Source organism: Chrysemys picta, chromosome 4, assembly GCF_011386835.1.
Source record: "Chrysemys picta bellii isolate R12L10 chromosome 4, ASM1138683v2, whole genome shotgun sequence".
NCBI classification, from domain to species: Eukaryota; Metazoa; Chordata; order Testudines; family Emydidae; genus Chrysemys; species Chrysemys picta.
The window spans coordinates 602,948-673,219 of NC_088794.1; the positions used below are offsets into that span (position 1 = coordinate 602,948).

Below are 70,272 nucleotides of genomic sequence, written 5' to 3' on the forward strand. Positions count from 1 at the left end.
TGTAGGTATAATGTATGTGTATAAGGATTAAGATATTAGTTATTGGTCATAAATCAAATTGTTATCATAATAAATGTGGCATCTTTATCTTGTCCCCTTTAATAAGATCCTGCTAGTTTTTATTGGTATAACACTGTCCCCGGGGCAAGGTCAGGAGGTGACCGGCCGGGTCACCGATCAGATGTTGTTGTGCCCTGACAGACACCAAGATATTGAGCAGCAGCAGGTCCCCGGTGCCCTGTCTGAGATCTCAGTGTGCCCGTCCCTTCGCTCAGACCCCGACCCCCCTCTCCTGCCCCCAGGATCCCCACGGCTCCCCCATTCCCTCCCCCGGCTCCTGTCACACTCTGGGGCGTTCACATGGGCTCAGGGCAGACTCGGCGTCTGAGGCCGGGCACAGCTGGGCAGTGACTGACCCACCTGTACCCAGGCCCCGTCCCTGGGACTTTACTCTGCCGGGGAGCCCCGGGGCCCCGCCCTGCCTGTCCCCAGGGCACCAGTGGGTCTGTACTTACCGGCCACCCCGAGGACAAGGAGGGGGAAGAGGAGACCCCCCAGCCCCATGGTCCCTGCCCTCCGTCCCCCCAGACCCATGGTCCCTGCCCTCCATCCCCACAGAGTCACCATCTCCAGGGCTGGCAGGGCTCCCAGCAACTTCACTTTCACTTTCCTTAGGTCACAGGGAGGGGCTGTAACAACAGGAAAAGGGCGGAGATAAGAGTTTACAGTTACTGATCCCGTGGCACCCAGACACTTACTGAGCCGGATCAGCCTTGGAAGGGCCCAGCCCTGCCCCATTGCCCCCTCCCTGCTGGGCTGGGGGTGAATCTCCTGGGATCGGGGGGCTGGGCCCTCCAGGAATGGTGATGGGGCTGTGATGAAGTTGAGGATTTTTGTAGTGTTTTACATGAATAGTGTGTGCGCGCCTCAGTTTCCCTGTGGGTTGCATGTGTAACAAGGTGGTGGGAGAGGGTTGTTGGTGCAGAGGACCAGGTGTGACCTTGCCAGTAGCCGGGACCCCGGACAACTGACTGGAGATGGGGAACCCTAACAACTGGTGACTTGGAGACTAAGAGGGCCATCCCAACCTGGCCATCAGCCACTTCTGTCCAGTGGGAGGACAATGGGCTGAGGATAGAGGACCCCGGTGACCTGACCAGCCAGTTCCAGCCAGAGGGGAACAAAGGATGGAAGAGAGAGGGCCCCAGCAACCTGTTTATCTGGGACAGAAGACAAAGGATGAGGAGGGGCCAAAGGGGAGATGATCTTGGGGGCTCAGCTGGAAAGAGGGGGTGGCTGTACTGGACAGGGGAAGCAGGCAGAGCCCACCTGGATGCAGAGAGACTGGGATGTGCTGGGCTGAGGGAGGCCAGGCCTGAGGGTCAGAGAGTTTCCTGTGCTGGGTTCAGATGCTCAATAAACCTTCCGGTTTTATGCTGGCTGAGAGTCACTCCAGGCTAGAGAACGGGTGGGGGGGCAATATTCCCTCTGGGAGTGGAGGCCCCGGGGGCCCAGAGCGAGTGGACTCCCAGAGGGGGCCCACGGCGAGAGACAGACGTGCTAAGCCTCAGAGAGGTGCGGCTACAGGAGGCGGAGGAGCTTAACCCCCAAGAGAGAGTGGACCCCTGAGAAGGGCTGTCGCACTGAAGGTGGTTCCCCCCTGTGATGAAGTGGGGGATTTGCATGCAGAGGGAGTGGGACTCAGTTTCCCTGGGGGTTACTGGTTTAACGAGGTGAGGGGAGAGGGAGTTTGTTGTTACAGAGGACCGGAGAGGGGACTTGGGGACCCAGCCGATGGCCTGGAGGATGGAGACCCCAGCGACTGGTGACCTGATGACCCGGAGACCCAGCTCAGAGTCACAGCCGGTTCTGGCCAGTGGGAGAACAATGAGCTATGGAGAGAGGACCCCAGGGACCTGACCAGCCGGTTCCAGCCAGAGGGGGCCAGAGGACAAAGAGAGGAGAGGGGGCCCAGGCAACCCAGTTTCCCTGGAGAGAAGACAATGGACAGAGGCCGGGCTTGGGGCCAGTGATATCAGATACCCAGCTGGGAAATGGGGGACTCTGGGCTGGAGGGGGAGAGCAGGCAGAGCCCCCCTGTGACGAACTGGGACTGTTCTTAATAGGGTCTTTAAATGCTAAGTGGGGAGTGTTGGCTGGGAAGGCAAGGGAGGTTGGCTAGGATGGTCTGCATTGGGGGATGGGAGACTGACCTTGAGGGAAGATACCTGAGTATGTAACATGAGAACCCAGGAAGGGGTTGGAGGCCAGGTGACTCCTTTCCCCGGGAAACTGAACAAAGGCTGTGGGAGGGGTCGCTGAAGGAGAGTTTCAGGAGCTGGCTGGTGATATGGCTGGGAGGCAGACGGGGCTCTGACCTCCCAAGGGGGCTGTGGGGCCCTGGGACCCCAAGATGGACCTAACTGGGGGGAATCCTGTTGTCTGTGCCTGCAAGACCTGTCTTGGACTGTGTTCCTGTCGTCTAAATAAACCTTCTGCTTTACTGGCTGGCTGAGAGTCATGGTGAATCGCAGGAAGCCGGGGGTGCAGGGCCTTGTGTCCCCCCACACTCCATGACAACCGGTGGGATCTACTGCACCCCGTGGACGGCACTTCCTGCAGTAAGTGACTGGGGAACAGTAAAACAAAGGGGGATCGACGGGGACCAGGTGGGCTGAAGAGTCAGAGAGAGACGGTTCAGGGGGCGATTAACCCCTGGGAGTGTGTGACTAGAGAGAAGGACTGTTACAGTAACAGGGTCCCCGGGGGGTTGCAGCGAGCGGTCCCGGCGTGGAGGAGTCTGCAACTCAACCCTGGCAGAGAGGGGGTGACCTGAAGAAGGGCTGGCACACTAGGGGTCCGCCTGGAACGGTGGAAAGCGGAGAGCACAGGCCGGCGAGTGGCCAGCAGGAGGATGGATGCTAAACGCCTTAAGAGCGACCTGGTGGAGCTGTGCGGGCAGAGGGGGCTGCGCATTGGGAGGTCCACCAAAGAACAGCTCATTGCCCAGCTGGAGGAGAGGGATCGCTTGGATGAACCGAGCCCTGTCCCTGAGGGAAGCCGCCCGGCGGATGCAGCGTGGGCCCCGGGGCCTGACCTGGCTGGGAGGGGTCAGACTGCTGCCGAGGACATCCCGAGACCCGGCCGACCTATGCCTCGGGGAGGGGTTGGGGGAAGCCCAGCGAATACCGAGGGCACCCTGACCCCGGCGGCCAGCAGGGGATCGTCCCGGCGGAGCTCCCCGTCCCGGGAGCGGATGCGGCTGGAATGTGACAGGGAGCTGAGACTGAAGGAGCTCGAGTTAAGGCAGCAAGAACTGAAGCAGGAGCAGGAAGAGAAGGAGAAACAACGTCAGCATGAGCTGGAACTGGGCAGGCTGGGGAGCAGTGGGGCCCCGGCTGCGGTGAGTGAGGGGGGACCCAAGACTGCAAAGAGCTTTGATAAGTGCTTCCTGGCCCAGCGTAAGGAGGGGGAGGACATGGATACCTTCCTGACGGCCTTTGAGAATACCTGCGAGCTGCTCCAGGTTGACCCTGCAGACAGGCTCCAGTTTCTCATCCCCTCACTGGACCCCACAGCCAGGGAGGTGTACAGCCGACTGAAAGGGGCGGAGACAGGGGACTACGAACTGTTCAGAAAGGCCCTGCTCCGCGAGTTTGGGCTGACCCCTGAGATGTACCGGCAAAGGTTCTCTGGGGAGAGTACCTTGTTCCCCTGGAGTTGGATGGGTGGAAGGTCAATGGATACTGGGATACGGGCGCAGAGGTGACGCTTGCCCGGCTCAAGGTGGTGGCCCCAGATCGGGTGGTGCCCGATACCTACCTGACCTGACGGGGGTGGGACCTGGAGGACTGTGGTGAGGGTACACCTAAAGTGGGGGGTAAAGGAGGGCCCCAAGGATGTGGGGGTGCACCATCATTTGCCCACTGAGGTGTTGATGGGGGGGACCTGGAGGACTGGCCAAGCAACCTCCAGGGTGCCCTGGTTGTGACCCGCAGTCAGAGCCGGCGAGGGGCACTGCGCCCTGGCCTTGGGGAGGGTGCCTTGCCTGAGGCGCAGGACCCTAATCTGGTGGAGAGGGAACACCCAGGGACACGGCTCATGGAGGCTACGGCTTCAGACCCAGCCGGCGAGAAAGAGCAGGTGGCCATCCCTGTCCCAGCTGCTGAGTTCCAGGCCGAGTTGCAGAGAGATCCCTCCTTGCGGAAGATAAGGGACCTGGCCGACCTCGTTGCGGTACAGACCATGGGGAGAGGTGGTCGGAAAAGGTTCCTGTGGGAGAAGGGGTTCCTGTACCGAGAATGGCTCCCCCAGGGAAAATGGAGTCAGGGAGGATCAGGAGGCAGCTGGTGGTACCCCAGAAGTATCGCCGCCAGCTGCTGTGCCGGGCCCATGACATTCCCCTCTCAGGGCACCAGGGAACCTGGCGTACCCAGCAGAGGCTGCTACGGAGCTTTTACTGGCCTGGGGTCTTTGTTACTGTCTGACAGTACTGCGGATCCTGTGACCCCTGTCAGAGGGGGAGGAAGGCCCGGGACAAGGGGAAAACGGCTTTAGGACCCTTGCCCAACATAGAGGAGCCTTTCCAGAGGGTGGCCAAGGTTCAGAGGGGGGCTCTGAACCAAGAGAGCCCAAATCACAGACCTCCAGACTGGAACGCTGGGAAAAGACCCCAACCCAGTTGGCACCTGTCACAGAGTATTGGGGAACTCAGGGCCCTGCACCCCCGGCCTCCTGCGATTCACCATGACTCTCAGCCAGCCAGTAAAGCAGAAGGTTTATTTGGATGACAGGAATACAGTCCAAGACAGGTCTTGCAGGCACAGACAACAGGGCCCCCCTCAGTTAGGTCCAGCTTGGGGTCCCAGGGCATCCCAGCCCCCCTTGGGAGGTCAGAGCAATCTCTACCTCCCCACCATCTCACCACCCAGCTTCCAAGACTCTGCCTTCAGCGACCCCTCCCACAGGCTTTGTTCAGTTTCCCGGGCCAAGGTGTCACCTGGCCTCCAACCCCTTCCTGGGTTCTCATGTTACACGCTCAGGTATTCGCCTTCGGGCAGACTATCCCAGCCACACTCCCCTGTCAGCATTCACAGACCACAGTAAGAACAGGCCCAGTTCGTCACAGAACCCCAGGGGTATTGGGGTGGGAAAGGGCACAGGCCGCATAAACCTTCCCACATGCGAACTACGAATGTCATCAAGCACCCCCGACCTAATGGGGGGGGTGAAACTGGAGGGGCCTGGTGTAATTCTCACCAAGGAATGGGAGGGATGTTGGAGCATCCACGGGAACGGGGGTAGGTTCGAACTTCCCCGGGTCACTGGCTGAAGTGACCCCGCTCAGTTCGGCCTCGAAGGGGGAGAGATGTGACGAACTGGGTCTGTTCTTAATGTGGTCTTTAAATGCTAAGTGGGGAGGTTGGCTAGGACGGTCTGCACTGGGGGATTGGAGACTTCCCTTGAGGGAAGATACAGGAGCATGTAACATGAGAACCCAGGAAGGGGTTAGAGGCCAGGTGACACCTTTGCCCAGGAAACTGAAGAAAGGCTGTGGGAGGGGTCTCTGAAGGGAGAGTTGGAGGGGCTTGCTGGTGGAGTGGCTGGGAGGCAGACAAGGCTCTGACCTCCCAAGGGGGCTGTGGGGCCCTGGGACCCCAAGATGGACCTAACTGAGGGGGATCCTGTTGTCTGTGCCTGCAAGACCGGTCTTGGACTGTGTTCCTGTCGTCTAAATAAACCTTCTGCTTTAGTGGCTGGCTGAGAGTCATGGTGAATCGCAGGAAGCCGGGAGTGCAGGGCCTTGTGTCCCCCCTCACTCCATGACACGCCCTGGAGGCAGAGAGACTGGGATGTGCTGGGCTGAGGGAGGCCAGGCCTGAGAGTTTCCTGTGCTGTGTTCAACTCTCAATAAACCCTCCGGTTTTACACTGGAGGAGAGTCGCTCCGGTCTAGAGAACAGGACGGGGGGGTTGGGGGGACATCGTCCCCTTCGGGGTGGAGGTCCCAGGGGTCCAGAGCGAGGGGACTCCCTGAGGGGCCCATGGCAGAGACAGACGTGCTAAGGCTCAGTGAGGTGCGGCTCCAGGAGGTGGGAGGGGCCTGACCCCGAGAGACAGGGGACCCCGTGAAGGGCTGTCTCACTGAAGGGGGTTCCCCCCACGGACCGCACGGGGTCAAGAGTGGGCACGACCTGTGAATCCGTGACACAGGCATACGTGTGTTAGTATGTCTGAAGCTCCATGGGGCCTTGTCGACAGGAAACCTGGCCAAGGCTTCGCCACCAAACTGAGCCCGAGGTCTTTATGACGAATTTTGAGGTCTGCGGAACCGACGCTCTGCATTCCCTGCTGGTGCAGCCCCCATGCAGCTCCAGAAACAGCAGCACCAACACCACTCAGCAGCAAGACCAGCACCTCCAGGCTGTGTGAGGAGTTTCATCTCCTGTCTGGTTGGGCCAGGCCCTTTCTGCCGAGAGGCCTTGCTGGTGGTTTCCCCCTTTGTACAGCGCAACCTGGCAATGCTCCGTTTTGATACCCCCTTCCCCTGACACCGGGGTACTTAAGGATACTGTGGTCTCGGTTACCGGCTCAGCTCCAGACCCTGCTCAAACCCCTGGGTTCCTGTTGAAAGATATTGTGGAGGGGGTTTCTTTAAAGAACTGTGACTTGAGTGACTTTGAACATCTCTGCTCCTGGGGTGGTGGTGCCTCCAGTTGCTGTTGGAGGGAGCGAGGGGGTGGGGCGTGGAGCCCTCCCCCTCGTCCATCTGCTCCCCCTCTGCCACCGCTGCCCCCTCCACTGCCCCACGTACCACCTGGACCTGCTCTTCGCCCCTCGACGGGGCTGTTTGCTCCCCCCGCCCTGTTCTACCACCCAGGACTGTGTTTGTCTGCAGCAGTGAGCAGCAGAGACTGAGCTGCACGAGCACCGTGGGTGCACCTATCTCCCCATCTTGGACTTACCCTGCCCCCCAGCTGCGTTTGGCTGGTAGGGTCCCCTCCTTGTAGCCCCCCCTGTGTTAGCCTTCCCCTGCCCTGCCCATTTTGAGCTTCCCTGTTAGTTTGTTTGCCCCACCCTAGCCCTTCAGCATCTGTTACCTGCCCCGCCCCAAACTTTAGCTTGGTTGGTTGCCTGCCCTGCCCTTGTCCTTGTAGTTTCCCCCCGTAGACTTTGCCTGCCCCTTTGGTTTATCCTTTTGTTGCCCCTTGCCCCGCCCCGCCCCCCCCCCTCGGTTTGGTATATTTTGCTGGTGCACCCATGCTCCCCGCGTAAGCGCTTGTGCCCCTTTTCAGTTACACCCTTCACACTGTTCACTGCCCTCCCACTGCTGTTGTAGTCCCCCCCCACCCCAGTGCAGCCGGAGGAGCCGGCATCCCTTTCTGGCACCCGTGCCCACCTTTTCGCTCCGTGTGCCCCACCGTTGGCGCCTTCCTCCCCAGCCTGCAGCCTTGCAGGCAGGAGCGGTTGCTTTTTCCTTGTTCCCCTCCTTCCCTTATCGCAGCCTAACGGGGAGGAGTGGTTAGCCCCTTCCCCTTCTCCCCCATATTCCCCCGCCCTTCCTGCTGGGCCCTCCTCCTCTGCATCTTGCTTAGAGGGGAGGAGCAGTTCTCTGATACCTCCCCCACATATCAGGCCATCATGGCGGAAGACTCTGCTCCTGTCCCTGCCCCTCCCTCTACCCCTGCTTCGACCCCTTCCCCCGCCACTGCCTCTGCCCCTGCCCCTATCCCTGCCTCTGCTGACCCTGTGGATTCCCCGTTACCCCCGCCCGCCCCAGTGGCCAGCCCCTTGGCTGCCCCTGCCCTGGACTCCGCCGCTGCCACGGCTGCCCCCTCCACCAGCAGGAAGGGCCAAGGGAGGAAGAAGGGCAAGGGCCCCGCCCGTGGAGCCAAGCCTCCTGCGGGTGGGGCTGTAATCCCTGCCGCGGCCCCGACACCTGCCGCGGCCCCTCCCTCTCCTGCCGTCCCTTCCACCAGCTCTGGGGGTGCTCCATCTCGGGCCCCCAGAGCGTACACCCAAGTGGCCGACACCCCTCCGTGTGCCGCCGCATCATCCGCCCCGACTGCCGCCTCCGGACCCATCCCTGGCGGCCGCGGCCCCTTCCCCTCGCTGACCAGGAGGCACGGCGTCCGTTGCCACCTGGTGCCTGCCTCGCCCCACATTGAAACGTATGTGCGGGCGTTGGCGAGGGTGGTGGGGCCCATGGCCATCGTGGTGGCCTCCAAAATGTACGGGAAGGCCGTGTTCTTCCTGGCGTCGGAGGCCGCCGTGCAGGAGGCGGTGGAAAGGGGCCTGGCGTTGGGGGGCGTCTTTGTGCCTTTGGAACCCCTGGAGGACCTGGGCGTACGGGTGGTCTTGACGTCCTTCCCGCCCTACCTCCCCAACGCCGCCCTGTTGCCTGCCCTCTCCACCCTGGGGAAGCCCATTTCTATTCTGAGCCCTCTCTCGTTGGGCTGTAAGGACCCCGCCCTCCGTCACATCCTGTCTTTCCGCCGGCAGGTCCAGCTCCAACTGCCGCCGGCGGCGGGTGCCGGAGTGGCGCTCGAGGGGTCCTTCCTGGTGCCCTACCAGGGGGCCCACTACCGGGTCCATTATTCGATGGGGGAGGCCCGGTGCTTCCTCTGCTGGGCGATGGGGCACGTCCGGAGGGGCATCCGGGACCCCCGGGGCCCAGGTGGGTGCCGGCCCTGTCATCGCCGGTGACCCTGGCGGCTCGGCTACCGCTGTTGCCGCCGCCCCTCCTCCTCCTGCCCTGACTCCCGCTCTGGCCGCGGGGACGGCCAAGCGGGCGGGCCCCACCTCCGTCGAGTCTAGTTCGGCGGGGCCTGTGGAGGAGAGGGCGGGGAGGCTTATGCCAGCCGCAGGAGAGGGCCCGCCCCAGGGGGAGGTTTCCCTTCCCCCCGCTGTCCCGCCCCTGCTGCCCCGAGCCCCGAAACACTCATCCTTGCCCTCTGGCCCCGCCCCTGCTGACCGGCCCTCCACCTCCACTTCCACCTCGGGGGGCTGGGTGACCGTCCGGGGGAAGCGCGGCGCCCGCAGGTCGCGGGCTCTCTCCCTCCCCTCTGATGAGGAGGGAGAGCAGGCCCCCCGAAAGATGCTGCGGGGGGCCGACGTCGTTAGTTCTGTTTCCGCGCCCCCGGACGGTGCCCAGCAGGAGGTGCCGGCCATGGATGCCGTGGCAGCAGATGGAGAAACTGCTGCCCCCTTTGTCGAGCCCCCCCCGAGGAGGCTCCGGTAGCGGTTCTCCCGGCCCTTGCTCCGTCTGTGCCCCCTGCCGCCGCCGCCGATGTCGGGGCGGTTGTTGTCTCCGTGACTGGCGGAGAGGTCGCCGGGGCCGAGGGGACCACTTTTACCTCCATTTTTGCTGAGATCGAGGCCCTGGGTCTGACCCCGGTCACCCAGGGGGAGGACGACCCTCCGCCAGCGGGCCTTGATCCGGGCGTTGGCTTAGTCCCGCCCCCCCCTCCTGCTCCTTGTTCCTCGCCCCACTCTGCCGCCCCTGCCCTGGTCCTTGGGGAGCCCTTGGCCCTACCCGACAGCCCAGCCGCGACTACCACCTCGTGCACAGCCGCCGAGCCCCTCGGGGCGACGGCTGCTGCTGAGCGGCCGGTTCCTGCCCCTGATCCCGCCCCTTCCACCGTTCCTGCCCTGAGGCTTCCCCTGTCCCTGCTGCCTCCGCCCCCTCGGATAAAGACCTTGGCCGAGGGGAGCCGCACTCTAGCAGCTTGGCAGCGGGAGATGGGGAGCCCGTTCTCATCCCTGCCCCTGTCCCTGATCCTGTCCCTTCTCCTGCCCCAATCCCAGTTCCCGCCTCAATCCCTGTCCCTTGCCCCTGATCTTGCCCCCAAGGTGTCACCTCTCTCCCTCCCTGCCACTTCCAGTTTAACTGCTGCCCCCGGGGTTGTCGCATTTCCGATACCTGCAGACGACCCTCAGGGGGCGGTTTTCATGTCTCCCCTTCCCACCACTGTAGGGGCTGCGTTGTTCCCTCTGCCGCCCTCTCCTTTGCCGGGGATGGGGACGGGCTGCCCGGCGCAGCAGGGCCGGAACTCGGCCCCTTGTTTGCCCATCACCGTGGGCCGCGAGGACCTTTCAGGGGCCCCACCGGTGTAGATAAATGTCTGATAATTTTCATATGACTTTACATTGTGCCTGTTCATATAACCTTGTGGTGGGTCTACCCACGTGTGACCTCTGTTTTCATGGGACTTTGTATCAAAGCCTCATTTAGAAACTTTGCATTGCCCTTGGTATAATATTATAGCCCCTAAGGATAAAATAAGATAGAAGAAAAATTTCTTTTTGCTAGCAGTAGAACAAGAGCTCTCCCCCCCCCCCCCCACTCTTAATCAATTGCCCTGTTGAATGAATGAGGTGTGGATGAGCAAGGCATGGAAGGCAGCACCTCCAGACAGCCTCAACTGTTGGAGTGGGGCTGGGAGCCAGACCCAAGGACAATAAAACGTGTCAAGTGGGCTCATTAAAGACAAGCAGACATACCCACGGCCTCGGGGGTTAGAAGCAAGCACCTTCTTTTGAAAACACCCTCTTTGCAGCATTGGGACAACACTCAAAAGAAAGCAGCACAAAGGACCAATGGACACAGACACAGAGTTTGAATCTGGTCTAGATTTGCATAAGAGGAAAGCTGCTATAAAAGTGAGGTGTCTTGCAGAGGACCCCGGGTCTCGTCTTGTCAACATGGGAGCATCGATCCGGATCGGCAGAAGCCCGGCTCCACCCCCTCCCCCATCTAACTCACCTGGCCAGTGAAGTTAAGGGGAGCAACTAATTGGTAACAACAAGACGTAGTGTGTGTGTGTGTGAGTGTGTGTGAGTGTAAGTGTAAGATATTATATGCATATAATACAGTGTTAATGAATACATGTATTAGTAATAAATGTGGCGTTCTGCCTTATTCCCCCTGAAAAGATCCTGTGCAGTACTCTAAGGACAACACCGGCGGACGGCGGCGGCTTGGCCCCTGCCTCCCCCCCTGCGCTGAAGGATGAGCTGCGCCTCTTTCTATCGGACACCCGCGGCTCAAAGGGCAAGGTGCAGCTCGCCCTTCAGCGCTGGGGGGACTTCCATCTTGTCCTCCGGGCCGTGAAGGCGCTTTTGGGGGAGGGGAGAGGGACCGGACGGCGGGACATCGTGGCCTATCGGCGGGCCCGCAAGTTCTGTGACTCCCTTTTGATCTTCGGGGTCGAGACCGGGATCTTGCGGGGCCCGCTGGAGGCCGTCGATCCCCCGCCCGTGAGGATCTGCCCCAGCCCTCAACATGACAGTCACCACATTTGCATCATTAAACGCCCGGGGCTGTAGGGTGGGTCTCCGCAGGAGCCAGGTACTCTCCTTCCTTCGGGAGGGGGGGTACTCTGTGATCTTCCTGCAGGAGACCCACACGGCTCCAGCCGTCGAGGCTAGCTGGCGGCTGGAGTGGGGAGACGGGGTTTATTTTAGCCACCTCAGCGCCCATTCGGCTGGGGTGGCCACCCTGTTCTCCCCGGGGCTGCGGCCTGAGGTGCTGGGGGTCGCCGAGGTCGTGCCGGGCCGCCTGCTGCACGTCCTGGTCCGTGTGGAGGGGCTGCTTCTAAACCTAGTCAACGTCTATGCCCCAAACACGGGCCCAGAACGAGTGCCTTTCTATCGGCGGGCGGGGGCCATCCTCGGCACTCTGGATCCTCACAAGTGCCTGGTCCTGGGCGGGGACTTCAACACCACCCTCGAGGACCGGGACTGCTCAGGGCTTGAGACTTCCCAGGCAGCCTCGGGCGTCCTCAGGGAGATTGTGGATCATCACTCCCTGGTGGACGTCTTGCGCGACCACCACCCAGACGACGCTTTGTGGCGTCCTTCCAGGAGTTCTGGCTGGCCTGGCGGGGGCAGCGGCGCGCCTTTCCCTCGGCGCGGCGGTGGTGGGACGTGGGGAAGGTCCGCGCGCGGCTCTTCTGCCGGAACTACGCCCGGGGCCCCAGCCGGCGGCGGGATGCGCTGATAGGGCAGTTGGAGCGGGAGGTCTTGGAGCTGGAGAGGCGTCTGGCCTCCGGCCCCGAGGATCCACCCCTCTGCGCGGCGTACCGGGAGAAGCGGGAGGAGCTCCGGGCCCTGGAAGACCACCGGGCCCGGGGCGCGTTCGTTCGATCCCGCATCCGTCTCCTTCGGGAGATGGATCGCGGCTCCCGCTTCTTCTACGCCCTGGAGAAACGGAGGGGGACCAAACAGCATGTCACCTGCCTCCTGGCGGAGGCCGGCGTCCCCCTCACGGATCCGGAGGAAATGCGTGGCAGGGCCAGGGCCTTCTACGCCGCTCTTTTCTCCCCGGATCTGACCGACGCCGAGGCCCGCAGGGTGCTCTGGACCGGGCTCCCGACGGTCAGCGCGGGCGACCGAGACCGGCTGGAGCTGCCTCTTTCTCTGGCCGAGTTCTCGGCAGCCCTCCGGCTCATGCCCACTAACAAATCTCCGGGCATGGACGGGCTGACCGTGGAGTTCTACCGCGTTTTCTGGGACGTCCTCGGCCCAGACCTCGTCACCGTCTGGGCCGAGTCCTTGCAGAGCGGGGTCTTCCCTCTCTTGTGCAGGCGAGCCGTGCTCGCCCTGTTGCCGAAGAAGGGGGACCTCCGCGATTTACGAAACTGGCGTCCTGTCTCGCTCCTCAGCACGGACTATAAGGTTGTAGCGAAGGCCATCTCGCTGCAGCTGGGGTCCGTGCTGGCGGACGTGATCCACCCCGACCAGACCTACACCGTCCCGGGCCGGAGCATCTTTGACAACCTGTACTTGGTCCGGGACCTGTTGGAGCTGGGACGTAGGGATGGTCTGTCGTTCGCCCTCCTGTCTCTGGACCAGGAGAAGGCATTCGACAGGATGGACCACGGGTACCTCCTGGGCACTCTGCGGGCGTTCGGCTTCGGGCCCCAGTTTGTGGGCTTTCTCCAGGTGCTGTACGCTGAGGCGGAGTGTCTGGTCAAGCTCAACTGGACCCTGACCGAGCCGGTCAGCTTCGGGCGGGGAGTACGGCAAGGGTGCCCCCTCTCGGGCCAGTTGTACGCTCTGGCGATCGAGCCCTTCCTCTGCCTCCTCCGCCGCAGGTTAGCGGGGTTGGTGCTCCGGGAGCCGGAGCTGCGGCTGGTCCTGTTGGCGTACGCCGACGACGTGCTCCTCGTGGTCCAGGACCCAGAGGATCTGGTGCGGGTGGAGGCCTGCCAGGCCGTTTATTCGGCCGCCTCCTCCGCCCGGGTCAATTGGGCCAAGAGCTCTGGCCTGGTGGTCGGGGACGGTTGGCAGGCGAGCTCCCTCCCACCCGCGCTTCAAGCCATTCGGTGGAGCGTGGGTCCGCTGCTCTATCTAGGCGTTTATCTTTCCGCCACGCATCCTTCTCCGTCGGAGAACTGGCTGGATGTGGAGGCCAGGGTGCGTGAGCGGTTGCGGAGGTGGACAGGACTGCTCCGGTGTCTCTCCCTGCGGGGGAGGGCGCTGGTGCTGAACCAGCTCGTCCTGTCCATGCTCTGGCACCGGCTCAACACCCTGAGCCCAGCCCCGGAACTCCTGGCCAGGCTCCAGAGGATGGCCCTGGGGTTCTTCTGGCCTGGACTGCACTGGGTCTCTGCAGGGGTTCTGAGTCTCCCCCTGGAGGAGGGAGGACAGGGCCTGGTCTGCCTTCGTAGCCAGATCCATGTCTTCCGCCTCCAGGCCCTGCAGAGACTCCTTTACGGTGCGGGTAGTCCGGCATGGAGCACGTTAGCGCACGCCTTCCTCCGCCGTCTCCGAGGGCTCCGATTCGACCGGCAGCTCCTTTTTCTTCACCCGAGAGGTCTTCCGCAAGACCTCTCGGAGCTGCCGGTCTTCTACCAGGACCTTCTCCGGACCTGGAAGCTTTTCTCGACGACCAGGTCCACTGTGGCCACCGAGGGCGTGGATCTCCTCGCGGAGCCCCTGCTGCACAATCCCAATCTCCGTGTGCAGGTGGCGGAGTCACCCTCGGTGAGCCGGAGGTTGGTCCTGGCAGAAATCACCAGGGTCGGAGACCTCCTGTACTACACCAGAGGGGACTGGGTGGATCCCCGCGCGCTTGGTCAGCGCATGGGGCTCTCCACCCTCGCGACCCCTCTGCGTGTACTCAGGAGGTGGGCACTGCATTGTCACCTCCTGCTCTCGGCTTCCTGTGGCGGGCCCTGCTCCCCGCCCACCCCTCACCCCGGGCCCTCCGGACCTTTTCCTCGGGCCCCTGTTCCGTGAGCCCCCCCGGCTCCCCCGCTCCCATAATCCGAGCGGGCTGCACGCTGTGCAGCCGGGCCGGTATCGAACCGCGCCCAGAGACCACCTGTACACGCTCGTGCTCCACACGTTGCATCACCTCACCCTCGTGTCCCACCCCGACACCAAGTGGAGGGACTATCTGCTACCTGTGGAGGGTGAGGAGCCCCGGTGGGCCAGCCTTTATTCCACCTTAGTTCCAAGGCCCGCCGGGGACATTGGTTGGCGGCTCCTTCATGGGGCCGTGAGCACGGGCGTGTACTTGGCGCGGTTCACCCCTATTCCCGAGGCCTGCCCATTCTGCGGCATTAGGGAGACCCTGGCGCACACTTACCTCAAGTGTGCCAGGCTGCAGCCCCTTTTCCGGCTTCTCCAGAACCTCTTGTTGAGGTTCTGGCTACACTTTTCCCCGCACTTGTTTATTTATGCACACCCTGTCCGTGGCCCCACTAAGTCGCGGGACCTCCTCGTCAACCTCTTCCTGGCCCTGGCCAAACTTACCATCTATAATACCAGGGAGAAGATGTTGGACGAGGGGGTGCTCTGCGACTGTGGGGCCTACTTCCGTACCTCCTTGGTCTCACGTCTCCGGGCGGAGTTCCACTGGGCAGCGTCCACTGGCTCCCTTGCCACCTTTGAGGAGCAGTGGGCGCTGTCCGGGGTTCTCTGCTCGGTGTCCCCATCCGGTTCCCTGATTTTGAACCTTTGACCGTCACCTCGCTCCCTGTTTTTTTATTAGTTGTCCCACGTAATCATTTGGTACTGTGTCCAGTGGTCCCTCCCGCTAGGCTGAGGGAGGGGCCTTTAGTAGTGGGCGGCTGAGCCCGCCCACTTCCCAGTTCGCCAATACGGCCTCACTACAGGCCCCCATCTGCTCTAGCATGTCTCCCTGCAGCCCATCCTCCTCCCTGGCCCTCCAGGGAGAGCCTGGCCTCTGCTCTGCTGCCGAGCAACCCTTTTTATAGGGCCCTGCCCAGCCCTGATTGGCTGCCCTAACAAGCTGTCTCCTTATTGGCTGTCTCAGTAACCCTCTTCCCATTGGTTGGGGCTCTGCACAGCCTCTCTAAGGGCTCCTTTAACCCCCTATTACCTGTGTGGGGGCAGCTGCCCCACCACAGGGACTAAGGGGGGGAGCCCAGCTCATCTGGCCTGGGGTCCCCCCAGGATTGACTTTGCTGGAAGTCCTACTCCCGGTGCTAACAAGCCCTGTTCTGCACTGGGTTCCCGAGGGCTGATAACCCGCTTGTGTCACACGCTGGCTGGGAGTCCCGGCTGGCTTCATACAGAGCCGTCCCAGCGTGCCAGGCCTGTGGCTTCTGTGACAGGGGAACAGTGACCGACTGTACCTTGGAGTACACGGGTGCAAGTCCAGCCAGAATCAGCCCTTGGGAGAATCAGCAGCTGCTCCAGGGGATCTGGGGTCTCCCCTTTGTCATTCCCCGAGGCCGGTGGTGTGAGTTCAGCAAAGCCGTGGGGTCGCTGTGTGTCTGCCTGAAGGCACTAGCTTGGAGCTGGCCTGGGCCTGCCCTGGGGTGGTGTGAGAGCGGACGCCAAGCCAGTTCAGTGAGCAGTGTGATGTGCTGCGTGTAGCCAACAAAAGCTTCGGAAAATGGGTGTTTTAAGAACCTCCCAGGTGTAGCCTTTTATTTGATTTAAAGTGAATTTAGTAAAGTGGTATTACACCACCGCGAGTTCGGCTCTACAGTAGCTACAGTTTCAGGCTCAACAGAGTGAAAGTCGCCTCTGCTACGTGCTTCACACGGAGAGTCTAGGAACACACAAAGACCAAGGGTGGTGACCCCACAGACATTCACACGTACAAGGTCTCATCTGTTATACAAGTGTTATTAAAGTTACAGTTATACCCATTAGCATATAGAAATCCCATACAGACCTATGCACAAGTTACAAATATAGCCATACTCACGCCCTTAACCGTATCCCTAGGGTCTGACGGCTGCCTTGCCAATTGACCAGCAGTAGAGGGATGGTTCCTCCTGGAGTTTTCCCCTAGGGAACTCATTGTACCCAATTTGGCAGCCCTCCTTATCTTGTGATTCTGATACACCGACCACTCTGGGTATGTTCATGTGTTAGAAACATGCAATATCCGGTACCTCGTAGTCAAAGTTACTCTGACGGTTAATTTTTTGCAGTATCACCCATTGGTGCATCTTTTCCTTAATCTTGTAGCACAGAGTCATTCTTTGGTCACTTACTTATGTCAAGCATTTCTCAAGCCTATGGCCTAGTCTGCTAAGCCAAAATCTTACAGGCCTCAGCCTGTAGGCCTCGCGTTCCAGCCCTCCTTCCTGAGATGTCTAAAGCATACGCATCCCTTCTGACTATGATCAGTCTCCTACAGCTTAACTCTCGTTAGCATACAGTGATGATATGTGACATGCCATGTTAGTTAATCATAACATAACACAATAAATGAATGATCAAAGGAACTAATTGGCTACGCAGGCCTTGTTAGTAATTCTACCCGAAACCCCGATGACGTCAGAGACTCGCTGCTCTTGGATCCCTCTGGCCTCGTGGTGGAAGCTGCACCTGACACGGGCCCCGTCGTCCTGCACCGTGGGGGTGAAGGTCAGAAAAGAGACGAGGACATTTTCTGACTGTAATTGTGTCGCTCTCCAGCTCTGGGGCTGAGGGTGTAACAGCGGCTGGTGCTCAGGCCCCTCCCCGGCCTCGCTGACCCCGTCAGTCCCGATCACCGTCCTGTCCTGTCCGTGTATCCGCTCCCATGTCACAGCCATGTCCTCGGGGAACTCCCCCCACCCCCCCATGGAGCAGCTCAGGGTCACCTCCTGTCCCAGGAGACACCCTTCCAATTCTCGTACATCTGAGATTCGGTAGCACAATTTCCTGCCTGGGGTCAGAGCGACATGTGGGGTCAGTGTGGGGGGGTCTGGGAGATGCGTCCGGCCGGAGCTCGGGGCCGGGAACGGTGGATCCCTGAGAGCAGGAGGGTGAAACCTCCCCTGGGGATGGGCCCTGCTGCAGGGGGCTCAGTCTGTAGAGAGACACCCCAACCCCGCAGCCCCTGGGGTGTCCCTGGCTGTGTCCCTGTCCCCTCAGCCCTCCCCGGACTCTGCTGTCTGGAGAAGTGAAGGTGTCGATGGTCCCTGTTCACTTCGTTACCAGGAATCGCTGCCCCCCACAGGGTCAGTGAGACTCTGGGAGCTGATGTTCCCACCAGGTCTGGGTAGAAAACGCCTCCTTGCTCTGACCCCAAGTTGTGACGGAGCAGGGAGCGGGGCAGATTTGACCTGGGAATGTTGCAGGGGGGTTGCAGTGGGGATGTGGGACTTCCCTTGAAGGAAGCTACCTGAGCTGTAACCTGAGCCAGGAATGGGGGTGGGGAGAATTAACACCTTCTGCCCTGGAGACTGAACAATGGAGAGGAGGAGCTGGGGGGAGGAGGAAGAGAGGAGCTGCAGGAGGAGTTTTGGTTTGGTTTCAGTTTGGGCTGGGTGGTGCAACGCAGGGAACCCCAAGCTGGGGTCTAAGCTCCCTGAACCTCCCAGAGGGACCTAATTGAGGGGGTCTGGTCGTACCTACACGCTCTGCTTGAGACTGTGTTCCTGTCCTTAAATAAACCTTCTGCTTTACTGGCTGGTTGAGAGTCACAGTGAATCTCGGGAAGAGGGGTGCAGGGCCCTGACTCCCCCACACTCCGCGACAAGTTACCAGGAATCGCTGCCCCCCACAGGGTCAGTGAGGCCCTGGGAGCTGATGTTCCCACCAGGTCTGGGTAGAAAACGCCTCCTTGCTCTGACCCCAGGTTTTTAGCCCCTCATTTACCCCTTAACCCTTTCCCTGCTGGTTCCCCCTGCCCCTTCTGTGCTGCCTTCTCCATTCACCTTCCTTTTGTGTGGATGGAATTTTAGGGCACAGCTGATTGGCTCAGCCCCACAGCAGGTGTTTCTACCCAGACCTGGTGGGAGCATCAGCCCCCAGAGCCCGTTCATCCCTCAGGGACCCCGCGGGGAGCAGTGACTCCTGCTCATTCCCCATCTGACCCAGGGAGCCCCCTCACCTGTGTCCCTGGCTCTGATCTCTCTCCAGACTGGTGGGTCTCGCCGGGTCTGCTGAACCAACACTCGGACTCTGAGCTCTGGATTGTTAAATTTCTGGCTGGGGATTCTCCAGACGCTGGTAGCGCTGAACGTGAGATCCGGGTTCTGGCTGATTTCTGGGCTCTCGTCTTTCCATCTCTCTGCCCCGTCCCAGCTCCACTGGATCCGGTGAATCTCCCTGAGGTAAAAGTTCTGGATCTGGACGGCAAACGGCACCTCCTCCGGGGGCTCCCAGTGCGATAACACCTGGATCTGAGACACCTCCGGCCAGGCTGATGAAAGACCGCGGGAGGGTTAGTGTGAAGAGCAGGGAATTTGATGAGGCTCATCCCAGCCTGGGATCTAACGATGTGAACTCCCTTCTCTCCCAGAGGTACATGGCAACAGTGGGCGTTGAACAGCCGGGGGGGATAGGAGGGGCGTGTGTGTATGGGGACACTGTCACTCCTGCTGCTCTGCAGGCCCCTAGGTCAGTGTTCTGCATTGCAAGGCTCGGGAGCCAGTGGCAGCTCCCATCAATCCTAAGTGCGGCTCCCTAAGTTCCCTCTAAGAGGGAGGGCCCCTTCCCCCGGAGCTCCGTGCTCTAGCTGCTGACGGCAGGGAGAGGGCTTGGGGGAGTCGTCTGTCCCCAACCCCGAGGCAGCCTGCCTGCACCCCAAACTGCTCATCCCTGGCCCCACCCCAGAGCCCGCACCCCCAGTCAGAGCCCTCATCTCCCCCACATCCCAGCCCTCTGCCCCAGCCCGGAACCCCTCTTGCACCCCGAACCCTTCATCCCCAGCCCCACTCCAGAGCCCTCATCCCCCCCGCATCCCAGCCCTTTGCCCCAGCCCGGAGCCCCTCCTGCACCCTGAACCCTTCATCCTAGGCCCCACCCCGCAGCCCTCACCCCTGCATCCTACACATTGTCGCTCACACTGAAGGTTTTTTGCCAAAGTGTCCCCCACTTCAAAAATAGTGAAGAGCACTGCCCTAGAGCATAGTTCCCAAACTGTGGGTCAGGACCGCAAATGGGGTCGGACCATCTGCAGGTGGGTTGCGGGTCCAAGGGACCAGATTTGGCCTGTGCGATGACACCATGCGCCCCCGACCATGTCCAACCCTGCTCCACAAACACCGCCCCAGCAGGGCACCACTCTGCTCTACAGACCAGGGGCTCCTCGCAGCCTGACCTCACACATGGTGCAGCGAGGTCGTGCTGTGCGCAGCTCCATGGTGTCTGGGTCCCGGGAGGAAATAGGTCATTGAAATGGGGTCAAGCTGGCCCTAGCGAGCACCGGGCTGGGTGGAGCTGGGGCTCCCTGTCACTTATTTATGGCAATCGCACGAGGGGAGAAGCCCCCAGGGCTGGTTCTGCTCTGACCCCACGGAGACCAGCAGGGAGCAATGGAGTCAGCAAACTGGCTGCTCTCCTCCACCCTCCTGCCCTGCTTTTCCCCTCCCGCTTCCTTTGGGACAGGGTCCCAGAGACACTGTCCTGGGAAAAGGCAGTTGGGCCCTGCCTCACTGGGGAGGGTGGTGGATAAACCCCTCTGTCTCCTCAGCTGCTGCTGGCAGTAGCAGGGGCTTTCACACATAAGTGAGCCCACCAGGCCAGAGTTCTCCCCTTTCCTTTGCTGCCCTTGCTCTTTGCAGGAGCCTGTCCTGGTGCAGGCCAGCCCCTGTGCCGCCTGCTGCTCTGGGCTGCCCCCGCGCCCTGTTGTCTACCTGCCCTGCAGGGGGGTTAACTGAAGTCTCAGGAGGTGCAGGGGGAGGGTTTGGAAGTTTTCCCATTTTGCCTGGCCTGGGAATTGCTGCATTAAATACTTTGTCCTGGGTTCCCCCCACCTCCTTGTCAGCATGCTCCGAACTAAGGGGAACAGCTGGAGTACGTGCAGTGGCTCTGAGCAGGTAGCACACACCTGCCAAAGGGGGAACGATCAAAGGGTTTTTCCTGCTTGTTTTCATGCGGGAAATGCAGACTCTGCCAATGGAGAACTGTTAGACAGTCACCTCTTCCTAGGCCAGGAAACCGGATTCACTGGGACAGTGACGTTTTCTCAGACCGTTGAACCCTTTGCTAACCCCCCCATGCTATGCTGGTGGGAATCCCAGATCTCCAGTCAGAGCATTCCAGCCAAGCGCTGCCCAGCGGGGATCTGGGGCCCCCAGTTATTAACCAGGGCAGTCTCTCCTACAGGGCCACCATTCAATCACACCCCACACACCCCTCCTTGCCAGGCCCAGCAGCAGAGAGACCAAGGATGAAAGGGGGCACAGAGCTCCCCTCCCATTCTGAGAGCACGTCCCTACTTCGGGGTGCAGGACACCCTGGGGCCCTCACTGGCTCTGTCCCAGGCTTCCCCCTGCGGCTAGAGGAGGGGGATCTGTGAGATACTCAGCCCTGGGGACACTCACCCCACGGCCGGATCTCCCCGGACTCTCGCTGCTCTCGGATCCCGCTGGCCTCGTGGTGGAAGCTGCACCTGACCCGTGCCCCGTCGTCCTGCACCGTGGGGGTGAAGCTCAGGGAGGCCGTGAGGCAGGTCCCTGATCTCTCCTGTGTCGCTCTCCAGCGCTGGGGCTGTAACAGCGGCTGGTGCTCAGGCCCCTCCCCGGCCTCACTGACCCCGTCAGTCCCGATCACCGTCCTGTCCTCTCCGTGTATCCACTCCAGGCCCCACAATCGCTGGGGGTGACCCTGGCTACATCACTGTTGCCGGCACAGAGGGCCCGAGGGGGGCAACAGCAGGGTTCATTGCCCAGTGTGCTTCGCGCCAATGAACACACCAGGGTGGAGAAGCAGACAAAGTTTATTCAAGAGCTCTGAATAGGCACTAGGAGACCAGCATGTCTCAAATCAAGGGCGCTGATACAAGCAGTTTTTCCCTTTTTATTCTTCCCTTCCTCCCCCCCTTCCTTCCCTACCTCCCCCTGTAGCAGTTACATTAAACGACCTTGGCTGTGTAGCTTGTTCGCAATGTTCCCATCTGCAAGTAATCTTGTCCTTTAGCTAGAAGCATGTAGGTTCCCCTTATCACTACCGCTTCCCAGCTGCTGGCCTGTGAGGTTAGTAAAGTTTAACATGGAGGGGCTTTGGTTCACTTTGACCTAGAGCGGGGGGCTTCATCAACTCTCGTGGTCTTCCACCCCCCCGAGTTACCTAGGGTGATGCCTAGTGACACCAACAACTCCCTCCTTTGAGAACACTCAAAAGGCACCGGCTTGAGTTTTCTCATAATTTGAGGACAAAATGTGATTTAAGGCCATGGTCGTAGGATTATTGATTCAAGGGAAAAAGGAGGTGTCTTGACTTTTAGAGGTGGAACATACTTTAACCATTAAACATTTCAGGCATGAGAAGAGAGCTAGGGTGAGGAAACAAAGTACGAGACCAGTAAGCAGGAGGCGGACAAGACCACCTCCCAAGCCCCCTAGGCTAGGGAGCCAGCTCCAGAGGGTATTAAATAGAGTGGGTTTTTGTTTCTGGGCCTTTCACCGATTGAAGGCCTGTTCAGAGGACAGGATGTGCTTGTTAATGTCCTTTGCGTTATTTGGGACGTATGTGCAGCATTTATTACCGATAAGGGCACATGCTTTGCCCTGGGAGGCCAGGACATAATTTAGGGCCTGGCGATTTTGCAGAGCCAGCAATCGAAGCTGGTACAGCTTGGAGCTTATGCCTTTTTTTATGGCCAGGGTGTTATTGGCAAACTGGGTAAGGAATACAGAGAGCCTTTTATAGAGCTGGGCCAGTCGTCCCATGCCATAGGACGGGAGGAGAATTATACCAAGTTGATTTCCTTTGCTAATAGGTTCAGGGGTGGCATATAGAGACCGGCACCGTCGGGGATGGCCACTTGGGACCTGGGGGAGAACTTGCAGAGGAGGGGCCAGAAACCCTAGGTAACAGCTACCATACCAGCGGTTGGGCAGTGTTTTATAGGCGCTGTGGACACATATATAATACATTTGGCCATTCCCTAACCTGGAATTGTTGCCGCTTTTACTTAGGCTTGCCGACTATTGTGAAAAGGTTTGGGGCACGTTGCCCACCCGGTGACCTGTGGCGTTATACAGGGGCATGCTGGTGTTAGTACTAGGGGACAGGTAGTATTAGCAGGTACTATTGCCGGCACACCACCAGGGAAGGGTGCCGGTGTTGTTTTGCTTAGATTTTTGGTAACATAACAGGCCCACAGGGGATGAGGCTAATTTAATGGCTTGTGGAATGGTGGTAGCATTACTAAATGGCCTCCAGGTGTCATTTTCTAGCAGGCTAAAGAGGGCTTCTATGGTGCAATTTTGTTTTACCGCTTTGTCCCCAAGCTTAGAAAAGTTCCACGCCAGCCAAAGCTGACAGGTGTCGGACCAATTTTGGGGAATGGCTCTTCAGGGTAGCCCTGCTGAATGGTGAGGGATTTGGGAACATATCCAACAATTGGAGAGATTGAATTCCCGGGCAAAGGCAACCTTCAGGGCCTCATACGTGTTTGTTTCCAAGTTGTTAGAGATTCCTCCCCATCCCGCATGTGCTTGGGGGGAAACGGGAGTTAACGAGAGGAATGTTCCCATGGCACAAAGCAGCATGGTGGCAGACCCTGGACCTGAACCCATGCTGCAATTACAATTTCCCAAATGCCCACAAAAGAATAATTACCAACAGCGGACAGATTAGAAACAAAAGGGACCAGGTCAATAGGTTAGGCTGGCCACCTGAAAACAAACACAACCAATGCTCAGAGTTTTCGCGGAGAGTGCGCTGCGACTGTCCAAAGGGAGCACAAGGCATTTCCAGCAAATCTTATTGTCGCTTAAATAACAGTTTAAGTCCCAGATCGTCGCTGAAAGTTTTTTCAGCAGGCTGGATGGTCCACTGTTCAGGAGCGGGCACTGCTTTCAGACGGGAGTGATGAATCCAGTTCTTGTGTCCTTTGACCTTTGCTGCTGTATGGGAAACCAACACGACAGTGTGGGGTCCCTTCCACCGCTCTTGGAGAGGCTCGTCCTTCCAGGTCTGGACAAGTACGGAATCGCCTGGCTGCAAGGAGTGGACAGGGCATCCAGCGGAAGAGGCTGTGAATCTTTGGTGTACCTGTGGAGAGAAGAAAGAACAGCAGACAGAGAGCACATGTACTGAGATAAGAAACCATACCCCATTTCCCACTCCCCTGCCAGAACCGGTGTACTGTTCAGAGGCCATGCCCTTTTAAACATAATCTCAAAGGGACTGAGCCCTAACCTGCCCTTAGGGAGAGCGCGGACGCGAAGCAAAACGAGGGGCAAAGCATCAGGCCATCGAAGAGAAGCCTCCTGACAAACCTTTGAGAGGTGTCGCTTAAGAGTCTGATTTGTACGCTCCACTACCCCACTGGCCTGCGGTCGCCATGGCGTGTGGAGCCTCCAGGGGATTTGTAGGGCATCCAATATCTTTTGAATGACTTGGGATGTGAAGTGTGTTCCGTTGTCAGATTCCATCCACTGGGGAGTCTGAAGCGGGGAATGATCTCCTTGACAAATTTGAGGGCCACCGTTTTGGCAGTGTTGTTAGGACATGGGAAGGCTTCAGGCCATCCGCTGAATCGATCCACCAAGACGAGGAGGTATTTGAATCCTTGGGTCCGGGGGAACTGAGTAAAGTCTATTTGCCAAACCAGTCCCGGGCCTGGGGTAGGTTCCAGAGTGGCTGGTGGCACTGACACTCCCAGTCGAGGGTTATTCTTTTGGCAGACTAGACATTCAGCCTGTACCCGGGATGCTATGAGTCTAAGTCCAGAGGTTAGAAAATATTTACTCATAAGCTGGGTAAGAGCCTCCCTGCCAGCGTGGGTGGTTTGATGCAACTGCTACAGCACCGGCTGGATCAGGCCCTTCAGTAGGAGGATTTTTCCTTCCGTGGAGTGGAGCCATCCCTCCTTTTCCTGGAGACCGAGCTTGTCGGCCAGTTTTCTTTCATCATGGGACTACTGAGGGGCTGCAAGCTCACCTACTGATGGGATGAGGGCATTCTCCAGTGTTGGTGGTCTCAGGGTGGCAGCGCGCTTGGCTTCCCTGTCTGCTCTGGCATTGCCCTTGGCCACATCTTGATCTTCCCTTTGATGAGCCTTACAGTGTACCACCGCCACTGCCGAGGGGAGTTGTACAGCTTCCAGGAGCCGGAGAATCTGGGGTCCACGCTTGACCGGAGAGCCTTGGGCTGTCAGCATTCCTCTCTGCTTCCACAGACCTGCATGAGCGTGTAGCACTCCAAAAGCATATCTGGAATCAGTAAAAACGTTAACTCTTTTCCCTTTTGACAGTTCAAGTGCACGGGTTAAGGCTACCAATTCAGCCAGCTGGGCTGATGTCCCGGAAGGCAAACCCTCGGCTTCCACGGTATCATGGAGGGTCACGACAGCATAACCCGCCCTCCTTTGCCCGTCTATAACAGCACTACTGCCGTCGGTGTACCACTCACAATCAGCATTCGGGAGCGGTTGATCTTTTAAATCCGGGCAGCTGGAGTATTGGGCATCCATTACATCCAAACAGTCGTGTTCCTGCTCCTCTGTCTCCGGTAGCAGGGTCGCTGGATTTAGGGAGGGACGGGTCTGTAGGGTAACTTCAGGATTTTCTAACAATTTAGCCTGATACCGAGCAACCCGAGCCTGTGTAAGCCAGAGACCGCCCTTAGTATCCAGCAGGACTTGGACCATGTGGGGAATATACACCTGCACAATTCCCTCCAGTGTCAGTTTCTCGGCTTCCCCAAGCACTAGGGCACTTGCTGCGACTGCCCGCAAGCATGCCGGCCACCCCTGGGCAACTTGATCCAGTTGTTTAGAGAAATATGCCACGGGACGTTTCCAGGTGTCTAATAACTGAGTAAGCACTCCCAGGGCCACCCCTTTTCGTTCATGTACGTACAGTTGAAATGGCTTAGTGAGGTCTGGCAGACCCAGGGCTGGGGCTTCCATCAGTTTCCTTTTTAAAACCTTAAATGCCTTGTCAGCTTCTGGGGACCAGTGAAAGGGGTCATGATCCACTCCCTTAACACATTCATACAAGGGTTTAGCCCACAGTCCAAACTCTGGGATCCATATTCTGCAGAAGCCTGCCATGCCCAGAAACACCCTGAGACATTTACGATTGCTTCGGATAGGTGTGACAAACTGGGACTGTTCTTACTGTGGTCTGTGAATGCTGACAGGGGAGTGTGGCTAGGACAGTCTGCATTGGGGGATGGGAGACTGACCGAGGGAGAATACCTGAGCATGTAACATGAGAACCCAGGAAGGAGTTAGAGGCCAAGTGACACCTTTGCCCGGGAAACTGAACAAAGGCTGGGAGAGGGTTCAGAGCTGGCTGGTGGAAGGGCTGGGAGGCAGATGGGGCTCTGACCTCCCAATGGGGCTGTGGTGCCCTGGGACCCCAAGATGGACCTAACTGGGGGGGTCCTGTTGTCTGTGCCTGCAAGACCTGTCTTGGACTGTGTCCCTGTCGTCTAAATAAACCTTCTGCTTTACTGGCTGGCTGAGAGTCATGGTGAATCGCAGGAAGCCGGGGGTGCAGGGCCCTGAGTCCCCCATACTCCGTGACAACTGGTGGTAGCGGAGGGATCTACTGCACCCCGTGGACGGCGCTTCCTGCAGTAAGTGACTGGGAAGCAATAAAATGAAGGGGGATCGACAGGGACCAGGTGGGCTGAAGAGTCAGAGAGAGATGGTTCAGGGGGTGATTAACCCCTGGGAGTGTGTGACCAGAGAGAAGGAGTGTTGCAGTAACAGGGTCCCCTGGGGGATCGCAGCGAGCGGTCCCGGGGCGGAGGAGTCTGCAGCTCAACCCTGGCAGAGAGGGGTGACCTGAAGAGGGGCTGGCACACTAGGGGTCCCCCGGGAACGGTGGAAAGCGGAGAGCACAGGCCGGCGAGTGGCCAGCAGGAGGATGGATGCTAAATGCCACAAGAGCGACCTGGTGGAGCTGTGCAGGCAGAGGGGGCTGCGCATTGGGAGGTCCACCAAAGAACAGCTCATTGCCCAGCTGGAGGAGAGGGATCGCTTGGATGAACCGAGCCCTGTTGCTGAGGGAAGCCGCCCGGTGGATGCAGCGTGGGCCCCGGGGCCTGACCTGGCTGGGAGGGGTCAGACTGCTGCCGACGACCTCCCGAGACCCTGCCTACCTATACCTAAGGGAAGGGGTTGGGGAAAGCCCAGCGAATACTGAGGGCACCCTGACCCCGGCAGTCAGCAGGGGATCATCCCGGCAGAGCTCCCCGTCCCGGGAGCGGATGCGACTGGAATGTGACAGGGAGATGAGACTGAAAGAGCTCGAGTTAAGGCAGCAAGAACTGAAGCAGGAGCGGGAAGAGAAGGAGAAACAACGTCAGCATGAGCTGGAACTGGCCAGGCTGAGGAGCAGTGGGGCCCCGGCTGCGGTGAGTGAGGGGGGACCCAAGACTGCAAAGAGCTTTGATAAGTGCTTCCTGGCCCAGCGTAAGGAGGGGGAGGACATGGATACCTTCCTGACGGCCTTTGAGAATACCTGCGAGCTGCTCCAGGTTAACCCTGCAGACAGGCTCCAGTTTCTCATCCCCTCACTGGACCCCACAGCCAGGGAGGTGTACAGCCGACTGAAAGGGGCGGAGACAGGGGACTACGAACTGTTCAAAAAAGCCCTGCTCTGCGAGTTTGGGCTGACCCCTGAGATAAACCGGAAAAGGTTCCGGAGTCAGCGTAAAACCCGTGAGGTCACATACCTACAACTAGCCAACCGGGCGCAGGGGTATGCCCACAAGTGGACAGCTGGGGCCCAAACTAAAGAAGACCTGCTTGACCTAGTCGTACTGGAGCACGTGTATGAGCAGTGCCCATCCAACCTGAGGCGATGGTTGATGGACCAAAAGCCAGAGAACCCGCAGCACGCAGGCCAGCTGGCCGACGAGTTTGTGAACAGTCGGGCAGGGGATAACAGGGAGGAGTCCCAAAGGAACAGGCCCGTCACAACGCAGAGAGAGTCATCATGGGACCTCCCAGCGGGGAAATATGGAGAACGCCGACCAAAGGGGAACATCCAGCGTCAGGTCCGTATGACCAGTTCGAGGGGACCCATGGGACATGGGCTGCTATCACTGTGGCCAAAGAGGCCACATACAGGCCCAGTGCCCCAGGCTCAGGGACAGACTGAACGGACCCAACCCACAGAGGGTTGGAGACCCAGCCGGGCGAGGGGCAGCGTTCCCAGGGAAGGGGGGCTGGCAGAGTACCACCTGCTAAGGAGAGAGGAGAGCTCCAGGCCAGCTCCTCTAGGGGGCTGGATGCTCCAGACTCAGGGTTTTTGGTTTATACGGTGGGCGCGGGGCTGTCCCTCTGGAGAGAGTACCTTGTTCCCCTGGAGGTGGATGGGAGGAAGGTCAATCGATACTGGGATACAGGCGCAGAGGTGACGCTGGCCCAGCCCGAGGTGGTGGCCCCAGATCGGGTGGTGCCCGACACTTACCTGACCCTGACGGGTGTGGGTGGGACCCCATTCAAGGTGCCTGTGGCGAGGGTACACCTGAAGTGGGGGGCCAAGGAGGGCCCCAAGGACGTGGGGATACACCCGTATTTGCCCACTGAGGTGTTGATGGGGGGGACCTGGAGGACTGGCCAAGCCACCCCCAGGGTGCCCTGGTTGTGATCTGTAGTCAGAGCCGGCGAGGGGCACTGCGCCCTGGCCTTGGGGAGGGTGCCTTGCCTGAGGCGCAGGACCCTAACCTGGTGGGGAGGGAATGCCCAGGGACACGGCTCAGGGAGGCGGCGGCTTCAGACCCAGCGGGCGAGAAAGAGCAGGTGGCCATCCCTGTCCCAGCTGCTGAGTTCCAGGCCGAGTTGCAGAAAGATCCCTCCTTGCGGAAGATAAGGGACCTGGCCGACCTCAATGCGGTACAGACCATGGGGAGAGGTGGCCGGAAAAGGTTCCTGTGGGAGAAGGGGTTCCTGTACCGAGAATGGGCTCCCCCAGGGAAAATGGAGTCAGGGGGGATCAGGAGGCAGCTGGTGGTACACCAGAAGTATCGCCGCTAGCTGCTGTGCCGGGCCCATGACATTCCCCTCTCAGGGCACCAGGGAACCTGGCGTACCCAGCAGAGGCTGCTACGGAGCTTTTAATGGCCTGGGGTCTTTGTTACTGTCCGACAGTACTGCGGATCCTGTGACCCCTGTCAGAGGGGGAGGAAGGCCCGGGACAAGGGGAAAATGGCTTTAGGACCCTTGCCCAGCATAGCGGAGCCTTTCCAGGGGGCGGCCAGGGTAAAAAGGGGGGCTCTGAACCAAGAGAGCCCGAATCACCGAACTCCAGACTGGAGCGCTGGGAGAAGACCCCAGCCCAGTTGGAACCCCAGGGGTACTGGGGTGGGAAAAGGGCACGGGCCGCATAAACCTTCCCGCATGCGAACTACGAGTGCCATCGAGCACACCTGACCTAAGGTGGGGCGTGAAACTGGAGGGGCCTGGTGTAATTCTCACCCAGGAGTGGGAGGGATGCGGGGGCATCCATGGGAACGGGGGTAGGTTTGAACTTCCCCGGGTCACTGGCTAAAGTGACCCCGCTCAGTTCGGTCTCGAAGGGGGAAAAGATGTGACGAACTGGGACTGTTCTTACTGTGGGCTTTGAATGCTGACAGGGGAGTGTGGCTAGGATAGTCTGCATTGGGGGATGGGAGACTGACCGAGGGAGAATACCTGAGCATGTAACATGAGAACCCAGGAAGGGGTTAGAAGCCAGGTGACACCTTTGCCCGGGAAACTGAACGAAGGCTGGAGAGAGAATTCAGAGCTGGCTGGTGAGATGGCTGGGAGGCAGACGGGGCTCTGATCTCCCAAAGGGGCTGTGGGGCCCTGGGACCCCAAGATGGACCTAACTGAGGGGGTCCTGTTGTCTGTACCTGCAAGACCTGTCTTGGACTGTGTTCCTGTCGTCTAAATAAACCTTCTGCTTTACTGGCTGGCTGAGAGTCATGGTGGATCGCAGGAAGCCGGGGGTGCAGGGCCCTGTGTCCCCCCACACTCCATGTCACATCCCTAGTGAGACACAGAAACCACCAAGCCCCAGAGCAGCAGACGACAAGGACTATCTGAGGCAGATGCATGTGGGTGGAGTCAGATCAGACACATACCGTTGTGCGTAGGTGAAAGATGGACTGAACAACTAACAGAAGAGCAGAGAACGGTGCTTCCTCTGGGGAGCTTTTGCGACCAGGGGCTGCTAACAGGGAGTTTCGCAAGGGAGTTCTCCAGGTGAAGGAGGAGCAAATATGGGACCCTTGAGGTAAGTGACTGTCTGTAGTGTGTGTTTGTGTTTGGGGGTTACTTGCTGTGTGCTGAGCTTGTGTTTGTCCGTCTGTTTGGTTGGTTGGTTGGTTGGTTGGTTGAAGGACGTGTGGTGTGGCTGGCAGTTGGAAGCTGTGAGCTTACAAACAAGGTTTTAAATCTAGAAGCCTCTGTTCATTGGCTGAGCCTTAGTCAGGGGGCGGGGCTATCAAGAAGGCCAGGGCTTTATAAAGCAGTGAGACAGTGACCAGGGGCTGCTAACAGGGAGCTTCGAGAGGGAGTTTGGAAGGGGAGTGGGAAGGGGGTGAGGTTCACTTGCCATTCTTTAAAACCTTTAAACTAAACTATATTCAAATCTTCTTGATTTAAACAAAAACCCCTGTCAGTAACCTAGGTAGCTGCAGGAGACAATGCAGGCAGAAGCCCAGCTGCAGAGTGGGGGCTATCCAGTTTATTGCACTGAATGCAGTATGTATGATTACCTGCCCTGTGGGCGGGTGGCATATGTGTGCATTTGGTGCAAGGAGCTCCTGGCCCTCAGAGACCACGTACGGACTTTGGAGGCCAGGGTAGCGGAACTGGAGGAGCTAAGGGAGGCAGAGAGGTATGTTGATGAGGCTTTCCGGGACACTGTAGAATTGTCCCACCTCCGGTCAGACAGCCCCTGCGCTGTTGAGGAGGATGAAAGGCCCAGGGAAGCAGAGCAGTCAACGGGAGCAGAGGGAAACCTTCCCATAGTGGGGACCCTCCTTTCAGATGAAAAGGGCATCAAATAAACAGTGACAAGTTTTTAAAGTGCTTGTACACAAATGCTAGAAGTCTAAATAATAAGATGGGTGAACTAGAGTGCCTCATGTTAAAGGAGGATATTGATATAATAGGCATCATAGAAACCTGGTGGACTGAGGACAATCTATGGGACACAATCATTCCGGGTACAAAATATATCGGAAAGACAGAACAGGTCGTGCGGGGCCAGGGAGTGGCAGGACAGTGATAGTGACTATGAAATGCTAAGGGAAATTAGAGAGGCTATTAAAATTAAGAACTTAATAATAGTGGGGGGATTTCTATTATCCCCATATTGACTGGGAACATGTCACCTCAGGACGAAATGCAGAGACAAAATTTATCGATACTTTAAATGACTGTTTCATGGAGCAGCTGGTACGGGAACCCACAAGGGGAGAGGCAACTCTCGATTTAGTCCTGAGTGGAGCGCAGGAGCTGATCCAAGAGGTAACTGTAATAGGACCGCTTGGAAATAGTGACCATAATACAATAGCATTCAACATCCCTGTGGTGGAAACAACATCTCAACAGCCCAACACTGTGGCATTTAATTTCAAAAGGGGGAACTATGCAAAAATGAGGGGGTTAGTTAAACAGAAATTAAAAGGTACAGTGACTAAAGTGAAATCCCTGCGAGCTGCGTGGGCGCTTTTTAAAGACACCATAATAGAGGCCCAACTTCAATGTATACCCAAATTAAAAAACACAGTAAAAGAACTAAAAAAGAGCCACCGTGACTTGGCTTAACAACCATGTAAAAGAAGCAGTAAGAGATAGAAAGACTTCCTTTAAAAAGTGGAAGTCAAATCCTAGTGAGGCAAATAGAAAGGAGCATAAACGCTGCCAAATTAAGTGTAAAAATGTAATAAGAAAAGCCAAAGAGGAGTTTGAAGAATGGCTAGCCAAAAACTCCAAAGGTAATAACAAAATGTTTTTGAAGTACATCAGAAGCAGGAAGCCTGCTAAACAACCAGTGGGGCCCCTTGATGATGGAGATACAAAAGGAGCGCTTAAAGACGATAAAGTCATTGCAGAGAAACTAAATGGATTCTTTGCTTCAGTCTTCACGGCTGAGGATGTTAGGGAGATTCCCAAACCTGAGCCGGCTTTTGTAGGTGACAAATCTGAGGAACAGTCACAGATTGAAGTGTCACTAGAGAAGGTTTTGGAATTAATTGATAAACGTAACATTAACAAGTCACCGGGACCAGATGGGATTCACCCAAGAGTTCTGAAAGAACTCAAATGTGAAATTGCGGAACTATTAACTAGGGTTTGTAACCTGTCCTTTAAATCAGCTTCTGTACCCAATGACTGGAAGATAGCTAATGTAACGCCAATATTTAAAAAGGGCTCTAGAGGTTTTTTTCATAGATTCATGGATTCTAGGACTGGAAGGGACCTTGAGAGGTCATCGAGTCCAGTCCCCTGCCCGCATGGCAGGACCAAATACTGTCTAGACCATCCCTGATAGACATTTATCTAACCTACTCTTAAATATCTCCAGAGACGGAGATTCCACAACCTCCCTAGGCAATTTATTCCAGTGTTTAACCACCCTGACAGTTAGGAACTTTTCCCTAATGTCCAACCTAGACTTGGAGGAACCAACCGGCAGTGTCTCTAGCTAGTGCCGGCCCCAGTGTCAGTGACACTACATGTCTGGAAGCAGAGGGTGTAGATGTACATTTGAGTGTAGCATGCAATCCCTGCACCAATGTGATCACATTCCAAAGATTACCCCAAATTCCTTTCACTTTTACATCTAGCAATGAGTAACTGACTCCTGGTCATCCTTGTACCAGGAACTAAACCTTATAATTTGTCCACTGTTTAGTACAAGACCTGCAGGTCTGAGGGACCTTCTCCCCATAGGTGAGTCTTTTATTTGTATTGGGGGTAACTGTGTTAGTCTGTATCCACAAAAACAACGAGGAGTCCGGTGGCACCTTTAAGACTAACAGATTTATTTGGGCATCCGCTTTCGTGCACCTGCATCTGAAGAAGTGGTTTTTTACCCACAAAAGCAGATGCCCAAATAAATCTGTTAGTCTTAAAGGTGCCACTGGTCTCCTCGTTGGTTTTTTATTTGTATTTTGATGTCAGGTTTGTGGTCTAGGAAGCAGAATGTTCAAAGGGAAGAGGGAATTCTCCTCTTTTCCCAGGTGCTCTGTCTACGGCTCCAAACTTAGACAGTTTTGTTTTACACAGTCTGGCATATGCTGGGGCTTTAATGAAGTGTCTTCCTGTCTAACTGTATCTAACATGTGCCGACACTTTGTGGTTTGGTTTCTTTTACAGCCATTTCATAAAATAATGAAGGGCATGGCGCCAGAATAAATTAACATAATTAACACTGCTGCAGAATTTAGCTCCACTATCAGATGGGTCTACATTAAAACCCATGATGCCATAGGTTAGTGAACAAAACTGTAAAGATGAGGGCCTTAAAGTAAGTGTGTGTGTGTGTGTGTGTGTGTGTGTGTGTTAGGGTGACCAGGTAGCAAATGTGAAACAATCAGGACACTTTGTTACACTGCCTGTGCAGAACAAATGAAAAGCTGGAAGATCATTAGTAGCATTGTTAGTAAAAAAATATTACTCTGCATGTGCAGATTCTGGGATTTTTAAATTTTTTAAACCTCTGTAACTCAGCCAAATGTAAATGGATTTTCCCCAGACCACGGCAAGGCATGTTCCTGTGGGCCTGGGCACATGTGTGCGAACAAACCACAGGGTTCCTAGAACCCTAGCTTTTACCACACTGCTCCCTTAATTGTGCCTTGCCTTCCTGTAGGACTGGGACGAAAGCATCAAATATATTTGGATCTAGTGCAGACCCCGGCAGCATCCACTCGCCTCCTTGACTGGTGAGTTTTACAAGAATTATCGTATCTTTCCATCCATAGGTTAAAGTACACAGGATATGTCTGTCATTAAATGGCTCTCCCTGAAGATAAACAAGCATAATTAGCACTTGTACTTTGCCCTTTAGCAGGGAGTTTGGTAACTGGTTGGGCTTCTGGTTGATGGCATCAGTGAGTCCAGAACAAGTCGCTGAGTGCACAACAAAGGTGTGGAAAGCATATGGGAGAGAGGGCTGGAATCCATGGTCGTTTCTAGTTCATGGGCTAGGACCTCAATTCAGGACTTCCTACTCCATCCACAGTGGATCTCCCACTGAGGAGTGGGAGCTGCACAGACAGTAAGGGAAGAACAGGGCCTTTACGGAGTAAACTAGGCTTTGTTCCTTATTTGTTCTGTACTCTATAATCACAGCACTGTCATTCAGTGAGAAAATCTGCTCCTCTTTAAGCCGCTGTCATTCCGACCCGGTGTTGCTCTTCCTTCTCCAGTTTCTCTCCTTCTTCCTGGTCTCAGAGAGCATCTGTTCTTGTCTCTGCATGTCCTTCTCTGGAGCAGCTCTGAATCCCTAAGCCCCATGAGCATTGTGTTCAAGCCCACTCTTTCCCTCTCCAGCCACTAACATGATCCGCTCCTGAAAGCCAGTTTCATCGGGTGGTAGAGCTGATGCTCCTGTGAGACTAAAAGGGAGCAGGAGCAGTCACAGTTCTGAGTCAATGGCCCAGGTGCTCTGCTGTGTTCCTCATGCTCAGGGCAGCTCACCCTTCTCAGAGCAATTGGTTCAGGCTCTCTGCAGACTCAGGCAATGTTCCTGCATTGTCACACACCTATTCTCTGCCTGTGGCACATCATAGCCTAGTCTCTTGTAGGATGTAATACTTTAGTCTAATTTCGGCTGTTGGGTGTCGTGTGCAGGTGCTGGGTGGGGTTGGTGGTGGCCTGTGATCTACAGGGGGTCAGACTAGATGATCTGGTTGCCCCTTCTGGCCTTAAACTCTATGTCTCTATGAGTACAAAGCAGGAAGCTCATATTCTTGTCACTGAAATCACCAGCTGCAACTCAGATAAACCTGGGCAGATCCAGTCACTTGTATCCATCTTCTATAAAAAGTTGTTTAATGGCAAGGGGATGGGGAGGGGGGATCCAATCCTCCCTCCTCCCCATTTTACAAAGGTTTCAGGTGGCCCCTGAGGCATGTGTAAAATCACGGGTGTGCTGTGAGAGCACATGCCCTCTTTCCTCGCTTGAACAATTAGTAACAGGAAATCTCATCCCAGCCCCATACTCACTTACAATGCAATAATTCCACCCCTTTCGCCTTCGAATTAGGATCTATTTGCAGCTTCTTGCACACTTTTCGGCTTTCTGCATCACTGCAAAATACAGAGACAGGAAAATGTCTGGTGAAAAAAACAAATCAAAATGTGTCCAGCATTTAAAATAAAATGCACAGTTCTGGTTTCTCATCAGCTTTGTTGCGATTACTGGTAGGTTAGAAACTTCATTCACTTAAATCTCAAGCAACAGTCATTTCTATCAAATTTGTCAAGCACCCTGCTGCAGCCAACTCTGATTCTAGCAGTTTGTACATGGGACTGAATGGTGATAAAACAGGGACCAGTAACTGCGGTTCCTGCCCGGATTCCTGTCCATTAGAACTGAGTTTAGCTGCTACATGTTTCAGTGTAGGCCGGGCTTCAGTGCAGGTGAGTAAGCGAGAGATTCTAAGTCTCCGGAAGAATGTGTCCCTAGGTGTATTGACAGGACTGGTGAGCAAACAGTGTTTCACACCCGCCCCGAGCAGGATACTTTCAGATGTTTTATGCCTAGAAACCAGGTGTGAGGGTTTTCCACGTCCCCTTTTACCAGTTCTCAAGCTGAGCAGTGGGCCGAGGACTAGCTGAGGGCGAGAAGGCCCTGTCCTTCCGCAGGTAGCTGTTGTGATGGGCAGGGAGTTGAGTCTGTGTCATTGACTGGAGGACGAGTGTACTGGTCCTTGTTACCTTGAGCGCTAACATTCCTAGGAACACACTCTCTATGTTATGAATATCGTTTTAGCTCCCGCCCGTGCTCCCCTCCTTCAGAGACGATGCAGCTGCTTTGGTTTCCAGTGCTCCTGGGGTGTGTCACCGCAGGCCAATGTAAGTTACAACGCTTGAGGGCCTGGACTATGTGTCCCACAGAGCCGGGCCCTGAGCCTGATCTGGGATTCTCAGCGCTGCTGTAATGCAAATATCAAACAATAAAATAGAAAAGAAACCCAAGTAGCGCTCCTCCCCTGGGCAGGCCCGTTTGCTGGCCAGCTGCGAAGCCAGCCAGCCGGGGAGACGGGTGGGCCGGCTGGTCGGCCTGCGTAGTTCCCATCAACATTCGGAGGGAACTGACACATATAACAAGTCTGGGCAGCAGAGAGGAGGCTGCTGTCCCCACAGTGGAGAGGGAGCAGAGAGGAGGCCTGTGATAGACAGACAGAAGGACAGTGGAGGGGGGCTGAGCTAAGAAGAGGCAAGTTCCATGCGATGGGCCGGGGCAAGTCTACAGAAGGAACTGGAGGGATCTTTATTAATGATCTGGAGGATGGCATGGATTGCACCCTCAGCAAGTTCATGGATGACACTAAGCTGGAGGAGTGGTAGATACGCTGGATGGTAGGGGTAGGATACAGAGGGACCTAGACAAATTAGAGGATTGGGCCAAAAGAAACCTGATGAGGTTCAACAAGGACAAGTGCAGAGTCCTGCACTTAGGACGGAAGAATCCCATGCACTGCTACAGACTAGGGACCGAATGGCTGGGTAGCAGTTCTGAAGAAAAGGACCTAGGGGTCACAGTGGACGAGAAGCTGGATATGAGTCAGCAGTGTGCTCTTGTTGCCAAGAAGGCTAACGGCATTTTGGGCTGTATGAGTAGGGGCATTGCCAGCAGATCGAGGGACGTGATCATTCCCCTCTATTCGACATTGGTGAGGCCTCATCTGGAGTACTGTGTCCAGTTTTGGGCCCCACACTACAAGAAGGATGTGGAAAAATTGGAAAGAGTCCAGCGGAGGGCAACAAAAATGATTAGGGGGCTGGAGCACATGACTTATGAGGAGAGGCTGAGGGAACTGGGATTGTTTAGTCTCCAGAAGAGAAGAATGAGGGGGGATTTGATAGCAGCCTTCAACTACCTGAAAGGTGGTTCCAAAGAGGATGGATCTAGACTGTTCTCAGTGGTACCAGATGACAGAACAAGGAGTAATGGTCTCAAGTTGCAGTGGGGGAGGTTTAGGTTGGATATTAGGAACAACTTTTTCACTAGGAGGGTGGTGAAGCACTGGAATGGGTTACCTAGGGAGGTGGTGGAATCTCCTTCCTTAGAGGTTTTTAAGGTCAGGCTTGACAAAGCCCTAGCTGGGATGATTTAGTTGGGGTTGGTCCTGCTTTGAGCAGGGTGTTGGACTAGATACCTCCTGAGGTCCCTTCCAACCCTGAGATTCTATGATTCTATGAACGATCCTGGTTGGGAATAGGGAGGTTGGGAAGAGATCGGACCTAACAGATCTTTGCCATATCTGCTTATTTTAGTCTCAGCTGCCATTTTATCTCCTCAGGTTCCACCCACCTGCCAGCCTCTTCCAAAGTCTAAAATACAGCCCCGTCATCTGAAAAGGATACAGCCACCCTGCAGACAGGGAGTCTGGTGGGAACTCGCCAGTGGTGGGGAAATTATTTCAAGCAGGTTTCTTCCAGAGCCTCCCACCATGGCCAATGATTCCATCTACCTTCCATTTGCAATCTGAATTCTGAAAAAAATCCCATTCATTTCTCCTATTGCAGCTTCAGAGGCTGAGAGCTCTGATTGCAGCCACGTTTGGGGTCTGTGTCGCAGGAGCTGTGGGAATAGCTGTGATCCTGGGGGCTGCCCTCTGTATTTAGAGGAGAGAACAAAGACCTGGAAGAGGTAGCAGGAGCATTATCGAGGGATTTCTCCAAGAGGAGGCATTGAGACCATGCGCTTTTTGCGGTGTTTGTCTGACAGCTTGTTTGCTGTGTGCTTGAAGGCTGTGGTGTGCTCTGTTCGGGGGTGTTGGTGGTGCTGAGCCTATGTAAGCGGGGGAATGGTCCCGCTATTGTGGGGAACTTTCCTGGTTCATACACGATCCCGGTGAAGTGGGCTAGTGACAGGATCCGAGTCCTCGCTCCCACTCCCTTTACCCAGAGGCCTGCCTGACCTCGAGGGCTCCCCTTCCACCTCCTGTCTGGCAGAGTCCTTGTAACCCCAACAAGGCTGGGCCCAGGATTCCTGGGGGGCTCAACCCCCAACCCTGCTGTGGTCACTTAGGGCTGGGGCTAGGGTGTTTCCACTCCGGGGGGCTCTTTCTGCACTGGGCACTTCTAGGCTTACCATATCTAATAAATAAAAAAAGAGGACCCTCCACGGGCCGTGGCCCCGCCCATTTCCCCACCCTAACCCCGCCCCAACTCCGCCCCTTCCCCGCCCTAACTCCGCCCCCTCCTCCCTCCCACTCCCAGCCGGGGGAAAGGGCTGCCCCAGTGCTACCGGCTTCAGGGTTTGCCGGGCAGCCCCCAGACCCTGCGCCCCCAGCTGGCGCTTCCCCAGCGCAGCTGGAGCCCGGAGGGGAAGCGCCCAGCCGGGGGCGCAGGGTCTGGAGGCTGCCCGGCAAACCATGAAGCCGGTAGCGCTTGGGCTTCGGGCAGCCCCCTTGCCTCCGGACCCTGCGCCCCCGGCCGGGCACTTCCCCTCCCGGGCTCCAGCGGCGCAGGGTCTGGAGGCATGGGGGCTGCCCGAAGCCCATAGCGCTTGGGCAGCCCGGCTCTTAAACAGAGCCGAGCTGCCCAAGTGCTACTGGCTTTGGGCAGCCCCCCCTGCCTCCGGACCCCAAGCCGCCGGAGCAGAGCAGCTGGAGCCGGGAAGGGAAGTGCCTGGCCCGTGGCTCGGGGTCCGGAGGCAGGGGGGGGCTGCCCGAAGCCGGTAGCGCTGGCTCGGGCAGCTCGGCTCTTAAAGTCTGAGAGGGGAGGAGCAGAGCAGAGCAGCCGCGGGATTGGAAGTGCCCGGCCGGCATTTTCCCGGACATGTTTGGCTTTTCGGCAATTCCCCCCGGACGGGGGTTTGATTGCCAAAAAGCAGGACATGTCCGGGAAAAACCGGACGCATGGTAACCCTAGGCACTTCCCTGATCCACTGATTATTACATACAGTTCAAAGCAAATACAATTATTAAACAGCAATTTAAAAAAATAAGGAAAAACTGTGAAAGGTGAAAGGAAATCCCGTCACCTGCTCTGTGGCACTGGGACGTCACAACCAGCCTCTCTGGAACGTCGGGGCAGTTCAGTCTGTTCCTCCCACTTCCCAGGCCCCTGCCCAGGCCCTGGCTGTGCTGCAGAGACGCTGCGGGTCGGACACTTGCTCTGGCGGTGGCCACACGCTCTCAGGCTCTCGGTGGCAGGACCCTTCTTCCCAGCGTCGCCCCCGCCCCGTCGGGGTTACGATCCCCCCTCCAAGTCTGGCCTGCAGAGCATCTTAGCTGGGGGCATCTCCCTGCGCTGGGCCTGATGCCCAGGGTCCCCCTCCTCCCCCCAGCTGCTCACCGCACCCAGCTCCAGATGGCTCCAGCCCCAGCTCCAGCCCCAGCTCCAGCTCCACCCTGACCCTTCCTCAGCACGGCTGCTGCTGCGGCTCGGCCTCCAGCGACCTGGGTTGCTTCTCTGGCCCTTCTGGCTTTGGGGCTGCAGCTCTGCTCCCCAGCTCAGCTCGGCCCCTGCTCTCTCCTTAGCTCTGCCCCACTCTGTCTGACCCAGGCAATTCCAGCTCACAGGGAGGGCGGGACCCCCCTGGCCTCCTGACTCCCTGATTAGCTGCCCGCCCTGTCAATCAGGCTGATCTGGAGCATTGGCCTCTCCCCATTGTTCCTGGGGACTGTCAGTCTCAGGGTCCGGATTTCCCATTGACCCCTCCCCTTTCTTCTGGGACAACAGTCCCCTACAGATTGATGGGAATGGGGCATTTCCCTGAAGAGACACTGGCCAAGATTCACAATAGGGACTTGGGAGCTGCAGTTTTTAAGCGCCCAATGTGAGGCGCTTTCGAGGCCTGATTTTCAGAGGGGCGGGTGCTCTAAAACCCAAGACCCCTTAGAAAGGTGCTGAAAACTCAAGGGCCCCAAATCACTAGTTACTGCTGAAAAGTCTGGTCCCTGGACAGGGCACAGCAGGGCCAACACCAAGCCTTCAAAAGACGAGTCAGGCCCCAAAATCACGGGATTGGCTGTGCACTCGCAACAAATGGGGGGTGAGTCGCGGAAATGGTAGAAAGTGATTGTAGGTGTTTGGCCGATGGTTTCGATGGCTGGATTCGAGGTGTAACGGAGTCACTGGTGTCTCTCGCTGAGAAGAGAGTTGGTGTCTCAAACAAAGGAAATGCCATTGATCCAACCTCCCTGGTGTCAGACGGGCATTTGACACAGTTCCAGGCAAGAGACTATTAGTTACATTGGAGAAGAGGGGGATTAATAGGAGAACTGAAAGGTCGGTAAGGGACTGGTTGAAGGGGAGACTACGATGGGTCACACTGGAAGGTGATCTGTCAGGCTGGAGGGAGGTCACTAGCGGAGCTCCTCAGGGATCTGTTTTGGGACCAACTTTATTTAACGTTTTCATTACTGACCTTGGCACAGAACGTGGGAATGTGCTAATACAATTTGCTAATGGCACAAAGTGGGGCGGTATTGTCAGCGTTTCACTCTGAGCCACCGCTTTCCCCAGACACGCCCCAGGCTGGTCCTCTAACCACTGGACCGTCCTGCCTGTCCAGCAGCAGCCCCGCCAGGTGTGATCAAAGGGGCACCAGCTGGGGGTCTGCAGCGATGCCCAGGAGCGCCAGGGCTTGTCTGCCCCGGGGTGAGCTGCAGCGGGCGATGCTGGGGTCCGTATGCTGCACCCGGGTTCGGTGGAAGAGTCTCCTGCAGTTTGGGGGGCCTGGCTCTGTGTCTCACTGCCCCCCCATGCCTCACACACACACCCCCACGCTGACCCTCCCTGCTCTGTGTCCCACAGGCCACCCACCCAGCACGATGGAGATCCTCATGCCGGCCCCCATCTGCCTGATCGAGAACAGCCCGGCGGGGGAGCTGCAGGTGCAGCAAGAGGCACTGCGGGTGCTGGCGGAGATCCACCAGCCCGTGGTGGTGGTAGCCATCGCCGGGCTGTACCGCACCGGCAAGTCCTACCTCATGAACAAACTGGCCGGCAAGAGAACAGGTGAGAGAGACGTGAGCCCTGCCCCCGGGCGCTAGGACTCCTGGGTTCTCTCCCTGGCGCTGGGAGGGGAATGGGGTCTAGTGGTTGGGGGGCGGAGCAGGACTCCTGGGTTCCCTTACTCTGTGTCTGTCCCAGCTCTGCTTCTCTCTCCCCAGGATTCTCGCTGGGTTCCACCATCCAGTCGCACACCAAGGGCATCTGGATGTGGTGCCTGCCCCACCCACACCGGGCTGGCCACACCCTGGTGCTGTTGGACACCGAGGGGCTGGGCGACGTGGAGAAGGTGAGGGGGGGGCAGCATATGAGAATCAGCCAATTTGCAGAGCAGGATGGAATCCCCTCGGCATGCAGGGGCTGCTGGGACTTGTAGTTCCCTGGGGGCTGCTGGGACTTGTAGTTCAGGGCAAGGCATGCTGGGAAAGGGGATGGGGTATTTAAGCACCTCCCTCTGCTAAGGGACAGACTCAGCGAGCCCCATGTAGGGGAAGGAGCCGCTTGCTGATGTGGGGCTGACGCCCTCTGAGGGGGGCAGTGCTAGTGCTGGGAGGGCTGGGGATGCCGTGGTGTGGTTGGGACGGGAGGCCCAGGGTGTGGCTGGAAACGCTTGTCCTGCCCGGGGAGAACTGTTGAGATATCAAAAATGTTTCCCATGAAATGTCAAAATGGGGGAAAAGTGCCAGGGCCTGAAAATCGGAAATGTGTCCTGGGTCCGGGTCACGCAAAAAACTTGGATCATTTTCAAACATTTCATTTTGATTGTCCATTTTTTTCTTTCTTTCTTAACTTGGTCCAAATTTACCGAAACCTTGGCAACGAGACGTCACTTTGCCTTAAAAAACAGCAAGTTTCCAGTTAGACAAACGGCCTGTCGGGCTGTTTCCACCATTCTGAAACTTTTTTCCAAATAATTTTTCAAGTCAGGAAACCTTACCTGACCCTGTTTCACCAGTGATTTTGGTATCAACAATTCAATGTTCTCCAGTGACAATTTCCTGACCTGCTGTAGCGATGGAGGGCAGGCCTGGCATTCAGGAGAGTTGGGTTCAAATCCCTGCTCCACAGACCCCCTGGGTGACCTTGGACTCAGTTTCCCCACCCAGCCTGCCAGAGGGAGTGTGACAATAAATACCTTCACGCTGGAGAGGGGCTCAGACACGGCCGATAAGATGGATCCTTTGAGAAGGATCCCGCAGCCTTGGCCATATGTCGGCATCGCTCTGCTGTTGGTGGAGGGAAGAGCCGGCATCGCCAGTCACCAGGGAGCAAAAAAAAGTCGGGACCAAAAAATGCACAAGAGCACCTGCAAACCCCGCGCCCTGCAGTGGGGGCTGCTGCAGCTGGACCTTGTGGGGCTGGGGGCGGGGGTTGTCACCTTCCCAAAGTTTAAATGGAGCCACGTGGGTTAGAAACTTACTGCAGTAAAAGGAGAGCAATGGGAGCTCCTGCCCTTCCTGTGCCTCCGGGAGCTGGGGATTTAATGGGGTGGGGGAGGGGAATATGCCAACCCCAAATAGTGACTTTCCCAGGTCCGAGAATGGGAATTCATTGTGGTCTGGCCTGGTATTCTGGAGAGCTGGGGGCTGTTCCCCTGGCCAGCCCTCCCCCATGCCTCAGTTTCCCCATCTGTGCCATGGGGCTGGCAATCCCACCCTGCTCTGCGATGGGCTGTGAGCTCTGCAGCTGGGACGTGCTCAGGACGGTGACGGTGGGTGTTGTTCCAGGGCGACACGAAGAACGACACGTGGATCTTCGCACTGGCCGTGCTACTCAGCAGCACCCTGGTCTATAACAGCCGGGGCACCATCGACCAGCAGGCCATGGACCAGCTGCAGTATTCTTGCCTGGGGGCCAGGGCTGGGGGGGGCATGTCCCCGGGGAAGGGCCCCGTGCTTCCATCCAAACGCTTCACCCCCTGTGAAATTGTGACACACAGCACAGGGTGTGAACCATGGCCCCCTCTAGTGGCCGCTCCGCATGAGGGGGTAACAACCCACTGCTACCACCAGCTGTCGGAGTCACTCCTTCAGGTCCCGTGCTGCAGGCAGCTGCTCTGGACCCTGAAAGTTGTGGGTTCAATCCCTGCTTCTTGGTGTCGTGATGGTGTGACGGTGCTGCCTGTGAGAGCCAGCTGAGGTCACTCAATCAGGGTGAACTGCAAACAGAACGGGGCAGACAAACCCCAAACACTGGTGGATATTCCAATACTTAGATTTACCAACCAGCACAGAACAGCTTCTATAGAACCTCACTGGTTACTCAGACGTCCAACCAACGCAGTTCCCTTAAAGTGCCCAGCGTCTGGCCTCCGTCCAGACACACCTGTCAGATATGATGATGATTCCTGACAATCTGATCTCATCATATAAAAGAAAAGGTTCTTCCAACCCCGAAGGATCAGCCACATAACCAGGTCCAATGATAACTTAGATCTTACCCCTTCGGATGCAAGAAGAAGAAGTGAGGTTTTTACTCATGAAAGCTTATGCCCAAATAAATCTGTTAGTCTTTAAGGTGCCACCAGACTCTTTGTTGTTTTTGTAGATACAGACTAACACGGCTACCCCCTGATATTAGATCTTACCCAAAATACACCCTATAGTCAATTCTTATTAACTAAACTAAAATGTATTAAAAAAGAAAAGGGAGAGAGTGTTGGTTAAAAGATCAATATACAGACAGACTTGAATTCAACTCTTGAGGTTCAGACACAGCAGAGATGAGCTTGTCGTTGCCAAAAGTCCTTTTAGAAATAGTCCATAGGTTATAGTCCAATGTCCATATTCAGGGTGGCTCCAGTCAGTGACTGGGGATCTCAATCCTTGTGGCTTAAGATTTCCCCCTCTTGAAACCCAAAGCAGATCTGAGATGAAGTAGGATCATGTCCCAGGGTCTTATAAATTTCCAGCAGCCTTTCGGCCTGAGAAAACAATAGGCCTAATTCTCCTTCCAAACATCCTGGCAATTAGCACAGGGTCATTTACCCATTAAACAGTTCAGATCCAGGTTACCACAACCTTCAAAGAGACACAGAGACAATAATACTATTTCCCTCAAGTGTCTTCCTAAATGTTAATATTCCTTTTTTGATCTTTGTATCAAAGCTATAGGAATAGACAAGACATGTTTGCTTACAGCACAAGCCCTGAGCAAACATCTCCCCTTCTATCTCTAACAATGCCGGCTGCATTTCAAAGCTCTAATCATTTACAGATCTTCCTAATGAGTTCAGCCCTGGGTCAGGTCAGTCTGGGAGGTAATTAACTCTTTCTGGCCCTGTCACCTTCCAATGACATATTATATTACACTCATAACGTCACAGATGGAATATCCTCCCCTTCCCCCAGGCCCTCTGAGCCCCCATTGCAGTTGGGTTGGGGGGGCCCTGAGGGATCGGGATCCCCTGCAGGGGGTGCCGTGTCTCCGGTTCCTTAGCCGGCCCCCAGCTACGTGACGGAGTTGACAGAGCGCATCAAGGTGAAGCCAGTGGGTGGGGGTGGCCGGCAGGAGGGGGCGGATTCGGCCGAGTTCGTGCGGTTCTTCCCGGCCTTCGTGTGGGCCATGCGGGATTTCACGCTATGGCTGGAGCTGGACGGGCGGGAGATCACCGAGGACGAGTACCTGGAGAACGCCCTGAAACTAAAGACAGGTAGGGGCACTGTGCTGGCCCCAGGGTGGTGCTAGGGGGCTCTGGGCTGTATGGGGTGGGGTGGGGGCTCCCCTGGCAGTCAGGGCTGGCCCCAGGGCGGTGTGGAAGCAAAGAAAGAATACCTAAAAAAAAAAAAAAAAAAAAAAAAAAAAAAAGTTGTGGAAGCAAAGAAAGAACTGACAGGAAGGGGATGCAATACATGACAGTTCGTTAGCAAGAGTCAGGCTAACTGTAACCCTGATAACCCGAGATTTGTAGAAGCGAGGATTGTGTGAGGCGGGTGAGAAAGAACTGTGTAAGAAGTCATTATGACCTGGTATAGATAAGGTGTAGAAGACCTTGTGTAGATAAGGTATAGAAAATATTGTATGTTGGCAAGAGTCAAAACAAGTGAGGAAATGAGATATCAAGATGGCCTATGTATAAACAAAATGCAACTGTTGCTCATTATTGTCTGTAACAAAAGGTATAAATGCTTGCTGTAATTGTTTACCTGTTGAGAGACCTGCTTAGCTCTCTCCCTCTGCGCAATTGTGAGAGTTAATAAAGCATCTGACTTGCTGTACCTAAACAAATAGTGAGAACTCTGTTTTTCTCCGACAATTTGGGGGCTCGTCCGGGATGGCAACGCCCGCAGAGGCACCGGCAGCTGCTACGGATCGTTCCCCTTTGAACCCCATGGCGCCACAATAGAGGTAGGAGACCTTTTGAAATCTCTATTGGGGTGTCGGAGGAGGACTGTCCGTGGGGCCGTCTGTCCCTGTTGGGCTCACGCCATCCGAACTTATTGACTGTGCAGCAAGGTCAGATGCTGAGCAGCTTAGGGGAATTGTTGCCGCCCCCTGTATGCATATGCGAGGTGCATAGGGTTTGCACCTGTGTTGAGGGGTTGTTACCGCCTCAGGAGGGGTTTTTACCGCCTCGAGTGATGCATCGAGGTACTTGGGAATAGTACCTGGAGGTACTTGGGAATAGTACCTGGAATAAGGCCTTGGTGTGTGTGTGTGTGTGTGTGTACACCAGTGTGAATTGAGTGTTACCGGAAGACGCCCAGAGTACTCTGCGAAGTCTTTTGGCTCGTGACCAGAACTACTCTAACGCAAGCCCGGTAACTAGAGGATCTTTTAGGAGATCCGACCCACGGTGGGCTAACTCGGCCTGGCATCGTCCGGCGAGGAGGCTACCTGGGTCTAGGAGTGTGTGAACCCATCCTCCCTCCCCTTTTCCTCTCCGTGTGAGCCACTGACAGTCTGATCATCTCACTGGATGCAACAGAGTAAGCGGCGCCGTCTCTCTGAGACTAGCCGACGCTCTTTGCTGAAGGGAGGTGTAGGAGGGTCGTGGCCATCCTCGTTAGTCTCTCCTGTGTGAATACCCTGTAGGGAGAGATCCTTAGTTTATGTGCCGCTAGCGCGGACAGGGCATCCTCCTCCCTGTGTGTGTGATTGGAAAATGGGTGGGGGACAGTCTAAGGATTCCCTCTCACCCACTAAGGGTACCCCAGCTTATTTCATGTACGTACATTATGGTACTAAAACCTGCAGGTATTTAGAGAATTGAAATCATTACACACGTGAAAATTCATCTAAACAATGCCCACTAGAAGGTACCTTCAATCTAGATAAGATCATACATCTCAGAGGAGCTTTTAATCACCAAAAAGCCTCTGACACACAATGGGAGCAATTTGTCTATTGAGGAAAGGAACGGGTTAATTTGAAATTCAGCTTGGTCCAGAGATAAAGAGAAAGTTAATCTGCGCTCAAGGTCAAGAATCAATGCAGACCAGGCTAAGTACAAAGAAAAACTGCTTTCGGCCCCAGCTGACTGTGAAAAAATATAGACAGAGTCAAACCAAAGGCAATACAAGTTACAGTGCTGAGATTACATTTGCATGCTTAACTGTCCAGTGAGATCCAACAGTCTGCCTTTGCGACCCTGGAGCCGGCGTGGTTTGGGGACGCTGAAGAAACCACAGGCAGCCGGCCTGGACTGGAATCACTGAAAAGACGCCCCAGGAGACCCCAGGGTGTAAAAGAACTGCCCTCCCAAGAGAGGAAGCAAGTTGGAGATTGCACAGCACCTTCTCTGAACGTTATACACAGACGTGGCCAGTCTGGACGTACGTGTGTGAGTATGAAAGTGTGCCTACTCTCAGCCGCAGTAAGTCTGAGAACCGGAGAGGGATTTAGCATTCCTCTCTCCACCCCGGCTGACCGGGAAGGGTGTCAGGTGGATCTACCCCAGTCGTAGCAGGACTGGGCAATAGAGAAGTTGGAGAAAAGGGAAAAGTTGTGTACTTGATAATTAGAATTGAGCAATTAAGAGCATAGATCATGAACCAGGCAGCAACTCAAACCTACGCCCAGGGCAAGTTGCAAGCCTTGAGACAGGACTTCCAGGCAGAAAAGGAAGCACTGGCTAAGCAAGTACCGGTCCTTCAGGGACTTGTCAGAATTTAACCATTTGTGTTTGCATATGCTGTAAGAGCAGTGTGTTTGCCACAAGAGAAAATTGAATAGTTAAACGCCAATGGGCCATGCGTTTTGCCCAAGTGGCAAGCCTCACGGGGGAGGACTCGGGTAGCCTTGTGAGTAAGAATGTTTAAGAGAAGAGACCAGGAAGGGTGGGGGCTAGTTGAGAAACCCACCCTCCTATCTAAATTGGTAGTGAAAAAGCTGGTGCCCATGGAAGGGACGGTTCAGCGAGAAAAGCAGGATCAGGCCCAAGCGGGCAGGCAATAGATAGAGAGATTGGAGAACAGGTTGGAAACTTTGAGGGCATAGTGGAAGGAAAGGAGTAAGTAATTATAAGCATGGGGATTTCAAATCCCCAGGATAATAATTGAAATGGTAAAATGTGTGTAAGACAGAGTCTTTGTACCAAGGTGCAAGGCTCTCCTTTCTTCTGCTGAATAAAGCAACTCTTCCTTATCCCTGTCTGGCTGTTATTGGCTCTCAGCTAGGTGGACCCGATATTTTGGTGACAGTTACTGGCGACTCCGGTTAATGAATTTCTGTCTTATACATTTAGGTGTTAGGTGTGTGGACGGAACTGAGCCTCTCATTTGTAATTCCTCAGAGTGGAAGCCATCGCGTGCGATGAAGCTCTGAGGTTGAATTGGGATCCTTCTGTCCCGTCCCCTGTAGCGTCAGTATTAGTAGAAATTCCTGTAATAGGATCCTATTAGGCCATAATTCCCTCTGTTCTCTGTGTAATTCTCTGTTAGAGTATCAGCAGGCAGATGGGTGGGTCTCTGGTAAAACCCTCTAAGGATAGCCCTTTGAATTATATGTTAAGTAAATGGCTTTTACCCAGTGTTCAGGAAAGAATAAAGATTTGAATTTGTTTTTGGGTAACAAAATAGCAGATAAAAGATCTGATAAAAAGAGAGAGAAGGACAGTGCCCCTGGCTCTGTGTGGTCGAGCTGTCACTTTACTAGGGGTGCATGGAGATTTTGTAAGCACAAAAGAAACAGTTACACCTTGTGTAGAAATTGATGTGGCTAGTGTTGTGGAAATTGAATTGTGGAGAGGATGTGCATTTTCCCCAGAACATGTGCAGTGTATATTGTAGCAGAGGTAAAAGAAATGCAAACCTACCAATATAGGTTGTGTTGTCTCTTTCAGATCACTGGGTGTTTGAAAGCAGGAGTTAGAAGTAAAAGGCAATCAAAAGTCTGGGAAAGTTAATTGTGTCCCTTTTTACATAAGAATTTTTAAGCTGTGGATAGCTTTGGATCTGGAAGCAAGCCAGAAAGCATCTGTATTAATGCAATTTTCTAACTAATAAGGTAGAAGCCACTGAAACCTGGGCTGCCTATGAAACAAATACAAGGAAATATGGGGTAATTCCTCTGTTTTGTCTAAAATCAACAAGAGTACGTGTGTATATAAAGGAAATATTTTAAGCAATGACTGACTACCCAGAAGGGGCAGACCTCTGTTCTTTTGTCTTTCAGATCATCAGAGAAAACGGATGCCAGCTGAACAGCATTCAATGTACCATGCATTTACTGGTACAATAGGAACTATTTTTGTGTTCTTTGTCCTGTCTTGTGGTGTTTGTCTTGTGGCCAGAATTGTTGGGTTTAATATTTTCATAAGACAGTCTAGTTCAAAATTAAATAGAAGGGTTAAATCAAAAAGCAGATACTTGTTTTTATTCAACTTGGAATACAAAAAGTGTTTGGATAAATCAGGAAAATGTGATATACTAAAGTCTAATACAGTTGCTTAAGTAAGAAAAAGAAACTTCATTGGCCAGATTTTTTTTTTAATTGAAAAAAATTGTTGTTAAAATTTGCATACCAACAGTCTTTGGAAGCAAGGACATGGAAGGTTAACCCACTCCCCATATTGCCCATGGGATCCTTCTGGCTACTTCAGATTTCTAGCCAGAGGGCTGGGGAGGGAGGAAAGCTATTGGACACCTGAGGTTGTACCGAGTGGACTCCTCAAAAGTGGGTGTGCTTGTCCTGGTTTGTTGCTCCAAAGCTCTGTAATAAAGTTATTTTACTGGAAGGGTGTACATGGCATACATTGAATAATAAGACTAATGTACTGTATAATGGCAATGTGTATGTGTTCATTGTTGGGAAAAGGTGTATGAGTGAAGAGTGGAAGTTTCCTTTGTAGGTTAAAAGAAGCCAAGAAGGGGAGAAGGAAAAAGAACAGAACGAGTTAACTGAGGAAAAATAGCTAGCAAGCTCAGTCCAAAGATAAGATGCTGGCACCATCCAAGGACACTGCCCACAGCTAAGACTTGGCTGATAGCCAAGAAAAGGGGGGCCTGAATGTGCCCAAGCAACTATGAGATCTGCAAAACACTGCCAGGCATTAATGAAATGTGTTAGGTTTCTTTTCTCACAGATAAAAGAAGTGCTACCCAAAGACCCCAGCAGCCCTGCCATTCATTGAAACAAGGAGACTGAGTCTACGTAAAGTCCATCAACGAAAGACTGCTTTGGCTCCACACTGGAAAGGCCCTTTCCAAGTCCTGTTAACCACCAACACCGCTGTGAAGTGCCAAGGACTACCTGCCTGGACCCATGCTTCTCACTGTAAAAAGACCCCTCCACCTCAGGAGGACTCTCCGACTGATGATAAGCCTATTTCTCCTTCTAGCTCTGCTGTGTCTTCTGGACAGCAGGAAAAAGAAAGAAAGAAAAAAAAAAGACAAGGTGAAGTGCTAGTAACCTCTCCCTTGTCCACTGACAGACCTACTGTGCCTCTGGATTTTTCTAGAAGAAGCAAAACCATTACAGGGTGATGTGCTAGTAACCTCTCCCCTGTATGATGCTGAACCACACTGTTTCAGGAAAAGAGAAGAAGGAACACTTGCTTCACTGAAACCACAAAGTCCAGGGATTCCTGACTACAAGAGACATTAAGAACTGACCCTGGTGAAGAAACAAAGAATTATACACTGGCAGGAAGAAACTTGTGGGACCCATGCTTGGGAACGTGGTATTGATTGGATTTTGGGGTTTATTCTACAGGCTGCGCCCTGTGTTTTGGATAAGTCCTTCAGCATGTATTGCCCTCCCTAATTGGATTTTAAATGATAAGTACCAAAGGCACCTTGTTGCCATTGCCCCTGCCATCTCCTCCATTACACTATTACCCCTGTAACACATCCAAATACAGACAATGTCATATATTTGATAAAACCAATGACTAAGGCCTTCACACTTTAGTGATTTATTTAAATATTGTTTAAATATATTTTTAAGGTTCAGGATATCCCATATAAGCGAACAATTGAATGGATCAGTGGAGATAAAAGTATATGATATCACTACCAGTGAACCCCAAGAATTTATAATTGCTCACAGGGGGCTGCCATTAGATTAGCACAACAGAGGGCTTGGATTATTTCCTCTAGAAAGAAGAGAGACTTGACCGGATCCCTGTGGGACGGGGCCAATAATGCAGCAGCAGTTTGGAATATTTTTAAGAACCAAGAACATGATGAGAAATTGGGGCAACTAGAGAAAGCCATTGGCCTTGTTTCTGGAGTACAACTAACCCAGGTACAGGCTGGAGTTGATGAGTTACATGTTATTTCCGCCCTTAGTTCAATGACCCAGAAGTTGCTGACAGAGATGGTATTGAATATCACTGAGGCTGGGAAGGCATTGCAGTGGGATCTAGCATGCTCAGAGATTCAGGATTTCTTGAAGGACCAGCTAATGGCCATTCGGAATGATCTAGAGCACCAGGCTTGGCCCACTGCCCTTACAGACACATCAGGAGTACCATCTGATCTGTGGCCATGGAGACATACTTGGAAACTTTCTGGGTGGAAGTGTGGACGTTCTCAGTGCTCCTTCCAAGCATATGGACCGGTTCAGGGGGTGTGGGCTCCCACATACCGAATCCTGCCGGGTCCATGGGGAGGATGCATGTGGGATTGGGTAATTCACCGAGACATCTGGGAAATTAAACCTCCTGGTATGCCCAATCGATTTTTAGTCAGTGCTCCTGGGATTACATCTGACATTTGGATGGGGTTAGGGAGTCAATGGACATTTTGGCCGTTACAACCCCCACAGCTTCAGTGTATCCGTAAACTGAAGCCAGGAGAAGTTGTTACTCTTCATGACTACGTTTGCTGGGAGGGTAGGGGACAAGGAACTACCCTGACAGGACACTTATTTTTTAAGCTAATGATAGCTGTGTGTATGTTAAAGCCACCACATTGCAAGACATACATTTTAATCTCATTACCACTGCAGGCAATCATATTATTTACTGGCCTGCAGATAGAATTTTGCAAGTAGTCCTTAGGTTCCAGATACCCTTTAATTGGACTAGTTTAGTACCTGATCGATTTCAAAATTTGCTTTCACTGTTACCAGAGGTTCAGAAAATCTCTGAAGTACAAAGGCAAATTCACATGCTTCAAAATATGTATCAAGTTAAAAAGTATGCCTTTCAGACAGCTTATAGAGTATCCACCTTATGTACTAAGTATGATGTATTGTGTTCTATGACTAAGATTGTACAACAACCCCATCATATTATCGCTATGGGAATGTTATTGCTTGTGTTGTGCAGGAGTATGTTATTGTTGTTGTAAAGGACGTAATAATAGTAATACCTTTCATGTCCATGCTCATCATGCATTGTCATTACATCCAATCAAAACCCCTAAGGTTGAAGCATCTGATGTAGAATCTGAATTCCGAGATTTAATGCAAATAGAGATTTGAAAATGTTTGTTGTACTAGTAGTACAAAAGGGGGGGTTGTGGAAGCAGAGAAAGAACTGACAGGAAGGGGATGCAATACATGACAGTTCGTTAGCAAGAGTCAGGCTAACTGTAACCCTGATAACGCGAGATTTGTAGAAGTGAGGATTGTGTGAGGCGGGTGAGAAAGAACTGTGTAAGAAGTCATTATGACCTGGTATAGATAAGGTGTAGAAGACCTTGTGTAGATAAGGTATAGAAAATATTGTATGTTGGCAAGAGTCAAAACAAGTGAGGAAATGAGATATCAAGATGGCCTATGTATAAACAAAATGCAGCTGTTGCTCATTATTGTCTGTAACAAAAGGTATAAATGCTTGCTGTAATTGTTTACCTGTTGAGAGACCTGCTTAGCTCTCTCCCTCTGCGCAATTGTGAGAGTTAATAAAGCATCTGACTTGCTGTACCTAAACAAATAGTGAGAACTCTGTTTTTCTCCGACAGCGGCACTAGGGGGCGCTGGGCTTGCAGAGGGGGCGACTTTTGCTCGAGACACAATCCCAAGCTGTTGACACCTTGCGGGTGTTAGTGGTCCCTGAGAGTTGAGGCGTTCAGTGTCCTGGCCACATTCCAGCTTGGATGGTTCCCCGGCTCCCCTCAATCCCCTGTGGATATCGGGGTCTCTTCCCCCAGGGGAATCTGTCCAACACCCACCATGCTGCCCCCCAGAAGCAGCCGCATGTCAGCGCAGGGCTGCCGCCTAGTTCCCGTCTCCTCCCCAGGCAGCACCGAGAAAACCCAGCTCTACAACCAGCCCCGTGAGTGCATCCGCCAGTTCTTCCGTGCCCGGAAATGCTTCGTCTTCGTCCCGCCGGCCAGCAGGAGTAACTTGCGCCGGCTGGAGGAGCTGCAGGAGGCCGAGCTGGAGCCCGAGTTCCGGGAGCAGGTGGCCCGGTTCTGCCGCCACATCTGGGAGATGTCGAAGCCCAAGACCATCCCAGGCGGCCACGTGGTGACTGGGGCCAGTGAGTATCGGTAGCCCTGGGGCCGGGGGCCAGCAGGGCTTGGGGGGTGCTGGGCAGGATGAACAGAGCTGGGAGGGGGTCCCGTGTGTCCAGCGCTGGTGGGGCCAATGCTGGTGCCTGCGCCCAGCTCTCGGGTTTGTGGTTAGAGGGGGCGCTAGAAAATCCTAGAGGAGCAAAGCCGTGGAAACAGCCCCCAGGGAGAACAGGCCGGGTGGTGGGAGCTCGACAGCAGATCTGGTCAGTGATTCCCAGGGGAGAGGCCTAGAGAGCCCCGTGGGCACGTATCCCAGGGAGGGATGCCTGGGTCCCCAGGGCGTTGGTAGGGCCCCACCAATTTCACATGAAAAATGTGTCACGGAACGTGAAATCAGCCCTTTCCCCGTGAAATCCAATGTCCCCCTGTTCCTAGGAGCGCCCCAGCACAGGGGGCCCCGAGCTCCGGCTGGGTGGGGAGGGGCAGGACTTTTCCATCTCCTGCACAGCTGTGCTGGGGGGATCAGACCCACCCCCACCTCCAGGAACCTCCTGCAACTGCAGGAAGCTCTGCGGTTCCTCCCTTCAGAATCCAGCTCCGGGGGCAGCACCGAAGGGAGGGTGGTAATTCCATGACCCCCCCGACAACAGCTTTGCCCCCCCACAATCCCCTTTTTAAACAGCTGAAAACATGAAATTTACCAATTTTTAAATCCCCTGGCCATGAAATTGACCATAATGGACCATGAATTCGGTAGGGCCATTTCTCTGCATCTCCCCATGGCTGGGGGTGAAGCCGGGCACGTCCCAATGAGAAATGAGGCACCAGTTGCTCACAGAGAGGGGGGATGGGGTGCATTTCTGACTGGGATGGGTAGACTGGGGATCCGGGTGGGGAGGGGGGCACGTCCCAGGCTCGGTGTCTGTCCTGCAGGGAGGGGCAGGGAGCAGCTGGGGTCCTGGAGAGTGTGGGAGGGGCTGGGTGGGGGCCTTGCCCCTGCACCCCTCCAGCCGCACTGTGCACTGACCCTGCCCCCTTCCATCCACACTTGGCACCCTGGCACTGCCCCTGCCCCTCCGGCAGTGCTGGGGAACCTGGCACTGACCCTGCCCCTCCGGCCGTGCTGGGGAACCTGGCGCTGACCCTGCCCCCCTCTCCGGCAGTGCTGGGGAACCTGGCGGTGACCTACGTGGACACCATCCGCAGCGGGGCGGTGCCCTGTGTGGAGAGTGCGGTGCTGGCCCTGGCGCAGATCGAGAACTCGGCGGCGGTGGAGGAGGCCATGGCTGTCTACGAGGAGCAGCTCGGGCGGCAGGCGGCGCTGCCCACAGAGACCCTGCAGGAGCTGCTGGAGCTGCACGCCCAGTGCGAGCGGGAGGCGCTGCGGGCGTTCATGGCGCGCGCCTTCAAGGACGACGACCGCCGCTTCCAAGGGGAGCTCATGGTACGGCCCCTCGCGCTGGCCCCAGGGGTTATGGGATAGCTGCCCCCCTGTGGGATGGGTGGGGCTGGGGCTCCCCGATCCCCTTCCCCGGGTATCTCCCAGCCCCGGTGTGATAGGTTCCCCCCTGGGGAGCCACCTGGAACTGGGATATCACAGAGCCCCCCCGTCCCACCAGCCTGGGCTCCCTCTCACACTGCTGCTGTGACAAGCTGCAAAGCCCCCCAGATGCACTTGCACCAGCATCACACAGGTAGGGACACACCCAGCTGCAGTCACAAGCAATCTCCAGCCCTGGGCGCATGCGGATTGGGACACATCCCTGCCTCATTTGGGCCCTGTCCTGGCTCATACCCTACCCTGGCTCCTACCCTCCCCCCTGGCTCGTACCCTGCCCTGTCTGTGCCCCTCCCCGGCTCACGCCTGCCCTGTCTGTGCCCAACCTGGCAGCGCCGCCTGGAGGAGCAGAAGCAGGAGCTCTGCCGCCGGAACGAACTGGCATCTTCGGACCGCTGCACGGCTGCCCTGCTGGAGCTGTGGGACGAGCTGGACGACCGGATCGGCCAGGGGGTCTATTTGGTGCCCGGGGGCTACCAGCGCTTCCTGGACGACCGGCAGTGGATGGTGGAGAGATACCACCAGATACTGGGTGAGGGGGCCTGCCTTGTGCTACCCGGCTTCGTTGGCAAGCTCTTCGGGCGCTGGTCCTGATGGGGCTCCCGGCCTCCTGCTCGCCTCTCTACCCCAGCGCCCTGTTCACCCGCGGAACCCCCCGCCACAGGACGCTCTGCCGGCGAGCAGCTTAGTAATGCTTAGTTCCGACTGCAACGCTGACAGCTCTCCACCCCCACGCTTCATGGCCTGGGCTGGGTTAGGGAGGAATATGTCGCCCCACAAGGCCTTGCAGGGAGGTGCATTGTGGGAGACGTGCTACCTCAAGATGCACAGGTGCTGTTGGAGAGGGATACCGCAATGGATGGGCCCATTGGCCTGATCTGTGGGGCAGGACCCAGGCGAGGTGGCCACCAGAACATCACCCCCAGGGGGAGCGAGACGCTGCCCACACCTAGGAACCTGGAGCCCCACACCCTGGGTACCTCCTATCACGGACTCCCAGTCCCCAGGCTCTCTGTGCTCCGTACGGCCCCTGGGAGGAGCCCCCCAGTGTGACAGCCCTTCGTGGGGGTTCACTGTCTCTCTGGGGTTAGGTCTTCTGGCCTCACCGCCTCCTGGGACCACACCTCTGAGCCCCAGCAGCCTGGCTCTGCCATGGGCCCCTCAGGGAGTCCCCTCGCTCTGGGCCCCCGGGGCCCCTACCCCCAGAGGGAGCAACGCCCCCCATCTCTAGCTGCAGTGACTCTCCGCCAGCGTCACACAGGAGGTTTATTGAACGTCTGAACCCAGCCCGGGCAGTTCTCAGGGTCCTTGGGCCTGGCCAGTCTCAGCCCTGAACAGCTGGGTCTGTCCCGTCCCCATGGGTCCGGCTGCTCCCTGTCCCCAGCCCAGCTCAGCCCAGCCCAGCCCAGCCGCCTCCTTCCAGCCGAGCCACCTAAATCCCCTCCCCCACAGCCCCTCCTCTGCCCTTTGTCTTCAGTCCCAGGTTGATAGGCCGTCTGGGCCCCTCTCTGCCAGTAGGGGCAAATTAGTATGGGGGAAATTAAGTTTAGGTTTGTAATGACCCAACCACTCCCAGTCTTTATTCAGGCCTAATCTGATGGTATCTAGTTTGCAAATTAATTCCAGTTCTGCAGTTTCACGTTGGAGCCTGTTTTTGAAGTTTTGTTGTTGAAGAATTGCCACTTTTACGTCTGTCATTGAGTGACTAGAGAGGTTGAAGTGTTCTCCTACTGGTTTTTGAATGTTATGATTCCTGATGTCAGATTTGTGTCCGTTTATTCTTTTGTGAAGAGACTGTCCGGTTTGGCCAATGTACATGGCAGAGGGGCATTGATGCCACATCACGGCATATATCACATTGGTAGCCATGTGGACACCATCAGATTAGGTCTGAATAAAGACTGGGAGTGGTTGGGTCATTACAAAAACTGATTTTCCCATATTAATTTCCCCCCTACTGTTACTCACACCTTCTTGTCGACTGTTTGAAATGGGCCACTCTCATTACCATTACAAAAGTGATTTTTCCTCCCTTAATGACAGGTTTCAGAGTAGCAGCCGTGTTAGTCTGTATCCGCAAAAAGAACAGGAGTACTTGTGGCTTATGCTCTAATAAATTTGTTAGTCTCTAAGGTGCCACAAGTACTCCTGTTCTTTTTCCTCCCTTGGTATTCTACTGTTAATTGAATTGGCTCCTTAGCACTGACCCCACTTGGTAAGGCAACGCACATCTGTTCATGTGCTGTGTATTTATACCTGCTACTGTATTTCTGTTAATCACGCGGTGGGGGGAGAATCGTGTGTGTGTGGGGGGGGGTGGTTTACTTGGGCTTGTGCTGCATGTTAACCCGGAAACCGCAGCCCCTCCTTTTACATTGAAAACCCATTTTAAATGGCCAACCCAATTCATCCTTGATATGGGAAATGCGCTGCTGTTTGAAACCATTCCCACATGTTAAGAAGGTTAAAAAAGCCAAAAGACTGTGGCTTACCATGGCTGGCACTGCGTGAGTGATCTCTCTGTGGCAGGCAGAGGAAAAATGCGACCTTGTAACGAAAGAGTGTACCCATTGTTCTCTAAAATGTGTCTTTTTTAACCACCTCTCCCTTCTCCTCCACCAGCTGCAAATGTTTCTCCTTCGCAGAGGCTCGTGAACATTAGAAAGAGAAAACGTCGGACGAGGGACGAGATGTTCACAGAGCTCCAGATGTCCGCCCAGGCTGATAGAGCACAGTAGAATGTGTGGAGGCAGTCAATGTCGGACATGAGAAAAGCCCAATATGAACAAGAGGAGAGGTGGCGGGCTGAATGGCGGGATGAAAAGAGCAAGTGGCGGGCTGAAGATGATAGGTGGCGTCAGCTTGCAGACAGATGGCAAGAGTCAATGCTCCGTCTACTGGAGCATCAAACTGATATGCTTGAGCTGCAGGAAAGGCAGCAGGAGCAGAGACCGCCGCTACAGCCCCTGTTTAACCAACAGCCCTCCTCCCCAAGTTCCATAGCCTCCTCACACAGACGCCCAAGAACACGGTGGGGGGGCCTCCGGCCACCCAGTCACTCCACCCCAGATGATTGTCCAAGCATCAGAAGGTTGGCCTTCAATAAGACTTAAAGTTTTAAAATGCAGTGTGTCCTTTTCCATCCCTCCTCCCCCACCCATCCCGGGCTACCTTGGCAATTATCCCCCTACCTCTGTAAGGAACTAATAAAGAATGCATGAATGTGAAAAAACAATGACTTTATTGCCTTTGCAAGCGGTGCTCGAAGTGGGGAGGGGAGGGTGGGGTGGTTGGTTTACAGGGAAGTAGAGTGAACCGGGTGGGGGGGTGGAGGGTTCATCAAGGAGAAACAAACAGAAGTTTCACACAGTAGCCTGGCCAGTCATGAAACTGGTTTTCAAAGCTTCTCTGATGCGCACCGCGCCCTGCTGCGCTCTTCTAACCACCCTGGTGTCTGGCTGCGCGTAATGAGCGGCCAGGCGAGTTGCCTCAACCTCCCACCCCTCCATAAATGTCTCCCCCTTACTCTCACAGATATTGTGGAGCACACAGCAAGCAGCAATACCAATGGGGATATTCTTTTCGCTGAGGTCTGAGCGAGTCAGTAAGCTGCGCCAGCGCGCTTTTAAACGTCCAAATGCACATTCCACCACCATTCGGCACTTGCTCAGCCTATAGTTGAACAGGTCCTGACTCCTGTCCAGGCTGCCTGTGTACGGCTTCATGAGCCATGGCATTAAGGGGTAGGCTGGGTTCCCAAGGATCACGATAGGCATTTCAACATCCCCAACGGTTACTTTCTGGTCTGGGAAGAAAGTCTCTTCCTCCAGCTTTCGAAACAGACCAGAGTGCCTGAAGACGAGAGCATCATGTACCTTTCCCGGCCATCCCACGTTGATGTTGGTGAAACGTCCCTTGTGATCCACCAGGGCTTGCAGCAGCATTGAAAAGTACCCCTTGCGGTTTATGTACTCGGTGGCTTGGTGCTCCGGTGCCAAGATAGGGATATGGGTTCCGTCTATGGCCCCACCACAGTTTGGGAATCCCATTTCAGCAAAACCATCCACTATTGCCTGCATGTTGCCCAGAGTCACTACCCTTGATATCACCAGGTCTTTCATTGCCCTGATGTGACGAACTGGGACTGTTCTTGCTGGGGTCTGTGAATGCTGACAGGGGAGTGTGGCTAGGATAGTCTGCATTGGGGGATGGGAGTCTGCCCGAGGGCGCATACCTGAGCTTGTAACATGAGAACCCAGGAAGGGGTTGGAGGCCAGGTGACTCCGGGGCCCGGGAAACTGAACAAAGGCTGTGGGAGGGGTCGCTGAAGGCAGAGTGCTGGAAGCGGGCTGGAGAGATGGCTGGGAGGCAGAGATGGCTCTGACCCCCCCGAAGGGGGGTGGGCTGGGATGCCCTGGGACCCCAAGCTGGACCTAACTGAGGGGGTCCCTGTTGTCTGTGCCTGCAAGAGCTGTCTTGGACTGTATTCCTGTCATCCAAATAAACCTTCTGCTTTACTGGCTGGCTGAGAGTCATGGTGAATCGCAGGAAGCTGGGGGTGCAGGGCCCTGAGTCCCCCAATACTCCGTGACACCTGGCTACTTGGATCACAGCAGCCCCCACAGTAGATTTGCCCACTCCAAATTGATTCCCGACTGACCGGTAGCTGTCTGGCGTTGCAAGCTTCCACAGGGCTATCGCCACTCGCTTCTCAACTGTGAGGGCTGCTCTCATCTTGGTATTCTGGCGTTTCAGGGCAGGGGAAAGCAAGTCACAAAGTTCCATGAAAGTGCCCTTACGCATGCGAAAGTTTCGCAGCCACTGGGAATCATCCCACACCTGCAGCACGATGCGGTCCCACCAGTCTGTGCTTGTTTCCCGGGCCCAGAATCGGCGTTCCATGGATAGAATCTGCCCCATTAACACCATGATTTACACATTGCTGGGGCCTGTGCCTTGTGAGAGGTCTATGTCCATGTCAATTTCCTCATCACTCTCGTCGCCGCGCTGCAATCGCCTCCTCGGCTGGTCCGGGTTTCGCCTTGGCATGTCCTGGCTCTGCATATACTCCAGGACAATGCGCGTGGTGTTCATAGTGCTCATAATTGCCGCGGTGATCTGAGCGGGCTCCATGATCCCAGTGCTAGCTATGGCGCCTGGTCAGAAAAAAGGCGCGAAAGTAGTATCTGATGGACCAGGAGAAGGAGGGAGGGAGGGAGGGAGGGAGGGCCGAGTGACGACATGGCGAACAGGTACAGGGAATTAAAATCAAGAACGGTGGCTGTGCATCAGGGAGAAACACAAACAACTGTCACACAGAATGGTCCCCCCAAAGATTGAACTCAAAACCCTGGGTTTAGCAGGCCGTTGATTTGACGGAGGGAGGGGGAAGCAAATGAATACAGAACAAATCTATTTTTTACATCTTAAGACAACGGTGCAGCATGACTGATAGCCCTCGGCATCTTTCTGGGTGCTTGGCAGTTAGTGTACTACGATGGCCTTCAGGCCTATTGCACGATCTGCTGCTCAGGGAAGACTCTGCTAATGTGCGATGATCCAACTTGTAATAGGACGGCTAACAGTCGTAATACACCATCTACTGCCAAAAGGCAAGGGGCTGGTGCAATGCAGCCCCACGGCTGCCAGCACCCAGATCGCCAATGAAGGCTACCAGTCTACTGCACCGTCTACCGCCAAAAGGCAGTTAGCTGCAGCTGCTGTGTAGCAATGCAGTCCCACGTCTGCCGGCACCCAGAGGACATATGGTGACGGTGAGCTGAGCTGAGCTGAGCGGGCTCCATGCTTGCTGTGGTATGTTGGCTGCACAGGTAACCCAGGTAAAAAGGCGTGAATCTATTGTCTGCCGTTGCTGTCACGAAGGGGGAGGGGCCTGACGACATGTACCCAGAACCGCCCGCGACACTGTTTTGCATCATCCGGGCATTGGGATCTCAACCCAGAATTCCAATGGGCGGTGGAGATTGCGGGAACTGTGGGATAGCTGTGGGATAGCTACCCATAGTGCAATGCTCCGGAAGTCGACGCTAGCCTCGGTACTGTGGACGCGGTCCGCCGACTAGAGCACCTAGAGCATTTTATGTGGGGACACACACAATCGGCTGTATACAACCGATTTCAATAAAACCGGCTTCTATAGATTCGAACTAATTTCGTAGTGTAGAAACATGCAGGACACTGTGTGCTGGGACGAGCCAGAAACCAGCCCTGTCTGCGGGCTGCCAAGGCAGAGTCAGTGCTGTGAGATTGCTGAGCAGCAGAGTGTCTAAGGGTTAGAGCAGGGGGGGCTGGGAGCCAGGACTCCTGGGTTCTCTCCCCGGCTCTGGGAGGGGAAAGGGGGCTGGTGGGTTAGAGCAGGAGGGGGCTGGGAGCCAGGATTCCTGGATTCTCTCCCCGGCTCTGGGAGGGGAGGGGGCCTGGTGGGTTAGAGCAGGGGGGGCTGGGAGCCTGGACTCCTGGGTTCTCTCCCCGGCTCTGTGAGGGGAGTGGCATCTAGTGGTTAGCATGGGGTGGGGTTGGGAGTAGACAGCCACACCGGGTGGTTGATTATGGGGCACTGGCAGAGCTGCGGGGAGCCCAGCACTGGGAAAGCAGGCGGCTCTGGGTTGGGCTTGAGGGGCACCGGCAGAGCTGGGGGTGGGGGAGGTAGGTCGGGATTGAGGGGCACCGGTGCTGTGGGCCCGTTTCCCGGGTGCGGGGCCTGTTGTGCATCCGTCCACTCGCCGACTCTGGCACAAATGAGCCCTGGCACCACAGCTGGTTTGCTGGGTTCGGGGCCCTTGGCTGATACCCAGCCGGGAACGTCCTGCCTGACGCCCGGCCCAGCCAGAGACACCCGGCCCAGCCCCTTCTCCCCGGGCCACCAGCCGGGCGGGGCACCAAGGCGGTGACTCCTACATGGTCTGCGAGGGGTGTCTCAGGTGTTTTAAATCTGCCTGCCATGGGCGGCGTGTGAACCGCTGGCTGGGGGAGCCCCTAGCCCTGCCCCTGCCACCCAAGGCCCCTTCTGTGCCCCCTGGAGCCCAGAGCCCTCCCCACCGTGTCCACCAGCCCCTGCCCCAGGCTGGCTCATGCCCAGAGCCCCCCCAGCCCCGGAGTGCCAGGAGAGCGTGCGGTGCCCCTGAAGCCCCTGAAGCCCCCCCAGCCCCTGGAGCCCAGCGGCACCCCCGAAGTGGGGCCCTGGGGGTGGAGTGTGGCCAGGGCCAGGCCTGGCTGGTTCGGCCTACCCTACCCCCTCCCGTGCTGCCTGCGTTACCCAGAGGAAGCGGAAACTGAGCCGTGGGCACTGCCTGGTGGGGGGGGACACTTCGCCGGTGACTCCGATCTCGGTGCCCGTTGCAGCCGTGGTCCCTGCAGTGCCCTAGACGCTGTGAGCCCCCCGGTGCAGCTGCCGCGCCCAGCGATCGGGGCCTTCTCGGTACCGTGTCCTATTGCAGCGGCACCTAGAGCCCAGACCAGCTTGTGTCCCGAGTGCCCACGGGGGGGCCCTGTCTGCCAGCGCCCACAGCAGGACCCCCTGTTCCAGGCGCTGGCCGGGTGGGAGGCGGGCGCCTGCTTGGGGGCCCGACGCACTGGGGGCGAGCTGGCCGGGTGGCAGGGAACCGTGTGCCCTGGCCTGCCATGCCCTGGGCTGGAGCTGGCGTTCCCCTAACCCCGGTGCTCCCCAGAATGCCCCAGTCCGGGGGGCCTGTGGGGAACCCGGCAGTGCCCAGGGAAGGGGACGTGGATGCGCTTCACCCAGCTGATGGGTGGCTCTGCCTGCCAGATACAAACGCGGCCTGACTGCAGACCAGCTGGGAACGTGCCAGCCATGCAGGCTGCCCCGGGACCCTGTGTGAGCTGGCAGCGGCTCCGGGCTCGGCCTGGCACCTCCGTGCCCAGCTCCCACCTCGGCTGGCCTGTTTGCCCGGAGCCGCTGGCTGCGAGCGGGGTCGGGGCTCGGCGACGTGGGCAGGGGTCTGGGGGCTGACGGCGAGCGGGGTTGGGGCTCAGCGACGTGGACAGGGGCCTGGGGCTGACGGTGAGCAGGGTCGGGGCTCAGCGACATGGGCAGGGCCTGGGGGCTGACGGTGAGCGGGGTCGGGGCTCGGCGACGTGGGCAGGGGCCCAGGGGCTGATGGCGAGCAGGAAGCAGCTCAGACAGAGGGCAGGGCGGTGCCAGGCAGCCCTCGGTCTGGGCATGGGTATGACCCTCAGTGCATTTCCCTGGGTCTGCCCCTTCCATGGCACCATTCAGCTGCCAGCTCACAGGCCGAGCTCCTGCGCCCAGGGCCAGGGGACCTGACGGAGACACACACAGCCCGGGGCCTCTGCCCCACTTCCCAGCTTATCCCCTTCCAGGTCTGCTCCAGGGACTCCTGGCTGCCCCTCGCTCTCCTGACCCAGCCAGGCTCCAGGGCAGGCAGACACCCCCTCCCCCCCCACACACACACTGGAGGCATTGCAGGGACAGAGGCAGCTCTGTGGGGGCTGGGAGCCAGGACTCCTGGGCTCTATTTCTCACTCTGTTCCCCTCCCCCACCCCCCAGCTCACTCCCAGTGAGAGGTGATTCTGAGTGTCACGAACTCACAGCTCGTGCCCACTCATGGCCCCGTGCGCAGGGCCGGCTTTAGGAAGTGCGGGGCCCGATTCGAACAGTTTTGAAGGGGCCCCGACAGGGACGACTAAAAAAAAAACACCACGTTAAAAAAAAAAAAACACGTGGGGCTTGTACTCACCAGGCTGCACTCCTAGTCTTTGGCAGCGGGTCCTTCACTCGCTCCGGGTCTTCGGCGGCATTGAAGGACCCGCCGCCAAAGTGCGGCCAAAGACCCGGAGCGAGTGAAGGACCCGCTGCCAAAGACCTGGAGCGCCGCTGGGTGAGTAAAAATTAAAAAGATGCCTCTAGGCAGAGAAGGGATTCTCTGCCACTTGCCCCCCACTCTGGGCGCCCCTGCCTCTGGGCGCGGGGCCCGATTCGGGGGAATTGGTGGAATTGGCCTAAAGCTGGCCCTGCCCGTGCGCTCCGTGGGGGGAACCCCTTTCAGTGAGACAGCCCTTCTCGGGGGTCCACTCTCTCTCGGGGTCAGGCCCCTCCACCTCCTGGAGCCGCACCTCTCTGAGCCTTAGCACGTCTGTCTCTGCTGTGGGCCCCCTCAGGGAGTCCCCTCTGTGACATTATGAGTGTAATATAATATTTCATTGAAAGGTGACAGGGCCAGAAAGAGTTAATTACCTCCCAGACTGACCTGAACCATGGCCAAACTTTAGAGACTGGTTAGGAAGATCTGTTAATGAATAGAGCTTTGAAATGCAGCTGGCATTGTTAGAGATAGAAGGGGAGATGTTTGCTCAGGGCTTGTGATGTAAACAAACAAGTCTGGTCTATTGCTATAGCTTTCATTCAAAGATCAAAAAAGGAATATTAACCTTTAGGAAGACACTTGAGTGAAATAGTATTATTGTCTCTATGTCTCTTTGAAGGTTGTGGTAACCTGTATCTGAACTGTTTAATGGATAAATGACCCTGTGCTAATTGCCAGGATGTTTGGAAGGAGAGTTAAGCCTATTGTTTTCTCAGGCCGAAAGGCTGCTGGAAATGTATAAGACCCTGGGACACGATCCTGCTTCATCTCAGATCTGCTTTGGGTTTCAAGAGGGGGAAACCTTAAGCCATAAGGATTGAGATCCCCAGTCACTGACTGGAGTCACCCTGAATGTGGACATTGGACTATAACCTCTGGACTATTTCTAAAAGGACTTTTGGCAACGACAAGCTCATCTCTGCTGTGTCTGAACCTCAAAACTTGAATTCAAGTCTGTCTGTATATTGATCTGTTAACCAACACTCTCTCCCTTTTCTTTTTTAATAAATTTTAGTTTAGTTAATAAGAATTGGCTATAGGGTGTATTTTGGGTAAGATCTAAGTTATAATTGAACCTGGGTGTGTGGCTGTTCCTTTGGGGTTGGAAGAACCTTTTCTTTTATATGATGAGATCAGATTGTCAGGAATCATCATCATATCTGACAGGTGTGTCTGGACGGAGGCCGGACGCTGGGCACTTTAAGGGAACTGCGTTGGTTGGACTCTGAGGAACCAGTGAGGTAACACAGAGGCTGGTTGGTAAATCTAAGTATTGGAAGATCCACCAGCGTTTGGGGTTTGTCTGCCCCGTTCTGTTTGCAGTTCACCCTGATTGAGTGACCTCAGCTGGCTCCCACGGGCAGCATCGTCACAGTGGCATGGTCATGCTTGGATCCACAGAACCAGGTCAATTAAGCTTTGGGTCAAAACCCCACGCTATCCAAATTGGAATTTTGGGATTGAGAGTTTGGTTGGTTAAAGAGCTGCTGCAATGGCTGAGCAAAGAGCATATCAGGGCCTTGACAAAAAAAGCCCTGGAAGATTTGTGTTCAGAAAAGGGGATAAGCTTTAGAAAGAAAGCTACAAATCAAAAACGGAGAGATCGGTTACTGGCCAGTGATCAGGAGGCAGGAGCACAGCCCTTACCCGATACCACAGAAGCAATTAGAATGCAAAAGGCAGCAAATAAATTGCAACTTGATCATGTGTGACAATGCGGTTCTGGCGGAACCCAACTGAGAGTGCCAACTCAGGACAAATTGCTCAAATAGGGCAGTTACAGCCCAAGGCTGGGGTTTTTCCACCTCTAAGGCAAACCAAACCAGCCAGACTAAGAGGACTTTGGTCTCACCCCACTGGCTAACCGCAAGTCTCACAAGCAATCTCCTTAGACACTCCAGTTTCCGAGTATTACCACCAGTGCCACTCATTATGGGGACAAATGGTTATGAAAACCAATACCCCAGGAAAAGAAAAAGGTTCTCCTGATCCCAAAGGACCAAGCCCCAGACCCAGGTCAATATACAAATCAGATCTTACCCACAAATCACGCTGTTGCCAATCCTTTAGAATCTAAAATCTAAAGGTTTATTCATAAAAGGAAAAAGATCGAGATGAGAGTTAGAATTGGTTAAATGGAATCAATTACATACACTAATAGCAAAGTTCTTGGTTCAGGCTTGCAGCAGCGATGGAATAAACTGCAGGTTCAAATCAAGTCTCTGGAATACATCCCCCGCTGGGATGGGTCCTCAGTCCTTTGTTCAAAGCTTCAGCTTGTAGCAAAGTTCCTCCAGAGGTATGAAGCAGGATTGAAGACCCAATGGAGATGAGGCATTAGCCTTATATAGTCTTTTCCAGGTGTAAGAACACCTCTTTGTTCTTACTGTGGAAAATTAGAGCAAAATGGAGTCTGGAGTCACATGGGCAAGTTCCTGCATACTTTGCTGAGTTACAAGGCATATTTGCCTTCTCTCCATGGGTCCATTGTGTAGCTGATGGTCCTTAATGGGCCATCAAGCAGGCTAGGCAGAGCTAACACCATGTTGTCTGGGATGTCACCCAGAAGCATAGCATAAGTTTGAAATACAGACAGTATAGAGCCAATATTTATAACTTCAACTACAAAATTGATACAAACATATAGACAGCATAATCATAACCAGTAAACCATAACCTTGTCTTAGGCACCCCATTTGACCCCCTTTATACAAGATTTGGTGCCACTACAGGACCTTGGTTGCAACAATGATCTATATGGTCCCAGATTATATTATAACGTCACACCCCCAACGCAAAATTGATGCAGGAAGGGATGACACAAACATCACTGACTGCATCCCAAGAGCTCCCCATCCTTGGGTTTATCTCACTATGGCTAGTATCGGGGTTAGGCACTATGGCTTAGCTGGCTAAAGAACAACAGAAATTGTTTATCAAAATTGTGTTCAACAACATGATTGAACCTCTTTACAAACTCAAGGTAAAACTTGGTTAGAACAATAGTGGATTGGATCTGCTCTGGCAGCATGGTTCCTGTATGTCTCATGTGACCTTGCCAAGAGCTAAAGAAAACAGCTACTTTATCCATACAAGCTCGGGCAAATGTTTGGAACCCAATTAACATTAAATCAATGTAGATATTAATGATGTTCATAGTACAGGAATCTTGGCATTTAGCCGTGAAAGCAATATGGTAGTGTGCCTTATTTTCCCTTCTCAAACAGCACATTAGGTCTGGAATGTCTTTTCTCCTGTGAAAAGTTCCAATACTGTTTAAAGGCATCAACTGTGAAACATCAGTATAACAAGGCCTTTTAACATAACGTGTGTTCTCATGTATTCCTTTTAACATGTTCAAGGGATTTTCCAACAGATTAGGAACATTGTACATTCTTACAGTTCTTGGTAATAGCAACACATTAGTTACAAAATCACCATTAGCATTAACAACAAATCCATTGCAAGTGTCCATCTACAATTATGGTTGTCATGCCACACCTTTGGCTCAATACCATTGGAGTTTGGGCATTTTAGGGTTAACCTGTTGCTTCCTTTTGCAAAATTCACTTTTCTCTTTCCTCCTTGTCCTGCAGGATCACACCCTGATTTTTCTTGCTTACCAGAATTCACTGGCTGATGGGGTGGGCCCTCTGTGCTAACAGCTATTAGCAAGTCCTTCCCCTCCCAGCCAGACAAGTAATTTGCATTACCACAGACAGGAGCCAGTCCACCAGTTTTCATATCCTTAACTGCTATCATTTCCAAGGCTGGACTCTGTCTTAAAGAGATACCACACAAATCCAAAGAGTCTGAGGGTGAGAGTTTGCTTGCTCTCCCCTGCATCCTCAAGCATTTAGCCATAAAACTGTTCTGCTTTGAAACACCAGTAACCAAATCTGTCCTCAGACCCTGAAGCACAGACTGCTCACTTAAAGAATTAGCATGGAGACAGTCCTGTCCCAACACCATTGTCTTCCCAACAAGCTGGCCACACACAGCCACTTGGTTATAGGGCTGCTCAACTTTCTTAACAACTCTTACTCCATCTGAGACCTTTTCAAAGCTACCCACACTGGATCTTTTGAAAGGAAAGTCAGTGGATCCATTCACAACAGAAAATTTCTGGCTGTTAGGAACTGAAACTTCCTTGATTAAATCACTTTCACACCCTTCAGTTGCAGGGAACTGCTTGTACAGATTACCATGAGGATTCCTTTCCCCAGGAGCTTTTCTAAGCAGCAAATCACCCCTCACAGAAATTCTGCCCTTACCCTCTTCACCTAGGGCTTGCTCTAAAGGAACACTTTCCTGAGCAACAACAGACTCTTTCTGGGTCTTACTTACATCCAGGATCACCTTTGGCCCATCAGGCAGATTTCTACACAATCCCCTTTCAGGCAAACCCATAGACTTCCTAGATAAAAGGTTAGAAACATTTCCCTTCCCTTTGCCACACACAAGTTCAGGAATCCTTTCCTTCTTGCTACAAGTTTCCACACCATCAGTAGGTAACACAACCAAATCACCTTCATGCTCTCCGTGTGCCCCGGCTAGGGTATTACCCTGATTAGACAGTGTTGCTACACCCTTTACCAACCACACACTAGCAATAGGCAAAATATAAGCACCAGAATTGTCTGGTCTCTGGGATTTTGCTAAGACACTAACTGGATGCAACTTAGTTACAGTGCCATTCTCCCCAGCAGACACAGACTTAGGACCATTCCCCTCCTGGGCTTTAGTTGAATTCAGAACCAATTCTGAGACAACTGCACTATTCTCAACCATCCCAGGCTGAAAGGCACCTTCTGTCTGCTCCACAGACAAAGACGAGGTGGAGACACGTTTTCTACCAGACACACAGCTCAGGATTTCATTTCCCTCGTCCCAGCACACAGGGCTGTTCACAGACAACTGCTTGGAGACTGGGGTAGCTTCCTCCATAGGCAAGTCAATATCCCTGACAGATACAGGCACATTTCCTTCACTATCACTGTTCTCCACACAGGAAACAGGTAAGGTATAGGGACATTCATTTTCCACTATCCCTGCCTTCCCAAACTGCTGACTAGACAAAGCCATCAGCTCACAAGGCTGCCCAGGCTCCTCCAAACTTTTCCTGCCTTCCTCTCCTTTGTCCCAGCACACAGGGCTGATTACAGACAAAGACTGGGAGAGTGGGGCTTCCTTACCAGGCACCTTGCCACTCCCAACAGATAAACTGCTCTTCTCACTACACTGAAAGGTTTCAGAGTAGCAGCCGTGTTAGTCTGTATCCGCAAAAAGAAGAACAGGAGGACTTGTGGCACCTTAGAGACTAACAAATTTATTAGAGCATAAGCTTTCGTGGACTATAGCCCACTTCTTCGGATGCATATAGAATGGAACATATATTGAGGAGATATATATACACACATACAGAGAGCATAAACAGGTGGGAGTTGTCTTACCACCTCTGAGAGGCCAATTAATTAAGAGAAAAAAACTTTTGAAGTGATAATCAAGCTAGCCCAGCACAGACAGACAGTTAGATAACAAGTGTGAGAATACTTACAAGGGGAGATAGATTTCAATGTTTGTAATGGCCCAACCATTCCCAGTCCTTATTTAAACTGGCAAACTCCGGTTTAAATAAGGACTGGGAATGGTTGGGCCATTACAAACATTGAAATCTATCTCCCCTTGTAAGTATTCTCACACTTGTTATCTAACTGTCTGTCTGTGCTGGGCTAGCTTGATTATCACTTCAAAAGTTTTTTTCTCTTAATTAATTGGCCTCTCAGAGGTGGTAAGACAACTCCCACCTGTTTATGCTCTCTGTATGTGTGTATATATATCTCCTCAATATATGTTCCATTCTATATGCATCCGAAGAAGTGGGCTATAGTCCACGAAAGCTTATGCTCTAATAAATTTGTTAGTCTCTAAGGTGCCACAAGTCCTCCTGTTCTTCTTCTCACTACACTGAGCCACTGCCAGCAAATCACAGTGACCCTTTTCAGGTTCACTTTTACAAGCTGTACTAGCCACCAATGCATCACCCATCAAAAATCCACCCTTTCCTTCCTCAGTTAGGGCTTCCACTTGACCATCCACTTTAATCTGCTCCAGAGAAACATTTTCCTGCCCAATAAGATTTTGCTGCTCTTGATTTAACTCCAGATTCACTTCTGAGACACTAGACCGACATTCAGAAACTTCATTTACAGACAAATAGCTCTGCTCTATATTGTAAAACATTACAGTGAAATCTTGCAAGTATTCCATAGCACGCCGCCTTGCCCAAGTGGTAACTAAGCAGAACATCTTCCTGTTTCAACATTCTTAACTTGTATCCCAGAGCTCCTAAAAGTGTTTTTTTTTTTTTTTTCAAACACTGAATGCTGCTAAGTTATGAGTTTTAACAGGTTTTTTTTTTTTCTTTTAAACCACAGCACTGAATGTTATTCTAAAATTGTTTTCCAAACATTCTTAAACTCCCAGTTTATCCCCCGCTGATGTTCATTGTGAAAAGTATTGCAGGTCTAATAATAATATTTGGCACTTTTGTAATTCACTGTCCAACATGTGTTTTGTGCCCTCCTCTGGTGGGTTTTTAGAGGATAACTGTATAGCTACCAGCTAAGGGAGTTATATCTTGAACTCAAGTAGTAGAAGCTCATGCTTTTAAGTCTGGATGGTTTGGGTTCAATCTTTGGTGACTAGCTATGATGGAGGTTGCTACACTTATAATCCCTTTAATCAGAGGTTCTGAAGATGCTTTGTTGTAGGCAGAGCTAGCCTATAGTTAAGTAACCGAAAATTTAGAATGGGAAGTGCTGAAATGTTGGGAAGCCTTATAATTTTGCCTGTCTGGAACGAACATCCCATCTGAGGGATGGGGGCGGGGAGAGAGGAGAGTGAGACAGGACCAGGAAACTGGGACAAGGAATCCAGAGCGGTAGTGGGGGGCAGTTGAAATCGGATGACGAGCTGGGGCGGGTTAGACAGCAATAGGATAGACATAGACTGGAGGGGACGGGGAAGAAGGGTCTTTGACTACTAGAGACCACTCCATTCAGGAGTCTGGGATAGACCCAGGATTCCTGAGTTTCACAGTTCCTCTTCTGTCAGCAGATATCTGTGAAACCCAGTGGCAAAAAAAGTGTCTCATCCCCCTATAGAGCTGATCTACCCTGTTTCCCCGAAAATAAGACATCCTCCGAAAATAAGGCCTACTTACAGTTTTGCCTCTCGTTGTAATATAAGGCATCCCCCCGATAATAAGACCTCCCCGATAATAAGGCATCCACCGATAATAAGGCATTTTTCATTTCTGAAAAATAAGACATCCCCTGAAAATAAGACCTAGCGCATCTTTGGGAGCAAAAATTAATATAAGACACTGTCTTATTTTCGGGGAAACAGGGTATCACATATAGGATGACAACCTACTGCCATCACTTACTCCATTAGCTCAAGTGGCAGAAGTCT

At 54.6% G+C, this 70,272-nt stretch overlaps 1 protein-coding gene and 1 long non-coding RNA gene across 2 annotated transcripts; both read left to right on the forward strand.

The window, feature by feature from the left end:
• Window positions 1-26,594: 26,594 nt before the first annotated feature.
• Window positions 26,595-54,525, forward strand: LOC135982780 (guanylate-binding protein 1-like). The gene is made up of 9 exons (XM_065590955.1): window positions 26,595-26,688; window positions 26,917-27,258; window positions 40,330-40,534; window positions 40,777-40,816; window positions 42,255-42,364; window positions 43,977-44,179; window positions 52,157-52,399; window positions 53,537-53,817; window positions 54,265-54,525. The coding sequence occupies exons 1-9, from the start codon at window positions 26,595-26,597 to the stop codon at window positions 54,523-54,525; spliced, it is 1,779 nt and encodes a 592-aa protein (XP_065447027.1).
• LOC135983282 (uncharacterized) lies at window positions 44,356-51,850 on the forward strand. The gene is made up of 2 exons (XR_010600861.1): window positions 44,356-46,309; window positions 48,142-51,850. It is a non-coding gene; the product is annotated as an uncharacterized LOC135983282 (long non-coding RNA).
• Window positions 54,526-70,272: the final 15,747 nt, after the last annotated feature.

What these genes read in the sequence shown, in the direction of transcription:
- LOC135982780 (XM_065590955.1), top strand. Translation starts at nt 26,595, where the DNA reads ATGCGACTGGAATGTGACAGGGAGATGAGACTGAAAGAGCTCGAGTTA. An exon ending in GGCCGACGAGTTTGTGAACA is followed by an intron (nt 27,259 to 40,329) that starts GTCGGGCAGGGG and finishes TGTGTCCCACAG; the next exon opens with GCCACCCACCCAGCACGATG. An exon ending in CGCCCTGAAACTAAAGACAG is followed by an intron (nt 44,180 to 52,156) that starts GTAGGGGCACTG and finishes TCTCCTCCCCAG; the next exon opens with GCAGCACCGAGAAAACCCAG.